The sequence below is a fragment of the Symphalangus syndactylus genome, chromosome 12, assembly GCF_028878055.3.
Source record: "Symphalangus syndactylus isolate Jambi chromosome 12, NHGRI_mSymSyn1-v2.1_pri, whole genome shotgun sequence".
NCBI classification, from domain to species: Eukaryota; Metazoa; Chordata; class Mammalia; order Primates; family Hylobatidae; genus Symphalangus; species Symphalangus syndactylus.
In genome coordinates this window covers 27,101,129-27,173,217 of record NC_072441.2, presented here as the reverse complement: position 1 = coordinate 27,173,217, position 72,089 = coordinate 27,101,129, and the positions used below count along the sequence as shown (strand labels likewise).

The following is a 72,089-nucleotide window of genomic DNA, read 5'->3' as shown; positions in this document are numbered from 1 at the left end:
TACATTCTGATGGAGGGAGATGGTGTATGCAGAAAAAATACATAATACATTACAATATATTAATATTATGTTAACAGATGAGAAGTGCTATTGGAAAAAAAGTAGAATAATAAAAGCTGGATCAAATATACTAGTTTGGAGGATGCAAAATTATTTGGAGCAGTCAGCATTTACCTCATGGGGAAAATATGACCTGAGCAACAATTTGAAAGTCAGCATTGCAAATATCTGGAGGAAGAGCATTCTAAAACTGTGACTGCTAGAGAAAAGATCTAAGATTGGAAGTGTGCCTGACCATTTCAAGGGACAGCAAGGAAGGTAATATGTCTGGGGTGCAGTGAGAATGTGGGAGCATAGCAAGAGATTAAGTCAAATAAATAAAGAGTCTGGGGGAAGAAAATCACACTTGCCATTTCAAGAACTTTGGCTCTTCATTTACATGAAATGAGTAGTCATTGCCTAGTTTTGAGCAGAGAGATGATATGATTTCTCCTCACTGTTAAAAGGATCACTTTGACTACTGTATATGGAACAAACTCTATAAGGCAAGGATGAGGCAGGCAAATTTCTATATTGGTCAGCATTAACTAGCTTATGCTGAGATAGCCAAGCTCCAAAATCTCAGTGCTTATATAACAAAGATGTATTGCTCATTTAAGTTAGCTGTTTGCTGGGATTAGCTATGACTCAGTACCCTGGGTCTCCTTCATTTTCAAATTCAGGATAAAAGGGCAGCTCATATCTTGAGCATATCATTCTTATAGTAAAAGAAAGAAAATAAATGGAGGTACTACACAAATTGCTCTTTAAGATGATCCCAGGAAATACTACCTGGCTTACCCATGAATTTTATTAGCCAACTCTTCTCCTTCGTCGAGTGGCACCGCAAGCAGGATTGGCTGCATTATTTGAGAAGCCCAATGGAAAATTAAAATACATTATCACTTGTTCAAAAACCATTAGGAATTTCAAGGTGGCAATAGCGGAGTATTAAACCAAGTGAAGGTCACACACTCATGAAGCTGGCCCTGAATACAAGTAAAATTGAAATCAGCAACTGAATAATACTCTCACAGGAAAGATCAGTGAATATATGAATGTATTAGAAACAATAATGCAATCTAACACAATTTAATAGATAGCTGATATATTCTGGGTAATTGGTAATGGTAGCTCAAACGAGGTAATAACAGTGGAGGTGGAAATATGTGGTTGGTTTCTGCAAATATTTTGAGAGTAATGCCTGACATATTGGAAAGAGAGGTATTAAAATTGACTCCAGATTTTTTTTAATAACTGGGAGAAGAGGGGTGTCAGTAACTGAGATGGGAAGACTATAGTTGGAGTGTTGAAAAATCAGGAGTTTGGATTTGAACATGATAACTTCAAGGAATGCATTAGATGCATCAGTTCAACTAGAGATGTCAAGAAAAGAGTGGGATATAGACATCTGGAGGCTGTAAAAGAGATCTGTGGCTAAATAAGACTACCATAATAGTGAGTAGAGATAGAAAAGAGAAGAAGAGCAAGTGGTAAGCCCTGAAAATAGTCTTATATTCAAGAGGCAGAAAAATGAGAACAGACTGCAAAGAAAATTTCCTGAAAGCCATCAATGAAATAGGAATAAAAATGTAGTGAATGTGGTACAATGAAAGGCATGCAGAGAAAATGCATCAGAGAATCAACTGTACCCATTCTATTAATAAGTGTAGTAGGAAGAGAACTGAGAACTGACAATTGAATTTAGCTGTGTGGATGTCATCTGTGACTCTAACAGAAACAGTGCATTTGTGTTGGTAGGGCCAAAAACCAGATTGCAATGAATCTAAGAAAGGAGAGGAGTGACTCTAACAGAAACAGTGTATTTGTGTTGGTAGGGCCAAAAACCAGATTGCAATGAATCTAAGAAAGGAGAGGAGTGACTCTAACAGAAACAGTGCATTTGTGTTGGTAGGGCCAAAAACCAGATTGCAATGACTCTAAGAAAGGAGAGGAGTGACTCTAACAGAAACAGTGCATTTGTGTTGGTAGGGCCAAAAACCAGATTGCAATGAATCTAAGAAAGGAGAGGAGTGACTCTAACAGAAACAGTGTATTTGTGTTGGTAGGGCCAAAAACCAGATTGCAATGAATCTAAGAAAGGAGAGGAGTGACTCTAACAGAAACAGTGTATTTGTGTTGGTAGGGCCAAAAACCAGATTGCAATGAATCTAAGAAAGGAGAGGAGTGACTCTAACAGAAACAGTGCATTTGTGTTGGTAGGGCCAAAAACCAGATTGCAATGAATCTAAGAAAGGAGAGGAGTGACTCTAACAGAAACAGTGCATTTGTGTTGGTAGGGCCAAAAACCAGATTGCAATGAATCTAAGAAAGGAGAGGAGTGACTCTAACAGAAACAGTGCATTTGTGTTGGTAGGGCCAAAAACCAGATTGCAATGAATCTAAGAAAGGAGAGGAGTGACTCTAACAGAAACAGTGTATTTGTGTTGGTAGGGCCAAAAACCAGATTGCAATGAATCTAAGAAAGGAGAGGAGTGACTCTAACAGAAACAGTGCATTTGTGTTGGTAGGGCCAAAAACCAGATTGCAATGAATCTAAGAAAGGAGAGGAGTGACTCTAACAGAAACAGTGTATTTGTGTTGGTAGGGTCAAAAACCAGATTGCAATGAATCTAAGAAAGGAGAGGAGTGACTCTAACAGAAAGAGTGTATTTGTGTTGGTAGGGCCAAAAACCAGATTGCAATGAATCTAAGAAAGGAGAGGAGTGACTCTAACAGAAACAGTGCATTTGTGTTGGTAGGGCCAAAAACCAGATTGCAATGAATCTAAGAAAGGAGAGGAATTAGACACTGTAAGTAGAGACAATTCTTTCAAGAACTTGAGTTTTTAAGAAGAAAATCTGGCATCTTTTCCTCAGCCTTAGACATTGTGACAAACTTAGTACACCACGTATCATGAAAAGGTTTTTCATTTCTAAAACTTTTACATTCCAAGACAGACATGAAAAGCAGAGATATGGAAAATATTTTATACTGAGAAAAGCCATAAAATATAAACAATTTAGGCATTTTTCTAATTAAAAAATGAAAATCTGGTCTATTAATCAAAAACTAACCCAAATATCATCCCAAAGGAAATGTTCATTACCAATTTTGAACAGAAAACCTGGCTTTTAAAAAAATTCCTGTGAGTCAATTATTCTGAAATGTTTGGCTTTCTTACACATGCTTTACTAAAGCTAATACGTAGTTGTCCGAGTTTTTTCTATTTTTTTAAGCTTCATGGCAGAACAAAACATAGGAAAATAGAAGGAAATGAGATAAAGAGAATTATTTTTTCCCTTTTTTGAAAAAAATGGGAGAAACAAACACATTTGTATGCTTACGAAGATGAAAGGGAAAATGAATGATATAGGAGAAAGAAGAAAATAAAAGATAAGAGAACAAAGGAAGGAATTGGTTTTAGTTAGGACTGCAGAAAATTCATCTATGACAGTAGTTCTCAACAAGAAAGAGCATCTACCCTCCCTTGCCAAAAATAGTTGGCAATGTCTGGAGACATGTTTGATGGTCACAACTGGGAGGCAGTTTCTACTGGCATTGAGTATGGAGGTCAGGGATGGACATCCTCCAGCTCCCACAACAAAGAATTATCTAGCCCAAAATATCAGTTTTTCCAAATTTGAGAACCCTGGACTATGTATGGTAAGAGAAGGGGAGGCTGGTAGTCAGTTCTATGCGGGGGGATGAGAGTCTAATGAATTCATATCTCAATGCAATGAAAACTAAGCTTATTGGCTCAAAAGAGACAAGGAGCAGGGAGGCAGAGTGTTAAATACAACTAAACTGATGAATTTTCATTATTAAACAAATGTAAGGAAGTGAGATAAGGGTACAGGATAATTGAGAGAGTATGCACACAAATGAGTATAATGATTAACTACAGAATAATCTGGGCAAGGAAGGAAGTAGGGACATCTAGGGAGTGGGAAACAATGAAAATGTGTTATGGTTAATGGGTTGGAGGTTATTAGATTGGATCAGGTGCTAGCTAAAAGTGAACTGGCATGAATAATGTGTTCCTCCGAAAGGGAATGCAGTAAGTTAAGATTATGGAAGTGTTGCAGTTCCACCTGATAGGGTGGAAGATAAGATCTCTGATGGGAAGAGTTTAAGAATTTAAAGGCTGATGTGTTAAAAAATAATTGCATATATGGTGAAATTGCTTATGAATTCAGATATGTGTAATATTAGAAAAAGTGATTGTGAAAAATAGAGCATTATTGAGAATAGAGGGCAAAGGGACCTGGGGTTGATAGATGACATCTGATGTGGGAGGTAGTGGGTCATATAATATGATGATATGGGACACAAATGTGGAGGGTGTTATGGAAGGAGGATAGTCCAAAAGCAGAAATGAGGATCAAAGGTGTCTTCTTCCTTCCAGCCTAGGAGTAAAAGGCTTGAGGAGAGAAAAAAGCTACCAGTTTAGAGGATGCAAAAAACACTTTGTACTTACTGCAGAGTCAACTTCTCTCAAGAGCAAAACAGTAATGGGAATTTCCAGAAATAGTTCAAGAATAGCAGATTTTACTGATAATAAACTGAATTTGTGAATACAGAGTGGAAGAATTTTATGAACTTTGGAAGGATGAGAAGGAGTAAGAAATTGGGGATGGTTGATGAGCTGGGAATGTGGGGTTTAAAATTTTTTGACAAATAATTGCATACATTTATGGGGTACAATGTAATGTTTTAATACCTGTATACAATGTGGGATGATGGAATCGAGGTAATCAACATATTGATCACCTTTCCTACCCATCATTATTCCTAGTGAGACATGTAAAATTTACTTTTAGTTATTTTGAAATAAATGATGCATCATCCTTGACTTTTTGTAGCAGATACAAGCAGCAATAAAGGACATAATGTGATTAGTCCTGAAGGGTCCAAGGGGGATAGTCATGCCTGAGTATTGGGGTCTAGGAAGGGGTAGGTTTCTGGAGCTCTCCATTATTCCTAAAGAATAGGGAAGAAGGCCTGTGAGAGGTATGATTATAGTTCCCATATTCTGATTTCCTGTTGGCCCACATAGGGAGAGAGGTGATTTGGTTCTCAATGTATGTGATCTTTGCTGGTCCCAGTCAATGGACTTAATGACTGCTGGGGAGACTTTAACTAAAATACCCTTATCTAACTCCCTTTTGTTGAATAAACAAACAAATTCTTTTTGTATTGCTAAATCAAGGACAAAAACCCACATAAGAAAATAGATACGGGACATATGCATATGTCGTTAGAGCTTGGAAAGTGGAACCATTTGTGTAGCTGGCTTATAAATAGGGATTTGTATGTAGCTTCAACTCTTGCTAGTTGTGTGGCTTGGAGGGTACTGTATAAGTTTTCTATAAATTATCAGTAAAATGGGAGTAAAAATATAACATACCATACCCGAAATTTTTGAGGACCCAGTAGGATATCAAAATCTTCTTAGCACAGGACCAGACACATGGCAAGCATTCTGTAATGTATGGCACATGCATTAACTTTTATGTATTAATTTAGAAAAGAGAAAATGTCCAATAAATTTAAGGTTTTCAACCTCATTGCAAGTTATTATAATAAGATAACACATTTTTAAAGCTATAAAGTTGATGAAAAATTTCGAAAAACTTTGAGAATATCCAGTTTTTAGCGAGTGTATGGTGAAACAGGCCCTCTCATTTATTATTGGTGATAGTAAGATTTGGCATTGCCTTTTCAGAATATAATTTGCCATCATTCATTAACATTCAAAATGTGTATATTCTTGAATCCAAAATTTAAGAATGTGACCAATGAAAATGTAAGCAAGAAAATGTCAGGATTTATACATAAGAGTGTTTATCTTTGCAAATACCCATAAGAAAAATAATAATGACTTTCTTTCAAGGTGGGTAAAAGCTTTCTCTTTAGAGCACTTGGCTGGCAGCTGGAAGCAGCAGGGAAGAGCACCACTGGATTGTCAGCCACCATGGCAGTGAAAGGGAGCCATTCCAGAGTAATAGGCCGCAGGTTGGGTGCTGGCAACACTATCAGCAACACTGGAGGGAAGTCCAGCCCAAAGTCGCCTCATTGAGACCTCGTGCCATAGATCCAAGTAGGAGAGTACAGTATAGTGTTTAATAGCAAGGACTGCCTGGATTTAAGTCCCTGTGCTGCCACTTTCTGCTACTAACTGTCCTCAAGTGGTTTATTATTATTCCTATGTTAACAATAAAATACATTAGGAAAATTATTAACAATAAAATACATTACCAATCAACAGAGTAATTTAAATACTTACCAGCTATAGAGTAATAGGCCAGATATTTAATATTATCCAATCTACACAAAAACCATATGAGGTAACTATCATTGTCTACATTGGATAAATGAGGCAACTCTGATTAAGCAAGGTCAGTCAGTGAATTGTCCAAAGTCAAACACTTAATGAGCTAGTAGCTGAGGTTCAGACCCTATTCAGCCTCACCCAAAATTTGAATCATCCACAATCCTATAATTTCTCTGCTCAGTCTGGAGACACTAAGCATTTTATAAGGCCATTCTGTTACTGTGCGTTATGGCCAGTGCTCACTGAAATTTTTTAGACAGGAAACACAAAGATTGGTGTATCTTGAAAATTCTTAGCTATGGGAGAATCAGTCTTGATTTAAAAAGAAATACACAGCATTACTACAGTATAATACACAAACAACATGAAAAAAATCACTGTCACCTGGTGGAAAGGCATGATCTTTTGGAAAACAGCATCACTAATAAGATGCTGGGGACCAATTAAATGGTCAAGATTTCTAATATTAGAAGGACTAAGCTTGTCCCTATTTCATGGATCACTAATCCATATCAGACAGGTTTAATTAGAGAGGAAGAGTCAAATGACTTCCAGTTGCCTTTCTACATCATTTTAAGTACTTTTAAATGTCCAGACTGTAATAAAATCATGTTTGAACCAAAGCTATATCCATTCTCATGTGCCCTTTACTTATTTCCTAGGGAATTATGAGTAATCTAATTAGCTATTCCTGAGGTGTCAGATCAATATCACATACACATTTAAGCCTGCACTTCTAAAGTCTCAGTATAATTAGCTGCTCAGATTATACATTATTAAACTTAATTTTCACTGATTGTCTTTTTAAGATTAAGGTATTAAATATCATATTTAAATATCATATTTAAATATAGTAGTTTAATACTGCTTGGTAGCAAACATTTCAAAAGCTATGGGAACATGCAAGTCAGCTAGATAAACATCCAGATATAAGAAAAAAATGGTTTCACTGATTGGATTCCTAAAAAGAATTGTGGTTACAATATACATTCACAATGCTTATGTCATTCTACCAAAAAAAAGTATACAGAATTTAAAATCTGTGCTCACTTTATTTATCCTCCTCTTTCTCCCCAAGTTTCTTAAACATCAAGTATGTTGATCTCTTAAAACTTCTATTAAGATCTTACTAATCCTTGACTGAGAAAATGTGTGTGTTGGTTTATTTTTAATACAGTTTATAAAATTCTGAATTTACAGTAAGCTGCTAAGTTTAGGTAACTAGAAAAGTATTTTAATTCATCTACTTTTGCCTTAGTAATTTGTAATAACTATCAACTATTGTTTGGGCATTATATTGCCATAAAGTATACCTAAGACTTGATTGAAAGTCATGTTCTACTCTTAGTATTTATGTTCATGTATAGTTTGACTAATAATTATTTAATTGCTGTTTCTACTACTTAAGGAACTTCAAATGCCAGTTTGTTGGTTCTGATCTGAAGATATAATTATATTAATTATTTTCCATATTTTATTCTATTTTAATGAAAGAATGGGGAGCAGGGCAGATGGTGAGAACTGAGGGTGAAAGAAAGAATGAAATACTTCTTTCTGAATATAATTTTAAAAAGAAAACAAGCCTTCTATTATGTTAGTATATGCCACATATCGTATCATATTAAACTCTGGGAATCAAATAAGTAAAATACATTGTTCCAAAGGAATTCTAATCTAGAAGGAAGAATAGCATACATGAACTATATAAATGAACACTTTAAGAAGTTTATATATAGAATAAGTATTTTCTATTTGTGGTGTTGTCATTGTTTTATGTTTAGTTCTCTTACCTTTAACAAGACAAAAATTCTTGTAAAACTTGTCTGTGTGTGCATTAGCAATGGAAGTGGAGAAAATATAAATATTTTGATGGGAGGACGAGAAAGTAAAATTGAATATATGACTTTATATAATTCTACAAAGAGATATGGAGATAGATAATGGGTTGCTAAATACATATTAAATTAGACCTTCATAGCCCACCCAATATTTATTATTGTTATTATTATACTTTAGGTTTTAGGGTACATGTGCACAACGTGCAGGTCTGTTACATATGTATCCATGTGCCATGTTGTTTTGCTGCACCCATTAACTCGTCATTTAGCATTTGGTATATCTCCTAATGCTCTCCCTCCCCCCTCCCCCACCCCACAACAGTCCCCGGAGTGTGATGTTCCCCTTCCTGTGTCCATGAGTTCTCATTGTTCAATTCCCACCTATGAGTGAGAACATGTGGTATTTGGTTTTTTGTCCTTGCGATAGTTTACTGAGAATGATGTTTTCCAGTTTCATCCATGTCCCTACAAAGGACATGAACTCATCATTTTTTATGGCTGCATAGTATTCCATGGTGTATATGTGCCACATTTTCTTAATCCATTCTATCGTTGTTGGACATTTGGGTTGGTTCCAACTCTTTGCTATTGTGAATAGTGCCGCAATAAACATACGTGTACATGTGTCTTTATAGCAGCATGATTTATAGTCCTTTGGGTATATACCCAGTAATGGGATGGCTGGGTCAAATGGTATTTCTAGTTCTAGATCCCTGAGGAATCGCCACACTGACTTCCACAATGGTTGAACTAGTTTACAGTCCCACCAACAGTGTAAAAGTGTTCCTATTTCTCCACATCCTCTCCAGCACCTGTTGTTTCCTGACTTTTTAATGATCGCCATTCTAACTGGTGTGAGATGGTATCTCATTGTGGTTTTGATTTGCATTTCTCTGATGGCCAGTGATGATGAGCATTTTTCATGTGTTTTTTGGCTGCATAAATGTCTTCTTTTGAGAAGTGTCTGTTCATGTCCTCTGCCCACTTTTTGATGGGGTTGTTTGTTTTTTTCTTGTAAATTTGTTTGAGTTCATTGTAGATTCTGGATATTAGCCCTTTGTCAGATGAGTAGGTTGCAAAAATTTTCTCCCATTCTGTAGGTTGCCTGTTCACTCTGATGGTAGTTTCTTTTGCTGTGCAGAAGTTCTTTAGTTTAATTAGATCCCATTTGTCAATTTTGGCTTTGTTGCCATTGCTTTTGGTGTTTTAGACATGAAGTCCTTGCCCACGCCTATGTCCTGAATGGTATTGCCTAGGTTTTCTTCTAGGGTTTTTATGGTTTTAGGTCTAACATGTAAGTCTTTAATCCATCTTGAATTAATTTTTGTATAAGGTGTAGGGAAGGGATCCAGTTTCAGCTTTCTACATATGGCTAGCCAGTTTTCCCAGCACCATTTATTAAATAGGGAATCCTTTCCCCATTTCTTGTTTTTGTCAGGTTTGTCAAAGATCAGATAGTTGTAGATATGTGGCATCATTTCTGAGGGCTCTGTTCTGTTCCATTGATCTATGTCTCTGTTGTGGTACCAGTACCATGCTGTTTTGGTTACTGTAGCCTTGTAATATAGTTTGAAGTCAGGTAGCGTGATGCCTCCAGCTTTGTTCTTTTGGCTTAGGATTGACTTGGCGATGCGGGCTCTTTTTTGGTTCCATATGAACTTTAAAGTAGCTTTTCCAATTCTGTGAAGAAAGTCATTGGTAGCTTGATGGGGATGGCATTGAATCTATAAATTACCTTGGGCAGTATGGCCATTTTCACGATATTGATTCTTCCAACCCATGAGCATGGAATGTTCTTCCATTTGTTTGTATCTGGATTTTTTAAAATATGAGGTTGCTGAAAAAACTGTCTACTCCCTGTATTACATTACTGGATTATTTTTGAAGTCCCAAATATACCTGAGATGTCTGTGGTAGTCTCCTCTGATAAAAGGAAATGAATATTTATTTATTTTTCCGTTAATATGAAGATTAGATTACAGTTTATTAATTTATTTGTGCTTGTTTTTGAAAAGAAAATTATTTTCATGCCAATTTTCGTGTCATATGGAAGATGAATAAGAGCAGTTCCTCACTCCATCCGTATTGTGTTTGAAATCTGTAATATCAGAAATCCAGTGTAATATCTTAACCAATCAAGCTAAATATGCCAGGAGACTTTGTAATATGCTGGGCTGATGAGGCAAGTGTATTAAAGTTATTCAACCCCGAACAGCTCTTTGATTATCATGCACCTTAACTACTTCATACATGTTGACCATAAGAAGGATAAAAAACACAGAATGAAGTGTGATTCGTTCCTGATGAATTGAAATTCCTTTAACTCACATTGAATGGAGAAAATTTGTGTTAATAATTAGAATTAAGCTTTCAGTCTTTTCTTTTTGACAGTAGTGTTCAATAAATGTACCTGAAGTTAAGATATCGTTCTTACAGATCTCCAAAATGCAGCATATGGAAAAGTGGATACTTGTTTTATTGAGGGGAGTGTGAATTGTATACCAGGAAAACTCATAAATAACTATGTCAATTATGTTTCTTTTTTGAAAACTGTGTCTGCAGTTGCATACTTAGTATTTGTCAGCGAGTTAAGTGTAGGGATATATAGAAAGTGAAAAATTATAAGATTTTAAAATTATTTTGAAGCTGAAGCTTAACAAAGGATTGCTAAAAAAAAAAAAAAGCTTAGCTAAAAGGGGAAAAACCATATAATTCACTGGATAAGACATGATTATACTATGCATAAGCCATTGTCAGTGTATGGAAAAATATGGGAAAGTTTTAAAAGGCCCGATAATTACAGCATCACCTTGTTTTGGCAGCCCTGTGATGCTCATTTTCTTGTTTCTTAGACAGATGCAGAACTCTATAGTGTTGGAATTGAATGTCAAGAAAAAAAGTTCTGTCAGTGCTCATATACCATATACAGATTTTTTTACAGATGAATTATTACTTCTTCATGTTTTGCTTCTGTGGCTTCACAGTTATTTCACACATACTTTTTGTGAGTAGCTGTAAATGATGAAGCATGGAAATTTCACAGAACTCACTAAGGGGTGTGAAATCAAGTTTGAGATGTTGAATATTGTTAATTTATTTGTACTATTGGTACAGGTAGGATAACACAATTAGGATAAAGGCATATGTCAAGCAAGGGGAGGTGGTGGAAACAGAATCTATCAGGCTTTTATTGAGCCTCATCTATTTGCTATTTTCATATCTACATGATTTTTCTGGAATAAATCAAACACATAAACAAAAGTGAGCAATATACCTAACAACACATTCCTACAGGAAGTTTATAATCCAATTAAAAGGCATTGATTTTATGTATATCTATAGAAACTCTACTGTAAACTAATGGGAAAGGAATCATCTGAGTAAAATTTCAACTCTTCTACCGCCAAGAACTGGCTGAGTCACTTAAACTTCTTGGTTTGAATCAGTTGGTACTATTGAAAAGTGACTTCCTCTCTCTGAAATATTGTTAATGTATATTAATTATGTTAATGCTAATTATGGAATATTATACTATAATGATATAATTTTCCCTGCAAATTTAAACAAAGATACTTCTCCATTAAGTCAATTTTCCGATTGTGGTTTTTACCGGTTTGAAGTACCACTATGACTGCAGAACAGGAACTTCATATTTTGCAAACTTTGTATCTTTTCTATTAAAAAAAAAACTCTCACAGAATGTCCAGAGTATAAGGAACATATGTTAAATATTATTTTCCATTTCCCATTGTATTTATTTCCATGAATATTTTTTCTAAAACATATTATTTACAGCCATGTGCAGTGGCTCACACCTGTAATCCCAGCACTTTGGGAGGCCGGGGTGGGTGGATCACAAGGTCAGGAGTTCGAGACCAGCCTGGCCAACATAGTGAAACCTCGTATCTACTAAAAATACAAAAAATTAGCCGGGCGTAGTGGTGGGCACCTGTAATCCCAGCTATTCGACTGAGGCAGGAGAATCGCTTGAACCCCGGGAGGCAGAGGTTGCAGTGAACCGAGGTCGCGCCATTGCACTCCAGCCTGGACCACAGTGCAAGACTCTGTCTCAAAAAAAAAAAAATTACTTCAAATATAATTTATTGTTAAGTTTCCTAGTTCCTACTTTATAGGGGAATGTGAAGAACAGTTAGATAATTTGATGTAATGTCTTGTTTCCTGAATAGATAAGTTTTTCCTTTTATTGTGCATAAATTAATGAAGCCAGGAGTGGCAGCTCATGCCTGTAATCACAGCGCTTTCGGAAGCCAAGGCGAGAGGATCACTTGAGCCCTGGAGTTCAACACCAGCCTGGGCAACAGAGTGAGACTTTCCCTCAAAGGACAATTAAACAATTAGCCACCCCTGGTGGCGCATGTGTGGTCTCAGCTACCTGGGAGGCTGAGGCAAAGGATCACTTGAGCTGGGGAAGTCGAGGCTTCAGTGACTCACGGTTCACGCCACTTCACTCCAGCTTGGATGACAGAGCGAGACCCTGTCTCAAAAACACACATATCGAGAAATTATGGGGTACGAATGTAATTCTATTACCTGCATAGATTGTGTAGTTTCCTTTCTGCTTTTCAAAAAGCTATCATGTTTTAGAAAAGCTTACTACATCAGCATAAAAACAAAAATGCGATAGGAAACATATGATGCCTGAAAACATTCCAGTGATTGGAATCTGAAGATAGAAAAGTAAGAACTTGTCTTAATAATATTCAAAAACATTCAAAATATATTTTCATAATGCTGTTGTCCAATTCTTCAGCTTCTCTTTATGACAGCTATACAAGTTGAGAATCACTAATATCAGAAAAGCAAACTTTGTTATTATTGTGAGGAATGTAAAGATCATCTAATACAAACCTACATTTTACAGACAAAGAAAAGGAAGCATGTATCAAGCAATTGAGTTACCCAAAGTCATCTAGTGAGTTCAAAACATAAAATGAACTTATTATGTATGGTTAGGAAAGGGTCTTAAGGGAATTCAAATATTCAAATCTTTCATGTTTAAAAATATTGGCTGCCTTGGGATATGCCTTACCACTTAAGAAAGCAGAAGACTTGTTAATTTTATTCTTTTTTTAATTAAATATTGAATATATACTAAAACATTATAACATATGTAACATACAAGTAAGATCAATAAAATACACATCCAGGCCAGGCACGTTGGCTCGCACCTGTAATCCCAGCACTTTGGGAGGCCAAGGTGGGCAGATCACCTGAGGTCAGGAGTTCCAGACCAGCCTGACCAACATGGCGAAATCCCGTCTCTACTAAAAATAAAAAAATTACCCAGGTGTGGTGGGTGGGCGCCTGTAATCCCAACCACTCGGGAGGCTGAGGCAGGAGAATCGCTTGAACCTGGGAGGCAGAGGTTGCAGTGGGCCGAGATTGCGGGAAAAAAAAAAATACACATCCATTTACCCACCACCAAGTTCATAGTACTTCCCGATGTTTACTTCTTATGCTATCTTTTCTTTCTATTCTGCCTGCTCATTTGAAGAGCTATCAACTCAAATGGTCCAAAAGTTGTAAACATATCAGAATAAAGTTGCCCCTCAGTATACGCAGACGGGGGCTGGTTCCAGGGCCATGGCATTCCATGAATATTGTATTTTTGATCCCTGTTAAGGGTTGAAAAAAATCTGCGTGTAAGTGGACCCATGCAGCTCAAACCTGTGTTGTTCGAGGGTCAAATGTGTGTGATGGAGCTGTGGTTTTCCCCCAGAAACTCTATAATTTACTTCTTATCCGTCAAAAATGCATTAGTTCATGAAATATTCCACTAATCATGTTTATCACAAAAAGCCAAATTAATTACAAAATAAAAAACATCTGATTCTTTTTTCATAAAATATCTCTTATTTTATGTCATTAAAGTTTTAAAACAATTACATGTGAAGAAATCCTGATTCAAGATACGTAGAATAAAAAACTCTGATATAAACAAAGGGCATAGTGAATCACTAATGTAATATATAAACAACATTTATGTATGAACTCTTTTTCTAAGTTTCAGAAAATGGCCAAAAATCCATTCATATATTTTGATTGTTCTTTATTAAAAATCCAGTTGCTATCTTTACAAATAAATATAGAGGGGAAAATTATGAGCAATCATGAGCTTCAAAATCTATGTACCTAGAAAAAAAAACCTTAGCAGTGGGATCTGGCAAAAGTATATTGTCCAGGTCAGCAGTTTCTCCCATAAAAATGAACGATTATGCAATAACTATCACAGCATGGTCAGTTATATTTCAGTGTTAGGTGAGATGGTATTTATTTTCAGTCCATTCCATCAGCATAATAATTTGAATGATCCTGTTCTCCCGTTTTGTTCTCAGTTAAGCTGAATTTGAGATGATCTGTAGCTTTACCTAGTGCAATGGAGAAAAAATAAGTGCCCTTTTATAATAGCATCTTTGAATATATATAAAGTGCAGTCCGTGTACCCAGAGCAGCATGACTTAGGAACTTAGTAGTAAAGCAAATTCTCCTACTAACCTCACATTTTCAGAGTAATAAACTTTGTGGGTGGATTACAGCAATCTAAGTTTTAACAAGTTCTCCATGTGATCTGGTTGCACACTGATAAGAATTAATGATAACGAACACGATAATAACTTAGAAGTTGGCCATGAAATGAAATCTGAAAACTGACAGTGTAGAAGTCCATCAATCAAACATACTTTGGGCAGACCCTTGAAATTGCATCTTCAAAAATGCATGTATCCTTGAAAATGGTAGTGATCTCAACTTCTGTTATCCTCCTCTTTTATTATTAGTAAAGTGACATACAACTCTTGCCTACTTTAACCCAGGGTCCACTAGTACATTATTCCCCTTTATGCTAGGCTTTGAAGGATTGCCAGTGATGAGTTGATCACCAAATCAGTAGTTCACCTCTCCAGTCTCATAATCCTTTACCTGCCTATGTTAGTTTGAAGTCAAAGTCCATAATATTAAACTCTACGAAATGCTGCTATTCATTTTTAAAATTCATCTATTTAATTTACAAATAAATTAGTTATATGTATTTATAATGTACAATATGTTGTTTTGAAATACATATACATTGCAGAATGGCTAAACCAAGATAATTAACATGCATTACTTCACATATTACCATTTTTTGTGATGAGGACACAGTATCTACTCAGCAGTTTTCAAGGATACAATAGATTTGTTATTAAACTATAGCACGGTGTTGCGCAATAGAGCTCTTGAACTTACTTTTCCTAACTAAAATTTTATGTCCTTTGACCAAAATCTCTTTAATCCCCCTCCCCTCCCTCCAGCCCCTGCTAGCCATCATTCTACTTTCTACTATGAGTAAAATGTTTTAAAATTCCACGTATAAGTGAGATCATGAGTTTTTTAAACTTTTTGTGCCTGGCTAAGTTCATGTAGCATAATATAAATGAAATAATATATAGTAAAGTGATCATTTAACACATATTAACTATAAGACCTGAAACAGTAAAACTTCTAGAAGAAAACATAAAGGAAAAGTTCTATAGCATTGATTTGGGTAATAATTTTTTGGATATGAACCCACCAAAGCACAAGCAGCAAAAACAAAGATAGACAAGGTAGACTACATCAAACTAAAAAGGTTCTGTATAGCCAAGGAAACAATTAGCAGAGTGAAGAGACAACCTACATTATGGGAGAAAATATTTGCAAACTATATATCTAATAAGGGGTTAATGTCAAAAATATATAAGGAATTGAAACAACTCAATTGTAAGAAAATAAATAGTCTGATTAAAAGATGGACAAAGCAACTGAATAGATGTTTCTCGAAAGAAGACACACAAGTAGCCAACAGTTATATTTTTAACATGCACATGATTAGCAATCATCAAAGACATGCAAATTAAAATCACAAGGAGATATCACTTTGCACCTGTTAGAATGGCTATTACTAAAAAGAAAAAAGATGACAAAGGTGGAAGAGAATGTGGAAAAAAGAGAACCCTTGCACTCTATTGGTGAGAATGCAAATTACTACCAACACTATAAAAACAGTTTCAAAAAAAAGTAAAAATTAACCTATTGTATGATCCAGAAATCCCACTTCTAGAGATTTATCCAAAGGTGATAAAATCAACATGTTGAAGACATACCTGCACTCCCATGTTCACTGCTGCATTATTCTCAAGAGCCAAGGTGCAGCCATCAACAGATGAATGGAGTAAAAAATGGGGTCTATATGCGCAATGGAATACTATTAAGCCTTAAAAAAGAAGGAAATCTTGTTATTTGCAACAATATGGATGAAACTGGAGGACATTGTCTTAAGTGAAATATGCCATTCATTTTTAAGTGTCTCTTGTTACTGTTGATTGTAACTACCTTGGAACATTCTGGTAACTTAACTCTGTGATGCTACTCTGTACTGATTTCTTGCTCTTTCTTTATAGTCTGATAATATTTTTCTAATTTATAAACAGATTCTTTAACTGTTAATCTTTAGCTTTCTCCTTTGATATATATAATTGTGTGTGTTGTGTGTGTGTGTGTGTGTGTGTGTGTGTGTGTGTGTGTGTACAGTTAGGATTGTAACTAATGCCCTCTTTTAAATCCCTTTTCCTGGATTTCCTGTTTTCCCTGGAGGGCCAGTAGGCCACATTATAAATAAAAGAAAGTTTCTTAAGCTATGGTATGCATAAACTAGGAAGTGTATACTGTGATTTTAGGTGTCATGTGAATAAGTTAAAATCATGACTTTCTAAATTTTATTTACCATACATATAAAGATAATAGTCAATTTTTAGTTGGAGTGATGAACTAGCAGGGAGAGAAGAAAATTCTCCCAGAATGACACAGGTAAACAAATAAATGACGTTTAGTTGACTTGAATGATTACATTAACCCTTTTTTCTCCCATTTATTCTTTGAAAAGTTATATCTTTCAACTAAGTATATCGTCATTTTAAGCCTTGTTTTTGGTAACTAACACCTATTCAGTTATATATAAGCATGCATTAATATTTAATTTTATTGTATTAACATGTTTTAAAATGTTTTTTTATTAGATTTTTCTACTCAATACCTACCTCAGAGCAGATTTCATAGCATCAGCGTGAACAGAAAATAAAGATTAGAACAAAAGTCTACTAGTCACAAATACACAAGGCCCAGCAGAAGAAGACAGTGTTACTGCTATAAGGAGGAGGAAGGCTTCTAGATCTCTGTAATGAGACAAACAATACAAAAGAAAGATGGTAAAGGGAAAAGAAAGGCCAGTGAGATCAGCTAACTTATTTTTACATGTCATACCTACAGTGGACTTACAACTTACTAAGTAAGGCATGTCATATGTACTCACATCACACACACACACACACACACACACACAACTTACAGTGTCAAAAGATTCCAAGTTTATCTTATAAAAATGTGTATTCGTGGTCCAGGCTTCTTCCTGAATGTAAGGCCTTTATACTAGCCCAGTGATTTCTAACTTCTATTCATGGCTGAGCATAGTAGCCCTGCATCTCTGGCAGGGCAGCCAGCCAAAATGCAAATTACCCTAACCATGAAGGGAGGAGTAATCACAAGTGTCTAGCACTTCCAATTCAGGTAGAAAAGGACAGTTAGGCATGCCCTTGACCACAGCATTAAGCACTGGCACAACTTGGTAATGGAGAAAATGAGTGAAATAAGTTACCTAAGCTAAAGAAGTGGATTGCAGGGTCCGAACGTTACTGTCCCAGTGATAGAAGTAGAGGAGGGAAATAGGACTAAAGGGACCCAATGAGGACCTTTCACATTTACCTAGTTTGTAAATAAAGGTCTTAAAAAAGCCCCTGGTAAATCCAATTTCTTCTTTTCTGACTCTGTACCGCAGTTACTACTCCCTCTGAATTGATAAGACAGAATCTATTAGAGCTTCAAGTATTTCAGTAAAAGAAATAAATAAAAAGAATAATTAAGTTGTTACTTGACAAATGAAGGAAAAGATTTCAAGTGGCATTAGATTGCAGAATGTCTTCCAAGGGAAGCTCAGGAGATATTTATTTTTGTGGCAAGTTCGAATACATACGTATGTGTGTGTATCATATATATATGTAATATATATACACACATATATATACTAGGTTGATGCAAAAGTGACTGCGGGTTTTGCCGTTACTTTTAATGGTAAAAACACAATTACTTTTGCACAAACCTATATAACACATTATTATATACACACGTCATGGAGGCCTGTTATAGTAGAGACCTAAGAGTAATAATATCAGATATTCAAAAATAATTGACATAAATTCACCTGGACAGAAAACTTTGGCTCTTGCACAACTCAACCCTGATAGAAATTTGGCATTTTGTTCTCAAAGTAAAGCTATCTAAAATAGGTATCAATTTGTTTTCTCTTAAATTTAATTTAATCCTACTTGTTTCTTTCCAAAAATAATTACTTATATTCTGTTTTCTTAAATCTAGCAAAATATTTGCCTAGAGTTAATTAATCAAGAATGCAGTATTTTATAAGCTTTTTATATATAATATATTAAATCCACACAACTCGAAATATATGGTATATGGTGTGGTGCCCTATGTCTTCTAAATGTGGCTTATTTTGTGATATTGTAAACCTTAGAACATCAAAGAATGAAATAGTGTCTGGACAGGATAACATCGAAAACAGTCTCCTAACCTGTGTGCTATCTGGTGACAGCAGTTAGTGGAATTGGGAGATGATGAAAGAATGTATTATAATATTGGGGTTTACTTTTCTTATGTATTAGATGAGGTCATTACCTGACTGTCGTGGCTGGGTGAATGTGGGTGGTCAGTAAACCCTTCCAAGTTTCTGAGAGTCAGATTATTCTCTTTATTCTCTTTATTTTTTCAGGAACTTAAGAAGGCTTGGAAAATGGGATGATGGGTTTTGTCTCTGATAACAAATATCTTTACGCAATCATGCAATACTTCAGAGATGAGCTCAGGGACTATGCAGCCATCCAGTGAGCCCCCTCGTTGGCCATTCAGCATCTCTCTCCTGTTATATTTGTCAATAGGTGGATGAAGAACTCAAAATACCTTGGTAACTGTAGTGGTTTAGGTTTCTGAGATAGAGGACCCAGCCTGGGATCCTGAGACATTGCTAAGACTAAATGCATTTTAGCAAAGACATAAACATAGCACAGAAGTAAAACTGATTTCCTATTAATATTTCACTTCATTCAAAAATGTATTTTATATAGTCTCATTAACAAGTGAAGCTGTTGCTTCTGTGAAAATGCAATATCGTTTAGAATATTTTATTATTTTGTGTGCTTCAAGCACACTTCATACTACTAGAAGTCTCCTCTTCTCACTCAAGTAGGGAATTTAATTTGTGGAGGTATTTCATGCATCTTAATGGGAGTCTTTTCTTTAATCTCTTCTACCACAAAAATATTAAGCTTTGGGGAAATACTGTTGGTTCATATGTATACACATACACATACATGCACATGCATACATATGTATACACACAATGAAGCAACCCAATATATTAGAAGAATAAAACTCTAGATATAACATATTAACAGAAAAGTATGTTTCAGTCCAGAATTGTATTTTTAACTGGGTAGTAATGGAAAAGACAACTGAAAACTAAAGAAACTTTATTTGCTTTGAGGACCCAGAAAGAGCTACACTAGCAGCCGACTTAAAGAAAAAATCAGTATAAGCATTTTCAACCCATTACAAATAGAAACAGGTGCATTAACAACCCCTCAGAGATGGAGCTGATAATGAAAATGTTACAGACCTTTAAGTGGAGCATCTCTGCCAGACAAGGTTACAAAAGTGAACTTACATTAAGGAAAAAAAGCATTCAGTATTTATGATTTGCAATTTTAACTTGTGTTTAAAGTGGTACAGGAGAATTCATGGGGGATTTAGTGTTCTAGGAAATCTATTTGGTCAGTACTGTAAGATTTTATGACCTTTCATTAAGACTTGAAAGTTTAACTGGTGCAGATACTGCATTGAATGCAAATCATGCTATTTTGTGCTGCCAGTTCTCTGAACATTTCTAATGCGACAGTTGAAAGAGGCAGTTAGAAAAACCTTGTATTTTAAACTGGCTGCCATTGGAGCCTATAAATATAATATTCATCAAAGGAACTTCAGAGGACAAAGCTGTAAATAAAAAATCCAGGGAATTGTTTATTCTTTTAAAATTTATACTCTGTGGAAACCAAGAGAACCACACTGAAAATGCGCAGTATGTAATTTTACATCAGAAAATTTTCTCTAGTGAGGAATATTTTAAATTTTTGAAAAACATGGTTACATTCAACCAAATTCATACATGAAACCATAACTTATTTTCTACAGTCATTCTCCTAATGTGTATCACAAATTTTATGGGAGTCATCAGCATCAAATAACATTTAGGTTCAAATAAATCTCCCTGAATAAATAATCAAGGAGCTTTCACATAGGTTTCTCATTTAATCTTCACAATAATCCCATAATAATCTGTATTATTACATCTGTTGATGGAATGGATGGTAAAACTGAAGTTCAAAGATGCAGTAATTTGAATAACATCTTCTAGTCTGTTTGTGAACTCCAAAGGTAGTATTTTTTTCTACTATCCAATGCTATTATTTATAAGCAAATATGCCCCTAGTTGTATTTTAGTAGTTTTGAAGCCGTCGTTTTCATATTACTCAAAATTTTTCTTGCTTTTCTATGGAACCCGAGCAAGCTTTGCAAAATTAAACAGCTGAGATAATTAATCTGTATCCATTGAACAAAATCAGTTTAACCCAAGAAGGGTGAGATATATTTTCATATAATTGGCACATTCCAAGAAGCATCTTTACGATACCAAACAAAACAAAATACTAATCTAGTCTGTTAAAGTCAGAGAAAAATGGTTATACTTGGGGAAATGGAGACCAGAAGAGGCTCTGGGCTCTGGGATCGTACTAGAATTTTGGTTCTGGTTCTAGGTGTGTTTTCTATCACTGTGAAAACACAGCTATACGTTTTCTCCGATGTTAGACTGCCTCAGTTACGTTGGTGTATTTATGGCTTCTGGAACCCTGTCTTTTGTCTTAAATGCTAGTTACTTTATGTCCTATGACTGTCATCTCCTATATCTGGTAACAGCAAATTATTTTATTTAGAATGTCAGTAACTAATCATGACTTTAGACCAAGATTCTAACATATGTTTCTCAGACGATGTTGGATAAGAAGAGACATAAGAAGCCAGATAAAGACCAAAATATTGTAATAGCTTTATTATTAGTGAAGTTGGCATGGGGAAATCAGTATAGACAACAAACACAACTTAAACTTTCTACTTTTTTCTGCAGCTACCCACTTTCTTTTCACACAAAACAGAACTTGATTCCCACATGTAAGGGAAGTTGGGACTGTAGAGTCTCTTCAGGAACGATGTGGTACCCATTGCCAGCCAGCTTCTAAGCTTGCCAGGTCAGAAAATAAAATGACAAGAAGGAAGCCATCTTTCAGATTGTTTTGACAGGCAGATTCTGGGCTGAGACACAACTATGTTTACTCTGTGGGGGTAAGGAGCTCACTGTCTGTCTATTCATCAGTGTGGCAGGAAATATACAGCAGATTGAGTCAATTGAGCTAAATTTGCACCATTTTTTATATTTTTAAATATATATATATATACCCAATGTTACCAATTTTATAACTAACTCTTCTCTAGAGGAAAGATAGTAGAGCAGAATACAGAGATTCATTGAGTAAACTAAAATATCCCTTAATAGAAGTATAAGGAATGAAGCACTGCCATCCTTTCCTTAAAACCCTGTTTATCATTTAGTTCCCGTTACTCTATAACTAAAGTTTTCACATCATTTGGTATGGAATTCTATATTCTGTATTTTTTAACGAGGGGATACATTCACATAAATTTTACATAATCTTATATGTGTTTTATTGTTCCTATTGTATTGTTAAATGCCTATGAAACTACAGGCAAATTATCAATGAGTATTATATAAGCAGCTTAATTCTCCACTTTGGGAGAATAGATCAATCCAATGGAAAACTCTATTCTTATTTTCAGACTTAATAGAGTTCTTCACATATTGCTTTGCCCCAGTGTGTATTAAGTACTTTATCTTATTCAGAAATCATCTCTAGACAGAAATTAGCATTTAGAAACTAGGAAGACATCTCTCTCAGCAGAGTAAGGGACAAGCCTTTATTGTAATGTTGAATGCTTCTTTCAGAGCAAAATAATATATGTCCATCAGAGCCTATTGAGAAGAAATTATTTAAATTCCTTGAGAAATAAACTCTATATGGAATGAGTTCCAGTTGTATCTCTCTAACACATCTTAATAGAAAGCATTTTAAATCTCATTTCTTCATCATGTATATTTTCATCAGTGTCTTTTATGTGCCAGGAAAATGAAGAAAAATGTATACAGTCACCCTTCAGTATTCACAGGGTATTGCTTCAAATACCAAAATCCACAGATGCTCAAGTCTTATTATAAAATGGCATAGTATTTGCATATAACTTATGCACAACCTCCAGTATATTTTAAATCATCTCTATATTACTTATACCTAATACAATGTAAAATCTATTTAAGGACCTCTTCAAGGAAAACTACAAACTACTCTTCAAGGAAATAAGAGAGAACACAAACAAATGGAAAAACATTCCACGCTCATGGATAGGAAGACTCAATATCGTAAAAATGGGTACTGCCCAAAGTAATTTATAGATTCAACGGTATCCCTATCAAGCTACCACTGACTTTCTTCACAGAATTAGAAAAAAAATTACTTTAAATTTCATATGTAACCAAAAAAGAGCTCATATGGCCAAGACAACTCTAAGCAAAAAGAACAAATCTGGAGGCATCACGCTGCCTGACTTCAAACTATACTACAAGGCTACAGTAACCAAAACAGCATGGTCCTGGTACCAAAACAGACATATAGACCAATGGAACAGAACAGATGCCTCAGAAATAATGCCACACATCTACAACCATCTAATCTTTGACAAATCTGACAAAAATAAGCAATGGGGGCCGGGCGCGGTGGCTCACGCTTGTAATCCCAGCACTTTGGGAGGCCGAGGCGGGCGGATCACGAGGTCAGGAGATCGAGACCACGGTGAAACCCCGTCTCTACTAAAAATACAAAAAATTAGCTGGGCGCGGTGGCGGGCGCCTGTAGTCCCAGCTACTCGGAGAGGCTGAGGCAGGAGAATGGCGTGAACCCGGGAGGCGGAGCTTGCAGTGAGCCGAGATTGCGCCACTGCACTCTAGCCTGGGCGACAGAGCGAGACTCTGTCTCAAAAAAAAAAAAAAAAAAAAAAAAAAATAAGCAATGGGGAAAGAATCCCCTGTTTAATACATGGTGTTGGGAAAATTGGCTAGCCATATGTAGAAAACTGAAACTGGACCTTTTCCTTATACCTTATACAAAAATTAACTCAAGATAGATTAAAGGCTTAAACATAAGACCTAAAACCATAAAAACCCTAGAAGAAAACCTAGGCAATGACATTCAGAACATAGGCATGGGCAAAGACTTCATGACTAAAACACCAAAAGCAATGGCCACAAAAGCCAAAATTGACAAATGGGATCTAATTAAACTAAAGAGCTTCTGCACAGCAAAAGAAACTACCGTCAGAGTGAACAGGCAACCTACAGAATGGGAGAAAATTTTTGCAATCTATCTACCTGACAAAGGGCTAATATTCGGAATCTACAAGGAACTTAAACAAATTTACGAGAAAGAAAAAAAAAACCCATCAAAAAGTGGGTGAATGATATGAACACACACTTCTCAAAAGAAGACATTTATGCAGCCACAAAGCATGAAAAAAAGTTCATCATCACTGGTCATTAGAGAAATGCAAATCAAAACTACAATAAGATACCATCTCACACCAGTTAGAATGGTGATCATTAAAAAGACAGGAAACAACAGATGCTGGAAAGGTTGTGGAGAAATAGGAACACTTTTACACTGTTGGTGGGAGTGTAAATTAGTTCAACCATTGTGGAAGACAGTGTGGTGATTCCTCAAGGATCTGGAACCAGAAATACCATTTGACCCAGCAATGCCATTACCCAAAGGATTATAAATCATTCTATTATAAAGACACATGCACACGTACGTTTACGCAGCACTATTCATAGTAGCAAAGACTTGGAAGCAACCCAAATGCCCATCAATGATAGACTGGATTAAGAAAATGTGGCACATATGCACCATGGAATACTATGCAGCCACAGAAGGGGATGAGTTCATGTCCTTTCCAGGGACATGCATGAAGCTGGAAACCATCATTCTCAGCAAACTAACACAGGAGCAGAAAACCAGACACCACATGTTCTCACTCATAAGTGGGAGCTGAACAATGGGAACACATGGACACAGGGAGGGAAACATCACACACCATAGCCTGTTGGTGGAGTGTGGGGCCAGGGGAGGGATAGCATTAAGAGAAAAACCTAATGTAGATGATGGCTTGATGAGTGCAGCTATGGTGGTTTCACCATAGCACGTGTATACCTATGTAACCTGCACGTTCTGCACATGCGTCCCAGAACTGAAAGTATAATTTAAAAAAAGAAAGAAAAAAAACAATGCATCAGCATACTGTTCAAGGACTGAATTCTGTATTTTTTCCTTTTAATCAAATTCATCTTTTCTGTCAGTTGGACTTTCAGGGACTTTTGGTGACTTCTGGGAAATACCAGTGCTACAGACAGAGTTACAGTATTACAACAAGCTTCAGGAAACATTAAAAGTAAAAATATTTTTAAAAATGCATTAGAAGCTATTTAAATAGTTGTTGTACTGTATTGTTTTAAAAGTAATGACAAGAAACAATAGTCTGTACATGTTTAGTACAGGAGCAACCATCCATTTTTTAAATATATTTTTGACCCATTGTTGGTTGAATCCACAGATGTGGAAGCCAGAGCCTTGGAAAAACTTGTATAAGTGAAGAAGATATAAAAACACAAAATTGCAACACACACTGTCACTGCAGCAGTAAAGATTTGTGCAAGGTGTAGAATCCTAACAGTGTAAGCACCTACAAGTTCCCGGAGAAATCCGAAAAAGCTTCAAAGAGCCTATTTTAGTACAGACGAAAGATTAAGAGGTATTTTACTCTGCAATATTGGGAGACAATCAGATGGGTAGGGAAAACATTAACAAAAAAATAGATGGTACCTACATAGTTATATGCTTATATATTCAAATCTCAATTGCATACACACTTATTCCTTCAATGAAGATTTATTCAGTGCCTGTAATATGCCAGAATTTCTAGGTTCTGAGAATACTTTCAGAAAATACAGACAATGTCCTTGCCCTCCAGGTGCACTCGAAAGGTGGAGAAAAAAATAAATAAGTAAACGTTAAAACTCTACTATTACTTCAGGTAATGATCAGTGTATAATGATAAATCATAATAACTGAGTAGAATGGGGCAATAAAAGAGGGAGAGGTTATTTTAGAACAACTCTCTGAAGAGAATTTTATGAGAAAAGAGAAATTAACAGTAACTGCCAGGTCTTAGCTTGAGAACTGGGTGATATGCTATCACTTACAGAACCTTTAAAAAGGATCAAGGATGTGTGTGTGTGTGTGTGTGTGTGTGTGTGTGTGTGTGTGTGTGGATGGATGAGAAAATAGAGAGTTTTATCCTGAACATGCTAAATCTTCTATACATCAGTCTGATCAGTCTGTTTCTTGATGTGAATTTTTGAGTAATCAATTTGTGGATGATATTACATCCATAGGACTAGGGGAGATCACCAAATTTCTTAATGCAGATATAAAGGGGAACAGGAATAAGACTGAGCGCGGAGACTCTCCACTATTGAGGTGTTGAGGAGTGCCCATCCGGGAAAGTGCACTGAAGGTGGATAGCAAGGTAGGAAAAACATTTCAAGATGATGGTATTCTAAAGGGAAGTTGAAAAAACTGTCTCTTGAAAAATGAATGATTGACAATGAAAATGCTGAAGAGAGGTTAACTAATATCAGAAATTATTATCTGTTGGGTTTTTCAAGATGAAATTGGCAGATTTGAGCAGAAGATTTGACCAAAGTGATTTATTTATTAGCATTTTATTGGAGTGGCTGAAGGAAAAAGTAAAGTGAAGAAGTAGAACTTGAGTTTTGACAAATCTTTAAAAAATGTTTTAATGGTGGGGGAGATGTAGAAACAGATTATTGTAAGAACAATAGTCTCCATCTTAAGGATAGAGACAGTAATAAGACCTGGTGTGTCTAGGGCAGCCAAAAAGTCTTCATCACAGACAATGAGAAAGGCTGATGTGAGAGGCTGAAGTAAATAAAAACAATAAAGCAAGAAAAGTGAGGTAAGAAGTCACAGTCAGGTCTGGCCAGCAGCAGAGATTGAAGTTTTAGTTTGAAAAGAAGTGTTTGAAATCAGGGAGAAAGTTACCAGGGAGTGTCTTTTTTGACCCACCAATGTATTATCTGTATCTGCCAAATAGTAGATATAAATACCTTTTTGTTGAATGAATGAATGATGAAGTGCACATATTCTGAAAGCAGGAGATTATTGACAGATATTATACTAGTATTGGGAAGGTAAGGCAGGATTCCAAGAACTGGCATTCAAGAGGAACTTCAAATGAAACCCCCAAAAGCACACTGATGACAAGTGTCCATTTTTTGCATTTAAGATAGTCATTGTTTCTGTAAGTAGCAAGTGAATAGACTGCACCTTTTGGGGGCTTTTAATTTTTTTTTCTTTCTTTCATTTTTTTTTTTTGACCAGAAAACCTGTTATCCAAAATGAAAGTAAAATTTTATGAAGACTATTGTATATGTAAAAGAGATGAAAGTTAAGTAGTTCTCTCCTGTGAAGGAAGAGGCCTACGGGGAGCCCTGCCAATGAGTACTTGCCTCTTGCCTACTGAAAATAGTCCCTGATAGGGTACCAAAACAACACTGAAAATAGTTTAAAGCATTTAAATTATAATGTGATGAAACCATACTTCATGTACAAGCTTTCTGAAACACATATTTCACATCTAGTGGAGCATACTATTTATCTGAGCGGAAATACATCATTAGATGTCATAGATCAAGGAAAAGACAAATTTTGAATTTTCATGAATTGTTGATGAAGACCAGCTTACTCCAACTTCCACTAAGCAGGGTAAGAATTGTAAAGGATATATTCAATAGATATTAAACATGGCATTTGTAACCAGCCCTGACTCATCTCTTTACCTAATGAAATCTCTCATTTTTCTGAACATATGTGCCCCTTTCTCTGTTCCTTTCTAATAGCGCTCTTCATTTTCTATGTTATATTACTGTTATGTTTGTATTTTTCACACTTTTCTCCCTTTATGAATGCTGTCCTCTTAAGGGAAGGGACTATAATCCACAGAATAGACTCAATTAGTGATTATTGATTGAATTAGCACACTTTCCAAGCAAGAAGTGTTGGTACAGAGAAACTCCTGATTATGTTATGAATGGAAATTTTCTATGTACCAGATGCTAAGATTATGGACTTTTTATTTAATTAAATGTATTTTATGTCATATAGTATTATGCAAAATTGGGAGAATATTTATACTCTTTTGATAGCTACAAGTATTTTATTAGAAAATTTGAGTGTTTAATAATTGTATAAAATTTGAATAGATCAAAAGCATAATAAAAAATTAATGACTCACTAAATTCAAGAATACATGAAGCTTCTTATCAATTTTCTTTAAGTGCAGAAATGTTCTTCATTACAAAGTTAATTGTGTACCATCTTTTCTGCCATCAATTGTTCACAGTTCATGCTGAAACCATTGAAATATCACAAATTTAGTCTGGTGGGAAGGCTCGTAATTACATTCTTTATAAAATGATATTTGTTAGGTAACAGCAGACATTCTTGTTTAGTTTCTGTTATCAAAGAAAAAACTTTTCACTACTTTAACATAAATATGGCTTTGCTATAATTTTAATACCCTTGCTATAATTGTGAATAAAAGAAAGTTCCCTCAGAATTTCCATAGAAAGAAGTTTTCTGAGGGTGTTTATTATGAATTGGTTTGTAACTTTGTTTTTTCTATATTTTTCTAAACCAATGGAAATAATCAGTTTTTCCCCTTTATTATTTAAATGTGTATTGCATTGATTGATATTTAACATAGAACCTGCCTTAAATCCGTGTAATAATTTCAATTTGTCTGTGATGTACTATTATTTTTATACATTCCGTATTAATTCTGTTGACTTTGACTTTTTAAAAAGGTTTTACGTCTATTTTTGTAAGTATGAACAACCTACAATTTTCCATTCTCCTAAAATTCTTGTTAGATTTTTGTTATCAAGGTTATACCTAGCTCACAGAATATGTTTGGGAATACATTTGTTTTTTTGTTCTTTACTCTAGAAGACTTGGTATAATTTGTCTTCCTTAAATATTGATATAATTCACTGGTGTAGATATCCAGGTACAGAGTTTTCTTAATGAAAATATTTTGATTGTAGATTCAAAGTTGGTTCTTTGGAACAAAGACTAATAAAATTGATTAATTGCTGGCAAGAGCCAAGTGGATCTCTTTTTATTAGTTTTGCTTCTTTTATTATTCATTTATATTGCCTTGACTCTTCATGTGACTGCGTTTTTGTTGTTTGTTTGCTTACTTGCTAGTCATTATAAATGCAAAATCATGTTAAAAAATAGTTTGTCAGCTAAGATTATGTTGTCTTTCTCAAAAACTGGTTTGTTATTGATGCTTGTTGGCATTTGGAATCAAGAATAACTTAAATACAGTATCAGGGACTAAGATGACTGGAAGCTACGTTGCTGTCTTTCTAAAGGGTTATTTTTAGTATTGCATTAATATTAGTTTGTTCCCAAATATCTTCAAAAATACAATCTTTATGTATATATATAGCTTTTCCAGTTTTTCTCAGTGGAACATTTGGTCTGCTGTTACTGGAAGTAAAGGACTATAATTCAAAATAATAAGGAGAGTATCAGCTTCTCAGATCAAAATTATATCAAATGGCTAATGCAAGAAGTTTCAATGTTTTCTATATAAAACAGGACATCTGTTATCATTGCACTGTGATTGGCTTTTTACTAGAAAGACTGTTAGCCTCTCTGAGCCAACTGGGGGAACTTTTTAAATTACTGTTTTTCAAAAAGAAATACTTGTGTGTGTGTGTGTGTGTGTACCTATGTTATATAAAACATATATAGTATAGACAGAAAGTATAAATTAATATATATATATAAATTATCATAAATGTGTACAGTTTTAGCAAGGGTTTCAGCATTTTTAAAAATGATTTCTAGACTTTTTGGTACTAAACTATCTTTCTTTCCCATAGAGGTGGAACTCAATTGTTTTATCACCTTCCAAAATATTCATTATTTAAATAAGATTTTTTATGGTAAGATAACGAATAAAAATACCTTATTACTAAAAAAGGGCAATTTGTGCTTTCACATAATAGGATGCATTTATCCTAATTTCTTTAAAGTTCTTCAATTGAAATGCAACTAATTTTAACCTAAATGGAGAACTTTTGACAAGCTGTATATCATTGAGGTAGTGAATGGTGTGAAAATAATAATGGTAATTTTCAATAATGACAGTTTTAGAATCATTTACACTTTATTAAAAACCATCATAATTCCAATACCTGCCAGGAACTATCCAAACAAAATATTCTCAATGCCTTGTGTATTGCCTAAGATAATATATATTTTCCCTAAAATTGTTTCATTTTGGAAACGGACTAATAAATTAGTAATACCTGCTTAAAAATTTTTGCCACATTTGTCAGGAAATATTGCCTTTTTTGTGTATACATATATATATATGTATAAGATAAAAATCATTGACTTTACCTAAAAAAATCCACAGACTTCTTAGAACTTATATTTTTATATGTTACCTAAAAATATCATATACATATTAGACAGTGAAAGGAAGAATGTCACTCTAGTAGAAACATAGATAAAAAAATAGTCCTGGAATATTCTATTTTAACTATAGCTAAAGTTGCATGCTCTAAGAAATTTGAATTATAGTATTTGAGAAATAAGAATTTATTTTTCCCAGAAATTGAGGCTCTTAAAATGAATTTCCAAATGACAGGGATGTTTTACAATATAAACTTCAATGTGAGGTGGTAATGCAAAGTAGATAGTAGGGAGGGGGGTGATATGGGCCTACAAGATATTTCTGCCAAACTACCAGAGTGTTAATATCCTAAATTATTGTGGCAGCTTCCATTAGTGCCCAAAAGAACTGAGATCTCTGATAAATTCATTGACTTCAGATTGGGAACATGCTCATTGTTTTTAAAATCAGTTAAAGATTTTTCATAATTCTGTAAATACACCCTTACTCTAAGTTCAGGATTCTGCATACAAATGGGTTAAAACTTAAGAAACACAACATTTCGCAAACTGTTTCATGGAGTTATAAACTATGTGTATCAGTTTTTAATATGAACTAACAATATGGGCTATTAAAAGTTACTACTAGAAAGATGCCAGTTATTTGATCAAAATATCTTGATCAAATTATTTGATTTTTGATATTTTGATCAAAATATTTGATTATTTGATCAGTTATTTGAACAAATAAATATCTGTCAATTATTTGATCAAAAGTGTTGGAAAATGTTAGAATTTATGAACATATTTCCTTACAATGCTCATCTGTATTCTGAATCTCCAATGATACAGTGTTTCACTTTCCCCAAGTGTTTATCTTTTCCCTCCCCTGAAATTTTAATTAATGGAAAATGTTTCAATCATATTGGCAACCACCACCCAGACTATTATTACAGGCCCACTTCTTCAGTATCAAAAGATAGATGTCTATATTGAAAGAGGTTTGGATTAGGCTTCCTTGTTTTTTTTCCTGTATATTTACTGAAAGTAATACTTGGAAAGCAACTAAAATACTCTGCCAGCATTGACTCAGCATTGCATTTGCCAAAAGTGGATGAATTAATTTTGAGATATTAACTCTGTTGGGAATCTTTTGCAGAAGACTTGACAAGTGAGGTGCTGCCAGCTCACAGGAAGATTTTCCTTTTATTTTCTCTCTCTTTTAGATTTGAGATTGTTTTTCTTGCTTTGCTTTGTTATTTCCTCCCCTCTTTGATTGCACATAGATACAGAGTCCTTTTTAGAGACATATCTGAGGAGCCGTGGAGAAAAGCAGGGAGACGAGATGAGAGGAGAGTGTGGCCCTAACAAATAATGGTTAAAAAAAAATACACACTCACTCTCACACACACACGTCTCCTGAAAAAGTGCAGGGAACTGCAATTTTCTGCTTAATAATAGCACTCACCATTTTAACATAACCCTTGAATGTATCTATCAATCATTTCTTACAACTTTTATCATTTTCCATGGTTTTTTTTTATTTTTGTGAGTACATATAAGGTGTATGTGTTTACCAGGTACATGAGATATATTAATACAGTCACATGATGAGTAATAACCACACCAGAGTCAAAGGGGTATCCATCCCCTCAAGCATTTATCCTTTCTTTGTGTTACAAATATTCCAGTTATACTTTGTGAGTTATTTTAAAATATGCGGTAAATTATTGTTGACTGTACTCACCCTGTTGTGCTAACAAATACTAGATCTTATTTATTGTATCTAAATATATTTTTATACCCATTAACCAACCCCATTTCCCCCAACCCCCCTTCTATACACACACACACACACACACACACACACACACACACACACACACTAACCTTTCCAGTCTCTGGTAACCATCATTCTATTCTCTATGTCCACAAGTTCAGTTGTTTTAATTTTTGGCTCTGACAAGTAAGTGAGAACATGTGAAGTTTGTCTTCCTGTACCTGTCTTATTTCACTTAACATAATGACCTCCTATTCCATCCACGTTGTTCCAAATAACAAAATCTCATTTTTATGGCTGAAGAGTACTCCGTTGCGTAAACATTCCATGTTTTCTTTGCCGATTCATCTTTTGAAGGATATTTAGGTCGCTTCCAAATCTTAGCTATTGTGAGTAGCACTGTGGTAAACACAAGAGTTCAGGTATCTCTTCAATATACTGATTTGCTTTCTTTTGGGTATATACCTAGCAGTGGGAATCTAGATCATATGGTAGTTCTATTTTTAGTTTTTTTGAGGAACCTCTATACTGTTCTCCATAGTGGCTATACTAATTTACGTTTCCGTCAACAGTGTACGAGGGTTCCCTTTTCTCCACATCCTTGCCAACGTTCATTATTGCCTGTCTTTTGGATGTAAGCCATTTTAACTAGAGTGAGCAGATACCTCACTGTAGTTTTTATTTGCGTTTCTCTGATGATCAACGATGTGGAGCGCTTTTTCATATGCCTGTTTGCCATTTGTAAGTCTTCTTCTGAGAAATGTTTATTCAAATCTTTTGCACATTTTAAAAGCAGATGACTAAATTTTTCCCTGTTAAGTTGTTTGAGCTCTTTACATATTCTGGTTATTGATCTCTTAGTAGATGGATGGTTTGTATATTCCATGTATTGATTTGACAAGTAGGTTTCAGGAACAATCTGCTGGCCATTGAGCTAGGTGACAAGTCTGTAGCAGAGAACTATTATGCTTATAATCTGCTGGGGAATCCTATGTAAAACAAATAACTACCAAATAGTAAATACATAGTTGAAAAAACAAGATGTCCAGAGACAGAACAGTAGGCTGTGTCTAGTTGAGACTCAGGACATAGGGAAGATGTCTTAAGAAATGAAATTTGAGATGACATTTGAAGGATAAGCTGCAGTTTTAGTGCTAGGAGAGAGTGAAGAATGCAAATTTCAAACCAGAGAACACAGCATCTGCACAAGCCCATGTCCACACAAAGCTTGATGCATTTGGGAAACAGAAGTAACGTTTCATTATGTATTGATAATCACCGAATATAAAGAATTTTAAAGAAGTCACATTCTCGATTTACTTATATGCATGCTGAACGCTTTAGTGTAATACTATTTGCAACTAAAAATCTATCAAAGATACAAGATTGGTCAATGGATGTATAGGATAATGGATAAAAGAATGGATGTATCAGAAAGAAGGTATAGCAAAAAAGTTAACTGAAAAATGTAGGCAGTGGTGTATGGGTTTTCACTGTATAATCCTTTCTGTACGTTTGAAAATTGCATGAGATGTTAAAAAAAAACTTGTATAACACATGTGGTTGAGGGAATTTAAGGCAAGAATGCACTGGGTTAGAACTCTGACTGGTGAACTCCACGGTGCTTTAGTGTCTCATTATTCCTTGAATAAAAACATCAAGACTTTAGTTTAAAAAAATGTAGTTATCTACATCAGGGCTGCAGAACTACTGGACATAGAGCTTTTAAACTTGAAAATATTGTACAAATTGGCAATGCATATTCCATTTTCTGAAGAACTGATGAATTAGTCGTTTCAGCTACCCATTAGTCCCAGATCAGTCCAAGAACTGTTCAGTCATTATGTTCAATTGTTGAGGGAGTGAGTCAGTGAAATTGAAGGATTTTGTTCAATCCAACTTATTTTTAACAGAAATAATTTAGACCATAAAATATTTCTACATTCTACTACTAAGTATAGTTTACAAGGAAATCAGTGTGATTGTGAAGAAATAAAAGGGGGATAGCATTTTTATTATTATCACTTTTAGGCCCTGGGCTGGCTGGAAACTTTACCTTCATTATTTATAAATATTTTAATGAGTTTAATATTATTATCTATGATGTCACAGGTCAGCTTTAATCATGCTTAAGGACGGAAGCAGAGAGTGATCATTGCGAAATATTCACTTGTGGGCATCTTTAACAACATACCTTACCTTGTATACAAGCACCTCACAGATGGCATATACTTTCCCACATCCTTTTTGTTTTTCAATTAATAGTAAATATTTTGTGCCTTTAAGAAGGATTCTTGGTCGGGCACAGTGGCTCAAGCCTGTAATCCCAGCATTTTGGGAGGCTGAGGTCGGTGGATAACTTGAGTTCAGGAGTTCGAGACCAGCCGGGTCAACCTGGTGAAACTCCATCGCTATTAAAAATACAAAAGTTAGCCTGTAGTCCCAGCTACTTGGAGACTGAGGCAGGAGAGTCACTTGAACCAGAGAGGCAGAGATTGCAGTGAGCTGAGATAATGCCACTGTGCTCCAGTCTGAGTGACATAGCAAGACACTCTCTCTCTCTCTCTCTCTCTCTCTCTCTCTATATATATATATATATATATATATAAAATTCTGCAGGTGATTTTTACTTTTAAGTATTGACTCAGTTTATATGTTTTTCACATCTAAAATAATAACAAATAATTTGCAAGGTTGTGAAGATAAAATACAATGTATGCAAAGCTTATGACATATTAATTCATTTATTAATTCAACAAATATCTGATTGTCTAAAATGTGTCTGGCACTGTGTTAATTTTTGTGGGAACAGAGATGAATAAAATATTGCCCCTATCTGCCAGGAATTGATAATTTTGTGTGAAGACATAAGAAGCAGATAAAATGTGATAAATAGAAATATGTCTAGGGTGTGATATGTAGAAGCATGCCCAGGCTGACATACGCACACACAGGGAAAAGAGAGAAATAGACTGTAGAGGCTAATGCTTTCCACAGCTCAGATTACTTTCAAACTTTCATTCTCTAGAATGACTACTTCTCGATTTTTTTTTTTTTTTGAAAACAGCTATTCCTCTATTCCATGTGGTTTGGATTCGTCTGTTAGTCATGGTGTATCATCATCACTGTTTCCTTTGTTGGAGCAACATGACACAGACCCTGCCAGAGACTTTTATTGCTGTGTATGGAGATTGTTAAGGATTACACAAGCAATTCAAACCACACTATCTTTCTGAAAATTGTATGGGGTAAATATTAGAATTGAATGGTCATCAGTGTTGAACCCTGAAGATTAATGGGAGGGAGGGGACTTTGATGAGAGCAATCTGGGAAAGGGAAATAATTCTATAATAGTTAGATTTTGCTTTGTGAAAAACTACTCCAAAATTTGGTAGTTTAAAAGAATAAACATTTTGCTCAGAATTTTGCAGGTGAACAATTTGTGCGGGTTTCAGCTGAATGCTTTTTCTGATTTCAGCTTACCTTCACTGATCCTGGCTACATTCACTAATGCGTCCTTGGTCACCTGTGGACTGGCTTAGGCTAATTCCTTTATGACGGCTGCCTTTGAGAAAGCTGCAGCATCTGTGGCCTCTCTCCATGTGATCACTCATACTTCAACAAGCTAGCCCAGACTTGCTCACGTAATGCTTGCTGAGTTCCCAGATCAAGAATATTAGAATACAAAGCTTCTTATGGCCCATGTTCAGTACTCACAAGTGTTTTGTTGCATTCTACTTGTGAAAGCGAATCACAAGACCAACACAGATACAAGGGAAGGGGAAGCACACTATTCTTGATGAGAAGGGCTGCAAATAACCGCACTCACTTTTACAATTTTTGACACTCAGAACTTAAATAGTGTGACTATGACATAGTTTAAAAAGGGAAAAATAATCAGAGGTGACTGTGTAGTTATACAAAGTCATTATGGGTTTTGTTTGCCTTTAAGGATGTTTCACTTTATCACCAGGATGGCACCAAGAGATTAGTAATATTGTATGCTTTCATTAAATAATAATTGTGTTATTTTTGTTTTATTTATCCTATGATCAGAGGATCATCATTTAAATATTAAAATTTGGTATGAGTAGTTCAGGAGCTGATGATAGCATTTTTAATGTTTGATTCAACAAGCTAAATGTCGTGATTAAGGGGTCTATAGTGCCAGAGTTGATAATAAGTTATAGAGATATATAGCAGTAATAAAATCTGAATTAGAAGTCTGCCATTCTGGTAGAAGTCTTAAGATGCAAGTCTAATAAAAGGTGCTAAACACCACTGGAAGGGTACTAGGATCGAGAAAACCAAATACAGGGAAAATACAGTATATTGTTGGAAGACATACTATAAGGATCCCTTGGGGTTATACAACATTCTCAAGTAATGCTCTAGATCTACCTTTTCGAAGAAGGTAAATGTAGTCCATTGTATTAATAAATTTGCAGGAACCTAATTGTTCAAGGCATTTATTAATCAGCTTGGGCTTTCATAACAAAGTATCATAGACTGGGTTGCTTAAACAACAGAAATTTGTTTTCTCAGTTCTGGAGAAACTGAGTGTCCAAGATCAGGGCACTAGCACCATTGGGTTCTGTTGAGATCTCTCTTCCTGACTTGCATTTGGGACCTTCTTGCTGTGTCGTCACATGGCAAAGAAAGAGAGACAGACAGAGACCCGAGAGAGGCAAGAGAGAGCTCTCTTGTGTTTCCGCTTATAAGGACACTAATCCTTCAGGACCAGGGCTCTGCCCTACCCTTATAACTTCATTTCAACTTAGTTACTTCCTTAGGGGACCTGTTGCTGAATACAGTCACACTGGGGATTAGGAAATCCACATTTGAAACTGGGGAAGACACAGATCAGTTTATAGCAAGCTCAGTAAAGAAAAGAAAATGTTCTACTACCAGTAGCCCTTCTTCTTTTCTCTTTCCTCATGCAATGCTCATGTTCCAAAGTTGGGCTTGTTATCATATCTCCTTCTTTCTATACCTTCAAAATATACCATTCAATCTTTATATTATGTGAAAGGTACTCTCTGTGTTTGTGCAATACAGTGGCTCTATTTGTAATCTGATTCCATAAACACCTTTAGGTTTGGTGATACACATTTTTAGCATAGTGAAGATTCTTGAGGTTCTATCTTTATTTTCTATTTAGTCTGTGACAGAGGCTAGAGAATGCTATAATTTAAATAAATTTACCCGAAAGTGTGTCAGAAGTTATTAACATATATTTGGCATGTATGTAGTAGCCCAGATGGTTGGCATGTATGTAGTAGCCCAGATGGTTGGCATGTATGTAGTAGCCCTGCAAGTTTTATAAGCTCATCATGCCAGCCTGACCACTAAATTAAATTGCCAAGATATACTGTGAGATATTTGGCAATTTCTTTAGTTATTTTGTATGAATGTGACAACAAATCATCCTCATAAATGATATAATATTTCTACAGGACTGAAACACAGGATGACATTTTTCAGGACATTTAAATAACATTTAAGAATCCACATTTTAGTGAATACCCATATTTCAGGGGTTTGTCAAGATAAATAATTCAGCTGATGTGAAAATCGTGAACAACTTCTTTGAATATGTTGCACATATGCTAGAAATAATAAATGCTTCAAAATGTATTCCTTTGGCCTAGAGCTGCTGACTTACTTGATATTATCAGTAACAATCATCTCCATTTAAAGAAAGTTAGATATGATTAAATGCAATTATAGAATCAAGAAAATACATTAACTGTATGATACAACCTCTCTATAGTGAAATTCTATTACTGGGATAACTCACTACTTTGAAGTGAGCTGACATATATTTGTGTAGCCAAGGCATGTAATGTATTTACTCATTTAGGAGGCATAAGATCTACAGCATGCAAGACATCCCCTTGGGTTCTGTAGTGTTTTAAAATAAATGAATATTCCATGACCCCAAAAGCCTATATTCCATTTGGAGATAAGCAAATGGAATATAGGTAACTATTATGGTTACCTATAATATTTGGTAACTATTATGTAACTCCAATTGTAACATATAATATCCCTGTAGCATATGTTGAATTCTCTTGGAAGTATTGAAGAAAGTTTTAACAAAGAATATGACTTTTGAACTGAGAATACAGAGAAAGAATTTGATAAGCAAAATTGGTTGTTATCAGGAAACCCAATACGAAAAAAACACTGAGATTGAGAATTTATTTCAGAGAGTGTGATAATAGCAAGATACATTTAATAAAATATGGGGTGTGCATGAATTGTTAGTTGGAAGTAATGCTGGGGAAGTAAGTTAAGGCCAATGAGATTAGGCATTATTCGGCCGATAGTTACGAGATGCTACAGACTTATCATCTTCAAAATATATTCAGTAGCAATTGGATTGCAGTTCTTCTATTAAGCTACCTACATTAGGGTAAATTTAGTAATTTCTCAAAGACACTTTGTTGCTTATCGTTGACCCAAATCATTATATTTAGTTGATATTATTCTTTTGTGCTCTATTTTCTATTTGTCCATTTAGAAACTACCAACAGACATCTCTTAACTGACAACTTTTCTGCCTTTGACCATTGTTCATCCAACTTTTCTAAAATAACTTCCTCATGGCGCCATTATCTTCTTAGATGCAAAAAAAAATAGAAAATTGGGCATTCTTTTTCTTTATTTTTTTTTACTTTTTTTTTTTTTTTTTAAATTCCAGGCTGGAGTGCAGTGGTGCGATCTCGGCTCACTGCAACCACTGCCTCCCGGGTTCAAGCGATTCTCCTGCCTCAGCCTCCCGAGTAGCTGGGACTACAGGCACATGCCACCATGCCCGGCTAATTTTTTTGTATTTTTATTAGAGACAGGGTTCACCATATTGGTCAGGTTGGTCTCGAACTCTTGACCTCGTGATCCACCCACGTCGTCCTCCCGAAGTGCTGGGGTTACAGGCATGAGCCACTGCACCTGGCCTGGGCGTCATTTTTTATTCGCCTTTATATTAGTTATTCTACTGAATTAAAAAATACTTCAAAGCTTGGAAGATTAAAATATAGTAAATAATATTCTAGAGCTGTGTGGTGCTGCCTCAGGGTCCTTTGTGAAGTTGCAGTGGAACTATTAGCTGAGACCTCAGCCATCTGATTGCTTGAATGAGGTTGGAGAAGCTGTGCCCAAGATGGCTTATGCGTAATATTGTTGGCATGAGCCTCTCCACAGGGCTTCTCAGCACATACAGCTAGTTTCTCCCAGAGGAAATGCTCCAAAAGAGAGAGATCGTATGCCCCAAAAGGAAGATGCAATATCTTTTATACTTAATCTCAAAAGTGACATACCATCAATTCCTCTGTATTCTGTTTGTCACAGAGAACAAATCTGGTCCAACATTAGAGGAAACTACACAAAGCTATAAAATCCGGGAGACCAGGAATCACTGGAGGCCATTTTGGAAGCTGACCACCACACTCCTTCTCTTTTATTTCATCTGCCCAAGTCCTAGCAATGGCGAAGTTACTCTCTAATTTCCACTACTACTTTTTTCTGTTTAGACCTTCTCTTCTGAATTGTTAAATTAAAATATGTTTGGCCTAAATCTGCTTTGGAATATAGCAAACTATAACCTAACTTAATATGCAAATGAATTGTAACCATACTTGAGAATATGTTCTTAAAATAAGTAACAAAGTCTCAACCAATCATAGCAACTGAGCTTTCAGTCAATTATAGGCTGCAAACTGTTCAAACACCCCCAAATAAGATAAACACTGAACAGCAATCAATTAAGGTATTTCTGTATGTCACTTTGTTTTTCTGTCTATAAATACTGTGTGCTCACATTGCTGGGTGGAACTCTGAAACTTTATTTAGGGTGCTGCCCAATTTATGAATTTTTTCTCGGTCAAGTAAACTCTGCTAAATTTAATTTGTCTAAAGTGTTTCTTTCTTCTTTTCTTTTTTTTTCTTTTTTGAGACAGTCTCACTCTGTCCCCCGAACTAGGGTGCAGTGGCGTGATCTCAGCTCACTGCAACTACTGCCTACAGGGTTCAAGCGATTCTCCTGTCAGCCTCTAGAGTAGCTGGGATTATAGGTGTGCACCACCACGCCCGGCTAATTTTTGTATTTTTGGTAGAGGGGGGATTTCATCATGTTGGCCAGGCTGGTCCGGAACTCCCGACCTCAGGTGATCCACCCACTTCGGCCTCCCAAAGTGCTGGGATTACAGGCTTGAGCCACAGCACCAGGCCTCAAGTGTTCTTTTAATTAACTATTTTTTTGGCACTTAGGTCTTGTACCTCTGACCTCTTCCTTTTCCAATCAGTTCCCCTTTTTATCTGCTATAATGAACTTTCATATTATCTTTCTGGTCATTCAAATCTCCTGCTTAAAACCATTTAAGAGCTTGCCATTAAGTAGAGAAGAATGTTCACATTGCTTAGTAAGACACAAAGGTCTTCAAAGATTTAGATTCTGCTTGAATTCTTGCCTCATTTCCTGCCACAGGTAACTTCAATTCCAACTTCCCTTCAATATATCTGCAATATAAAATTACTTGCATTTCCCTGATCAGAAAAATGCTTTAATCATGGTTCTGAGTGTTTACAAGTGTTGTCCTTCTTGTTACAATGTCCTTTCCAATTTTTTTTTTTTTTTTTCCTGCCTGGAACCCTCTTAGTCATTCTTCACTTACTTGAAGCCTCTGCTAAGCTCCAGCAATAATTTAATCAACTTCTCCTGTATCCCATGACTTTTACTGAAATCATCATATTGTATTGACAATTTCCCCAAGCTGTGTGTCCCATCTTTAGAATGCCAAGCATGTGTTTATAGCTCAAGTATTGATCTGCTCAGGTCCCAGGCCACTTGCCCCTGGCTGGCCAGCAGCCTTGTCTCTTCTAAGTGCTGCTACAAAAATGGATCATTGGTTCCCACTGAAGGGATATTAAATGATCTAGGAATCTACTTAACTTAATATTTAGAGGTGAATCTGCTCTCTGATCTGTGTTGTAATAATTTGTAAAATTAATTCTAATTGAGGTTCAAACAAAATTGTGATATTCTTTATAACTATTTTACATTATTTATTTTCTTCACTTTCTTGTAAAGTCACTTGTTTTAAAATGATACAATTTTTGAACAAAGTCTTAAAATATAACTAATCTATTTGTTGCGCCTAAAATAAATTTATTATTTAAAATAAACTTAAAATGAGGCCTAGAAAGAAAACAAGGTAACATCAAGATTATAATCTGTTTCTGAGTAAATTTTACCCTTTGTTTAGTTTCTTTTTAAAATATAAGCATATTTTTATACTATCTTAATAACAACTAACCTTTCTTTGCTTAGCAATCAAATGAGTCTAGATTTTACTATGTGGAAATTATATTTATATGTGAGTAAATTGTTCTTGATGTTTTTATTATAGTAAAAAATACTGTTCCATCATTTTCATATTATGGTAATCAAGGATGTGTATTACCATGGTACATTATGTTTTCAGTAACAAGTTTGTGAAAGAAAACATATTGCACACTGCTTATGGTCCCTCTTTTTCACTAATTATTCAAAGGGTATTTTCTTTATTCAGCATCAAGCTTAATTACTTAATTATATGATAGACCACAATGGCTTTCAAGAAGCCATCCCATTCTAAGAAGTGCATAATATGTTATAAAAAATGCCCTACTTATGTAATTAACTGATAAAATGGATTGGCTCCAAAGAACATACATAATACAGATGTTTAAAAAATGTAATCACAGAACTGCACTATTTTCCATAATGGCCAAGTGTATAATCAGTATCTTGTTTTACTTGTAAATTTACTTGGAAAGGGCTGGAAACTAGGACATATAAAACTAACAAAAATTTTTAAAGAACACATATATGAAGTCTTGGCATAATTCACACAATGAGACAAAGGTCACCATGAGTGTTGTTGTTAAGTGAAACGACACTTAGCATGGAACGTGTACCCCTCACACATTGTTCCAATTGAAATTAATAAATATTTACTACAGGCCCCACAGCAAATATGGCACTATGATACCTTTCACAAAGGTTATAAGGTTTTGGTTGCCTGGATTTCTTACTCTCACAAATGGCTGGTTGATTTAACCTAGGCCAGGGACTCTCATGGTGATCCTTATGAAGTCATGTCATCTCTCAAGATTTTAGTTTTTTACATCTGGAAAATGAAATGATCACTCTAATAGTCTCTGGAATTTTTTTTTGTTCTACATTTTTTTCCTCTCATTTTTTGCTGGAAAAGGGAAAGCAGGTTGTGAGAAAACAACAAGCAGCTTGACAAGTACTTGAAAGACAACTAGGAGACGATTATTCTTTGGGAGGTATACGTGTATAACCTTTCTATTTATTGATCCATCATTCAAACATATGATAAAACATTTCTGCAGATGGGACAAAAAAAAAACAACAAGTGAAATAGTATTCAAATAGAATGTAAAACAGTGGCAGCAAGTTTGCTGCAGAAGGGAAATAAAAGTGCTAACATTTATGTTTTTAGAAAACATAACACTTATTTTTAGGCCAGTTTCTCTTCTTGTGCATCCCTCTCGATAATACTCTACTTTTTTATTATTACAACTTCTGGTGTTGAAAATTTCACAGATTGACAACTATAGTTTAATAACTTAAGTATGCTTCCAGGTAGAGGGCCTTTCAAAAATAGACATTTAAGGAATCACAGGGGAGAGTATATTGTTGAAGTACGGTCGATTAGGTAATTCTTTCAGTGTCCTTCTAATTATACATTGATGGATAGCAATGCTCCCTGAGATCTTCCTATTTTTAGAAACTCCTAAGACCAATGAGGCTGGTAGAAGATAGAAAAGTGATGTTTCTAATCATCTTCCCTGACTGAACATGGTCTACTTAGATAAAATGATGTGAAAAGTGGACTCTACTTTTGAATTATTTAAAATAAGTAAGACAGAAAAATAGCTCACTAATAAGCAAATAAAATATCTGTTTTGAGAGGGACCTGAAGAGATCTGATTGATCTTTGCATTGTGCTCTTATGTTTGTAACAGATTTTATTCGGACTACACTAAGTTATAAAGGTATGATGTAAAACAGTCATCACATTAGAGAATACAAATTCACAATTCCAGAGATGAAACAGGAGCAATTACCTTGTTGAACTTCATGAAAACTAGACCTAGAAAGTCATTTAGGGCCCAGGAAACTATAGAGATAAGACTTATCTTTCTGTTTCAGTAGGTGGAGTTCATTGTTCCTTAGGATGGTTTCCAAAACAAAACTGTTCCCTTTTTGTGCCAGTTTCCTAACAATTAGACTTTCTCAATATTTCTCAGATTGAATTTCTAAAAAGAACTTTATTGATCTGATTGTTAATGTCCTACTCAATCTTCAGTTTCTCACCCTGCCTCTATATTCATTTCCTCAGTCATCGAATATCAAACTCTTATATAACTTGGTTTTCTAAGCCCCGGAGATAAAGTGTTAGGTTAGAAAAGCAGGATCTCTGCTGTCATTGAGATTATTCCTTAGATATGAGGGAACAACAACCAGAATAAACAATACAAAATAATAATTATTAATCAATTAACAGGTAGTGGCAAGGGCTAGGGTGTGTTGGAGAGATAGCTTAGTTACTTTTAACTGGTTGGTCAATGGACTCCAAAGGAACTAAAACAGTGAAGAGGCAGGAGCGTGGTGGGAGCTAAGGTTATAGATGTAACTGGGTTCCAGATGTAAAGTTGGCCATAAGTTCTTCTGGGAAAATATTATCCTACTTTAATGCTTCTTCATCTCTTCAATAACATTTTCACTCTTATTCATTCATTGAAAACTGCTTGTTGAAAGACTGTCAGGCATTGCTTTAGGTTTTGTGGATACAGCCTTTAAAGAAAAAAAAAAAAGAAAACAGATAACTATCCCTGCCCTTATGGAATTTCATGGACACAGGAAGGGGAACATCACACTCTGGGGACTGTTGTGGGGTGGGGGGAGGGGGGAGGGACAGCATTAGAAGATATACCTAATGCTAAATGACGAGTTAATGGGTGCAGCACACCAACATGGCGCATGTATACATATGTAACAAACCTGCACATTGTGCACATGTACCCTAAAACCTAAAGTATGATAATAAAAAAAAAAAGAAAAACAAACAAACAAAATGGAATTTATATTCCAGCAGTTGAATAGAGACAGTAACCACTAAGTAAGCAAGTAAGGAAAATAAATAATTTTTATCCAATGTTCCCTAAGTTCTAACTCTTGGACTACTTACTTTTTACCTCTATAGAGTGTAAGCTCCTCAAGGTCATGGATCGTATTTTAGCTATATATTTTTCTATAGGCTGCTGCACATGTCTTGTATAGGGTGGCAGAGAATAGAATACTGGGAGAAGCACCAGAGTTGGATACATAATGCCTTCCATATGGTCATGACTCTACTCCAATTGGCTATTTGGACTAGAACCAGCTATTTGGCCTAGAACCGATTCAGAAATTAATATCTCTGAATTTTACTTTTCTCATTTCTAAAGCAGAGATAATAATGTATTTGCATTTAAGTTATCTAATGTTTCTGTGAAAATCAAATATGCTTCAAGTTTCCTTGTAAACTAAATAATACATATTTTATTACAATAAATGCTTATTGAAATGCATTGTATTCATAAAATTGTATTCACTATGGTGAAATCTCTTATTTTTTTAAGAATCATTTTGAATGTGATGTTAGTTTCAGTTTGGTGCTTTTTAAATGAAAGCACAGTCTAATTGTTCTCTCCACTTTCTATTCCATACAACCCTAGTGAAATCTACTTGTATCACGTTTCATAAGATCAGACAAAATGTTAAGAACAGAAGTTTCAAGAGTAGAAAATTACTTTTTATGGCTTTTGGGAGGACGTCTAAATGAGAAAATGTACTTCCATTTAAAAATGGATGGATTTTTTTTCTCTGTAAGATGATGATAAGTCCACACTGAGTGAAGTAAGGGTCAGAGTTTTCTGGAAATTGAATACTGCTGGCTGATAGTGAGTCATCGGAATGAAGGACATAGGCATTCCCTTTTGGTGGTGTTCTATTGTGGAAGGGCTATTGGAAATTATATCTAAGTTCCTCTGAAGCAATATTATAGTAATTTTTAACAAAGCTGGGCAGGAATGTCAAGCAGTATCGTATGTATGAATACCAGCTAATATTTAAATAAAAGTTATTCAGAAGTAGAAACTTGAAAAATATGACGATGTCTTTAGGAATTGGAACACACAACTTAACAATTAGATAAATTACTACTTTTAAAATAAAAACTACCAAGGGCAAGCACAATTATTTTGAGTAAAAAGCTCCACTTCTAAAACAAAGATTTAAAATAAGTTAAGAAAAACTTATGATTAAATGATCAGGATAATGATAAGGAATCATTAAAGGGTGTATTTTTGTTCTTTCATAATGTTTTATTTTAGACATTGGTCTTTCTTACATGGAAAAAAAAAGTTCTTACTGATGATTGACAAGAATTTCAATGCCAGCAAGCAAATGCCAATAGGAAAAACTCAGGAATAAATTACATAATAGACAGCTTAATGTAAGAGTAATGTTATTTCCAATCTTTCCTTAAGTTTCACTAATAATGTTTTTGGAATACTTCAATGCATATGTTTTTTCAAATCACTGAAAGTTGAACGTAGTGCCTTAGAAATTATTATTCATAAAAGTCATCATATTGAATCATTTTACCTCTTTCTCTGACATTGAAGCCATGCAATAAATTAGAAGCATAAGAAGATGTAAGAATAAGAATAAAATAATTCAATCGGGGTTAGCATGCACTGTACTTGAGGACTCATTTATTTATTTATGTCTTGTAGGAAATGGAACACTGAAATTTGACATATTTTTTCATTTAAAAAATAGGAGCCTAGCTGTACAGATATTATACTTTTTTAATAAGTATAACTTTATCTTCATTATCTAGTATGTGTCAAATCCCAAATACATCTTGGTTGCATACCACATCCATGTTTTAAAGCTTATTCTGTAATTTTTATAATTGCATTTCCTCTGCTATTTTTTCTTCACTCTGATTTCCTCATGCATAATATTTAATAATCATGTCCCTCTCTCCGTGTGTGTGTGTGTGTGTGTGTGTATGTTATATATGTATCCACACATATATATTTATTGTGTGGTGTAAGTACAATAATGGTTCTGCCTTGAGGACATGTTGTCAATAGCTGTCTAAAAATATTATTTCTTTATAAACTTGATAATTTTTGGAGTTCTGGAGAAGTTTAAATCCTTGCAGCCTGAATGAAAAAACTATTCCATTCCCTCTTTATGTAAATATTCCATTTATTCTAACAACTATAGATCTTCTGTACATAATTAATTTTTGTCACTTCTATTCAGATTATTAGAAAATTTTACAATGTGTACTATGTATTGAAATGGAATGCCTTGCTTATTTTTCTGAGAAAATAGAAATGTCCAGTATCAAATAATTAAAAAGGAATAAGTAGCAGTAAAATCAAGGTTATGAGTATGTAAATTTGGCATTAGTTATTTTTTAAAGTAATATTTCACTGTACACATATTTTATGTTATTCACTATGGCACACCCTGAGCAGAAAGGTAATGTGACTCACAAGACTTTGTATTATTAGAAGCTTTGAATATGTACTACAATTTGAATTTGAATTCAAAATACGTAGTGTCTAGATCACCCTGGACAAACTGCTTAAACTGGGATAATTATATCTAACTTATAATACTGTGATGATGATTTAAAAAAAAACAGTATTCAGAAAGAGCTCAGTACAGCGTCCATCACGAAAGCAGTCAATAGCAGCGCTACTTTTACCATTCTTATTTAGAGATGCATTTTGCCTTCCAGAAGCTTACAGCTTGGTCAATCAACCATACCTGCACTGTATGATACAGACTAGAAGGGAAGTGAACAAAGGTTCAATAAAAGCCTGTAGGAGACAAATCACCGCACCACCTCAGAGCTGTGAGACTCTAATAAGAGAGCGAGCATGCCCCTAGATTTTCAACACTGTGCTCCCAGTCGCTGCAGAATGCTTTACTCTCAGCTTATTTGATGTGATTTGACTACACAGAATACAAAGTGGTCATTTTAAACAAATTCATGTAAGTTTTTTTGAAACTATACCATGGAATATTTAAAATAAAAACTAGATTAGTATGAAGTATATCATTATTTTTAAATATTTATATTTCTCAGTGGATATTTTGCCATATAGTTATAAAGAAGGGAAATGCATTTGAAACCCTCATTAGTTGCCAGAATCCCTTAGTACAGTATGGAATACAACAAGAATCTCCTGTTTCGCAGCTAGCCCATTGTACTAGTTAAGGCTCTCTAGAAGGACAGAACTAATAGGATATATGTGTATAGGAAAGGGAGTTTATTAAGGAGAATTCACTCACACGATCACAAGGTGAAGTCCCACAATAGGCCATCTGCAAGTTGAGGAGCAAGGAAACCAGTCCCCAAACCTCAAAAGTAGGGAAGCAGACAGTGCAGCCTTCAGTCTGTGGCCAAAGGCCGGAGAGCCCCTGGAAACCCACTGGTATAAGCCCAAGAGTCCAAAAGCTGAACAACTCGGACTCAGGCATTCACTGGCAGGAAGCATTCAGCATGGGAGAAAGATGAAGGCCAGAAGAGTCACCAAGTCAGCTTCTTCCACCTTCTTCTACCTGCTTTTTCCAGCCACGCTGGCAGCCGATGGGATGGTGCCCATCCACATTATGGGTGATTCTTCCCAAGGGTGGGTCTTCCTCTCCCAGTCCACTGACTCAAATGTCAATCTCTTCTGGCAACACTCAAGTACATCGAGAAACAATACTTTGCATCCTTCAATCCAACCACGTTGACACTTAACCCCCACAAGTCCACCTGTTGTCAACTTGAACACACACACTTATCCTGAAGTCATAGACAATCTCCAAAAAAAGACAGACAATAAGGTCATAATTCCACCTAATAAAATACATCTATCCTTCGTACAACTGGAAGCACACCAATCCTTAACCTAAATGTTGTTACTATTACATAAAGCGAACAACACTTAAATGCTAGTGTGAAGTCAATAAATCTTATGTCTCATGATAACACAATAATAAAGGAAATAAAATGAAGATATTTTCTTAGTATATCCATGCACAAACATGTTCTTAACAAAATAAAGCGGAAATATTCATTTCCTCCTTACTGTCCTCATTTCTGCATCTGGTCATGTGGTAATAGCTGGAACTGATGAATACCTTCTTATCCTACCCATTTCATATTCCCTTTACCCTCAGCAAGCACCTCAGTGGGTCATGACTTTTACCTAGTGTAGCGACCCAAACTTCATTCCTGAAGGATCTGGGACATTTGTAATCCTGCCCTTCTTAGCTTGTTGATTTAGAGGTAGGAGGAACCCAAAGTGGCCAGGTGGCAATCTTAAATTCCAGTTTAACCGAATAATTGCTGTGTCTCCTAGTGGCAGCATTCCTCCCTCTGGAGTTAAGACCTCTAGGCCAGCAGACCATAATGTCATGGGAACAGGAGGCAAAATTTTTGCTAGTGGGTCACTAGGGGCGGTGGTGAGTGGTGGCACTTCCACTCCCATGATTCTGCATAATACACTATACTAATAGTTTGGTTTGTTGTTGTTTAGCCCAACTTTTGATATAGATCTTAGATCCACTGATTTTGCAATGTATAAATGTGAAATTTTTTCTCTCTATCAGTCCCAGGCAAGATTTTATTATGTGTTACTTATAAAACTTAGCTTGCTATTTTCAAATTGGTTTTGACATAAAAGTTGAGAAATAAGAGAAAGCACCATGTCAAGAATAGTGCCAATGCCTTTCTCAGGTTGGCAGTCACTGTTGACACCCTACCGCTGACAGGAGAGCTTTTTCAGACAGATGGGTCCCCAGGGACATTCAGCAAAGCAGCAATAAGAAACACATTATGGATATCTTCTACTTTCTGAAGAAGGCAAAAATTCTGAAAAGCTTAAGGAGAAAAAAGAGTACGCAGAAATGAAATGAAAATAACTGACATTGTCTAGCCAACTTAGGAAAATTATAGGTTAGTCAAATAGATAATCATTTACTGCCCAAGTTTCTGAATCTTTGTGATCAAGAGTCAGAAAGTGCATTCTGAGGCTACCTACAGTCAGGCTCAACCTATATCTTCATGGGAGAGAGAATTATCTGGCCTGTGGGTTCAACTTTCATGAACATTTTTACACAAGTAAAAAATCAGTTTAAGATAAATGTCTAATATTTTATTTAAGAGCAAGATTGCCAAAAAACAAAACAAAGCAGGATATTCAGAAATATCTGAATTTTAGATAAGCAATGAATACTTTTTTACTACATGTATTTCCCAAATACTGCGTGGGATATACCTGCGTAAAATATGTATGAGGTCTATTAATCGTAAGATACTAAAAATGTATCTTTTGTTAATCTGAAATTCAAATTTTATTAAGTGACTTAGGTTTTTATTTGTGAACTTGGCAATCTTATTTAGCAGTCAATGTTTTAGAGGAAATTAAGAGGTATGAGAAAGGAAGAGAGATTTTTTCCCTCTGCTTGGTAATTAGTTTGTTAGTGCTGCTGTAACAAAATAATTTGTAATTAATAGAAATTATTTATATATTTGATATAATTTGTAATTTATAAACAATAGAAATTTATTTTTTCATAGTTCTGGAGCCTGGGAAGCCCAAAATCATGGTGGCATTAGAAGTGAAGTCTCATGAGGGCCTGCTCTTGTTGACAGCTGTTGTGAAATCTTGATTCTTGTCTTCTCAGTTTAAAATACTTTAAACAAGAGACATGCAGCAAAGAAGATGAAGCTTAGATATATTTATTGCAAAGGAGAAAGAATATTCTGAAAGTTAGGTGAAGACTAGACAGTATAGAGAGTATACGCTGAGAGAGGATTCAGGGCAGGTTGCTCTATGGATGAGGCAACAAAGACTGGCACTAGGGAGACTCCCTTTATGGGAATCTGACATGATTATTCATAAGGGGGTGGGAGCAGCTGTTACTAGGAACCATGTTTTGGTGGGTCCTCTGGGTGCGCATGCATAGTAGCTGTACATGCTTGTTCATACCTTGGATATCTCATTACCACCTTAAATGTCCACAAATAGTGTGTTTTTTACTATTATAATGAACAAAGGGTCAGTCTAAGCACAGGTAAAATCAAAATGCACATGTCCTCTACGGGGGAATTTTCCTACTGGAGATACTTTGCTTGAATGAACTTGACGACAATGCCTATGATGGGGCGTATTGTGTTAGTGCAGTCGCCACAGTTGTTGCATCCTGAGGACATGGTTACTTCCTTGGCTTCGTATCCTGCCTCACTTTCTGTCTCAAAGATGGCACCTGAACACTGTGTCCTCACGTGGCAGAAGGGATGGAAGGGAAAAAGAGAAAAAGGAACAAGAAGCTCCCCTACACCTTCTCTATAAAGTCATTAATCCCATTCATGTGAATAGACCCTTCATACCCTAACCACCTTCCAAAAAGCCCCACATTCTAATACCAATTCCTTGCTGATTAGTTTTTACCATATGAATTTTGGACAGATATGTGCATTCAATAATGGTAGGGGATGAGAAGAGAACTGGTAGCACCTATGTGTGCCCATGTTATTATAAAATAATGCCTAGAAGAGCTACACTCTTCTCTTTTAGCAAGTGATTTTAATGAATTAACAGTCTCTCAGGCTTTAGTAGAATGATAATTTTCATCCAGTGAAATTAAAAATAATGCTTATTACAATTTTGAACACCAACTTTATACAGGTAATATGTTAGGTGCTTTAAGTCATTTACTATTTTATATATTTGACCCATGGCTATGTGAAGTAGATTCTTTGTAATCATTTACAGGTTAAAAAAACTGAGACTCAGAACACTTCTGTAGTTTGTCCAAACAAACAAAGCTAATGAACCAGTTATTGTTGATGACGAGGAAGATCATACTATTAACATTGATTTAATATTATGTTATAGGAAACATATGTACAAACCCTGAGATTAACTATTTTACATGTATTATCTCAATATCCACAGTAGCCCCTATGCATTGAGTATCATTATTATTATATCAATTTTATAGATGAGGAAATTGAGGCTTTAAATGGTTAAGTATGTTATTTTCCCCGTGGTCAGAAAACTAGTAAGTTTTGGAATGTGTATTAGTTACCAGGCCTCTTTTAATCTAAATGTCAACCGTAATTGCATAGGCTCAGTAATTTCTAAAACACTGGAGCATCGTTTAAAAGTACAAGTTCCTGGCCAGGCGCGGTGGCTCACGCCTGTAATCCCAGCACTTTGGGAGGCCGAGGAGGGCGGATCACAAGGTCAGGAGATCGAGACCATCCTGGCTAACACGGTGAAACCCCGTCTCTACTAAAAATATAAAAAAATAGCTGGTTGTGGTGGCGGGCACCTGTAGTCCCAGCTACTCGGGAGGCTGAGGCAGGAGAATGGCGTGAACCCGGGAGGCAGAGCTTGCAGTGAGCCGAGATCGCGCCACTGCACTCTAGCCTGGGCGACAGAACGAGACTCCGTCTCAGAAAAAAAAAAAAAAAAAAAAAAAAAAAGTAGAAATTCCTACTGAATCAGGATCTCTGAGATGGTGGCCTGGATGTCTCCATACTAAATGTATCTGTCATTTTCCCAGTTGATTCTTATGGTGACAAGTCATGGACATGCAAAAGCCCCATTGTTTCAGATTGACTGAGAGCTGTACCTCTGATTGTGTTAGACAAACTGGATAAAATTTACTGGAATGGATAGCACAATGGGTAATGCTGTGTTTTATTCTCTTTTTTTTTTCTTTAACTACCATCTCAAGTCTTTTGGATTACCTCACTCTTCTGGCATCACAGAATGACAGATGAACTTCTCTAATTTGTGTTCAGTAATTTTCGCCTTAAAGCATATATTTTAAAGAAAATGCATTTTTTATTCCTAAATTATTAGTTTTTGTTATTTTCCAGGATGATACCGCTAAGTCAGAATAAAATAATATTTCAAAGCCTGTATATTGTTATCATCAATATCATTGCTTATGGGATACACATTTGAAATAAGTACAAGTCACATAGAATTAGAGAGAAATAAGTTAAACACCAAAAAAACACAGGGAAATAGGATTGAGATGCTGAAGTGTTTTGTGATGGTAAGAGACAGAAAAAAATAGAATTTAGGATTTCTAAATAAGAATAGAAAAATGTAATGGGCCCACTTAACCCAAAGGAGCCTAAAAACCATTAAGCCATATCCGGTGAAGGCACATATATAATGATTTGTAGAATGCATTTGTGGAATCATTGATAATTCAAGGAGATGAACATCTCCAGCATTTCATGAATTTCTATAAGAGAAAGCAGGAGCAATGATTGGTGGAGGATTAAGAAAACTGTTAATGAATTTTAAATACTGAGCTCTAGATAATTTAAAACAGAGACACAGAAGTCTTTGCACTTTTCTTTCATTCTAATTCAAGGCAGTGAATTGCATGACTTGTGATAAGAAATATAATCAAGAATAGATTAACTTTCCTAATACACATTCTACAAGAACATGTTTGAGAAGGAATTGGTATGTCAGTTATTCCTATTTTAACTTAATATGTTCTACCCTCCTTACAACCCTTAGACATGGCCAGCTGTATTATGTGATCTTGTATGTTCAGCTAGACATCAGTGGATTTCCAATATATTATCTGGTTAGAAAACAAAAAAATATGGTGTTCTTTCTCTGGCTGTTGAATGAGAAAGTATGTGAAGAGGCAGTCAGTCAGAAGTGAGATATAAAAAAAGACACACTGGGTCTAAATGATTGATGTTAATAGTCCAATATTAGTGCACAGGCTCATAAACTGCTCCCCAGTGGTACCCAGTGACGAAATTTGTTCCCTTTGTAATGTCAGAATGCTCAGCATTTTTTTAAAATTTCTATGAGATCTGTCTTCACCTTAAAAACAATCCCATCCTCTTTTATTTCAATTAGTTTGGATTTCTCTTTCTGAAATTTAATAAATTATAATTCAAAGAATAATCTACTAGTATTTTCCTCTCTTTCTCTCTTCCTTATACCATCTGTGATTGGGAAAGCAAAGAGAGAATGAAGTTTTCATTTAGTGACAAGTTGAAATGAATGCTAATGCATGTATAATCTCTGAAGAAAAAAGAGTCAGAAATTATCACTACCTTCCCCATAGGTCTCTCGTTAATTACATTAAACAGATTCTTAATGCTGCAATTTAAGTTACATACAGCAAGGGAGTTGAAATCTTTTTGAGTGTTTTATGATTTCTTTATGCCGCCTTTTGTCATGACTATTATATGAACTTAAAACATTTTGTTTGTAAGATTATATTTATTGTAACTCTTAAAATCCTGCTTTATTTTTGTTTTTTTCTTACTCCAGACCTTACCTTTGTCAGAATGAATTTTGGAATATCAAGTTAAATAGAATTTAAAGCATATTAAGTAATTGCTAGCATGCACAAGAACCATTATAGCTCACATTGCACCTTGACATCAAGATGAAAATAAAACTGCTTTGCTTGTTGCAATATAGGAAATGGCATTTATAGACATTTTGAAGAAACAGCTGCAATTTACCAAAAATGACTTGTTTATTAACACTGTAATAATTTACATTCACTGACTTCACTGAATCCAACTTATTCAATATAAAATGAGATGGTATTTTGGGGTATCAGAAGTATAAAATCAAGCCTGAAGTAAGCCAGAAATTATGGTTGCCCTGTATGTGTATAAGGGGTCCCATTAAACATATAATGCTAGAAGTCGAATCTTATATTTCTGTTAGTAGAGAATTATAGGTGAATATGCAATTATATATGCAGGGAATTTTGGAGGTTGAAAAATAAGGACTGCCTGGGTATTGCCCTTCACTTATTAGTCCTGTGTTTCCCTAGAGCTCCCTTATTTGTAAAACAAAGTTAATCAGTAGTTACTGTATAGGATTGTTGTGAATATTAAATGAGATAAGACAAATATGTGCTATATTGCCTGATATTAAAATGACCTAAAAAGCAAATATAATTTCAAACTCAAGTATAGTTAGAAAATAGAATGCTATATACAAAATTAGTTAATATCCTTGATCAAGGAAAAGCTATTTATAGTAAAGATAGAGTGAAATGCTTCAACCCCACAAAATGATAAGATTTTTTACCCATTCAAATACTTACTGTAAGTACTTATTTAAACATAATTATGGATAAAATCTCATCTCTTTTGCTCCTCACAATTTGCAGTAAATATTTAACTTTAAGTTTCATAAAAGATAGAAATAAACCTGTTCCTAAGGCCTTATAGACACTGACACATGTTAGTTTCAGAATAGGCAGAGAGAAGATGGAGCAATTAAATGGCCTCCCAAGCCTTAACCACAAGAATCAAGTAAGGAATGAGACCCTTGGACTTGACCAGGAGCAGTGGCAGAAACACAGCCAGATTCAAGCAGCGAGGGTAGAAGTGGAGGACAGGAAAGAAGAAAAGAACCCAATTAAAAGGTGTTGCAACCACTATCAGAATAACACAATCCAATGGGAGATTAAGATTTGTTTTGCATCATCCTATTGATTCTGATTTATGTTCATCATCTGTTTAAACTCTTTGGGCCATGAAGAGTACATTTAAGTTATGTGAACATTCTGAATACAGTTACTAAGATACAACTTTTGGGGAGGCAGGTACTACGGATGGGCTCAAGGTTATTTAATCACTTTTCTACCTCACAGGCTGTGAACTTATGGTTTTCAATCTCCAGGAAAATGCAGCTCTAATATAGTCACAAATCTGTGGCTCAAGGAGGTAACAATAATGGTGTATAACATAAGGCTTTTGTTTGTTTGTATGTGCATTTCTGTGTGCGTGTTTGAATAGGAATACTTACTTTCCTTTTTAAGATCATCAGATGACAGAAAATGAGTAGCAAAATCTAAATTCAGTTTTTAGAAATACAGTTTAATATTTTACAAATTAAATTTATTACATTTTTATATTCTTACAAAATAAAATTGAATTTCTGAAGTAATTGTCTTCAATATATTCATAGGCTTACAACATATATAAAATATATTGATTACATATAATCAATATTGTAATAGTGAGTAAATTTAAAGACTACAAAAAATCAAAGAAAGGCAGAAAGAGACGAAAATTATCTGTAATACTCATCAGGAATTATTGGAAAGGTTTCAAACAATGTTGGTATGATCATAATATGGTGTGGATTATGCAAATGTTATTATTGTGTGTGATAATAAGTGTTAAGAGTATATGATCCATGTTATTCATATAGGATACAAAGATACATAAGAACTCTGCAAATTTGTCATTTTTAGGTTTGACATAGGTCCCAGTCTGCCTGAGAGATCCCTTCTTTGAGCAAGTTGCTTCATTGTAATTATTAATGACATTATCTTTTACTTTTAAATTGTTCTGATTGAGTTGACTAATTATATATTCACCATCTGTCACATGGGATCTGGTAACTGGGTTTCAGCGAAGCCAAATTAGCTTCAAAATTAAAAGAATCTCCCATTCCATTCCAATCCCGACCACTAGAACTTCTGAAGATAAACTGGTCTAAAGGACAGGAGCCATTGCTTCCAGGCATTGTTTTCCAGCTACATTGTGCTAAACAACCTACAGTGAGCTGGCTTGGGGTTCAGTGCTGGCCTGGAAGGGATCCATATAACTATGTCACTATGCAACAGGTCCACATGGGTTTTTCTTCCTAATCCTTCTTCTCACTAGTAAGTTACAAAGAGAACTTTGGGGACCTGCCTTGTTTGTATTTATTGACCGTTTAAAAATGAGTTATTGTTTAGAAGACATTACTCTTGTTAGATTTTATTGTTTGGAGAGTTCCAGACCACTTTTAAACCACTTTTAGAAGAATAAAGCAAAATGCAGTTCAGTGGTCACAAATTCAGCTAGACAGGCTTTGTAGTGAGAAGGTAAAGAAAGAAAGATTCAGTTGTGAAATGAAAATGTACATTTAAGCTGCAGGTAACTTCTGGATAGAATTGCTAGGATAAAACATTTTTTCCTTCCTTCCTTCCTTCCTTCCTTCCTTCCTTCCTTCCTTCCTTCCTTCCTTCCTTCCTCCCTCCTTTCCTTCATTCCTTCCTTTCTTCCCTCCTCCTCTGTCTCTCTCTCTTTCTCCTTTCAGTGAGTATGTTGGGGACAAGAATATTTAGATCATTTTTACATGATCACTGGAAACTAACATGATTTTTATTCTCTAGGACAATGAAATTTTATTACAGGCACAAATTTATCCCCCTGGCATAATATCTTCAACCAAGTGGACATGTTGCATTTAATTCATCTTTCTGAGCTCAACAAGATGAATGCAATCCCCAAGGTCCCAGAAACTCAAAGAAGGGTTACTCTCATTTTTACTCTTCCTGATGTAGAAGGGAAAGAGAATGTAGTACATTGCAAAGTTTGCTTTGATTTTCAAAGTTTGATTCCTTAGAATTGTAGCTATAAGGCTGAACTTTGGAGCTGCCAAACAGACTGGGGCTAAAGAACTAATTACATCATTGCATCATTATGAAACTATAAATGAGTAATTTGGTCAGTGACAGCTCAGAAGCTTTACATTAAAAATAAGTATTTGTTTATGCATTTATTAAAAAATATTGGCATCTGCTGTGTGCTGAGTACCATAACACTGAATATGAATTGAACACAGTGAACACGATTTCTACTCTGATGATGCTTACATATAGTCTAGTGGAATTTAATGATGCTAACATCAGGAAAATAGTAGCTATCCATAGGCTTAAGAATTAAGTGAGATAATTTATGTAAAGCCCTTATCCTAGTGCCTGAAATAATGTAAAAAGTTATTACTTGTTGTATCGCTAAAAATTAAGTGAAAGATTGAGTTAAAAACAGCTGTAACAGGTAGAGCTATTTAATTCATACACTCACTGCCCATTCTCTATCAGTAGCTTTACTCCAATGCAGGACTGATTTCCCTGGAATTTGGGGGATAATTACCTACTGTGTTACTATCTCTTATGAATTAAGGCAGTATGGTAAATTCCATGAAAGACCACCATCTACTGTCAAGAGTTGACACCTTGTTTTTAGATATCTCATTTTGTATTTTCTCTCTTACCTGTTACGAACTAGTCTTTTAGGCCGGGCACAGTGGCTCACGCCTGTAATCCCAGCACTTTGGGAGGCCGAGGCAGGTGGATCACAAGGTAGGAGATAGAGACCATCCTGGCTTACACGGTGAAACCCCGTCTCTACTAAAAATACAAAAAAATTAGCCGGGCGTGGTGGCGGGCGCCTGTAGTCCCAGCTACTCGGAGAGGCTGAGGCAGGAGAATGGCGTGAACTGGCGAGATGGAGCTTGCAGTGAGCCCACATCACGCCACTGCACTCCAGCCTGGGCGACAGAGCGAGACTCCAGCTCAAAAAAAAAAAAAAAAGAAATAGTCTTTGAAAATGTTTTTAAATGTAGAAAATCAACACATGCGACCTAAAAGTAATCATATTAGATCAAAACAAAGTAGTAGCAAAAAAAAAAAAAAAAAAAAGGACATGCATTTCACCAGGTCCTTCTATTTTCCCATTTATTGGCACTTCATACAGTGTAACTCCCAAATAAGAGTGTGTCTTTTTTGCTAGCATCATGTTCTATTTGTACACACGACATACGTAGATATTTGTAAAGACTATTTTATATAAATATAGTTAAATGATTTTTATATTAAAAAATGAATTCTATTAAAAATAAATTAAAAATCAAAAAATTGTTTCAAAATTCAACATGATAGTATTCCTAATAGAATGATCTACTTTTCTGAAGATATATTGATGAAAAATTATAAGTAGGCTTTCATTCCACACTTTTGAGTTTTGATATTAAAATGTGTAACTTATTATCTTAAAGGAGACTATGTGAAAGTACTATTCTTCATTGATAACATCTTCAGTCTGCAACAGCAAAAGACAAATGGTTAATACAGAAAACTTTGGAGAAAGATAAAAATCAAGTCTCTCTTTTTTTTTTTTCTTTTGACGGAGTCTCGCTCTGCCACCCAGGCTGGAGTGTAGTGGCCTGATCTCAGCTCACTGCAAACTCTGCCTCCCGGGTTCACACCATTCTCCTGCCTCAGCCTCCCAAGTAGCTGGGACTACAGGCACCCACCACCACGCCTGGCTAATTTTTTGTATTTTTAGTAGAGACGGGGTTTCATCTTGTTAGTCAGGATGCTCTCAATCTCCTGACCTCATGATCCGCCCTCCTCGGCCTCCCAAAATGCTGGGATTACAGGCGTGAGCCACCAACCCCCACCAAAAATCAAGTCTCTTGATGCCACACTGAATTTAAAAAAAAAAAGCCCACTTCCAGGAATTAATTTTAAAACAATAGTTTGTAATATTGTAATGTACATACACAACATATATAGTAGCTAGTATATACACGTGTTTATATATATTGCAATGTTGTAATCCATAATATATGTATATAAGGATACAAATAAGATAACAGAAATAATAATCTAGAAGAAAATATTATGCAGTCAAGTTTTGAGTGTGTTACTTTGGATTCAAGAGTGAAACCTATGTTTCAACCGTAGCTTTTCTGTAAATTATTTTGACTCTCGAATCTGACTTTCATCATATACAGAACCATCAGGTTGGAATATTTATATAATTCTCAGAGTAAATAGTGTGTATAGCCCCTCTTTGGGAATTAATTCTCCGGGGATCAGATGTTCATGCACATCTTCTGAGCAGAAGGCGTTGACAAATTTGTTCAAAGATGTTTGCGTTAATGACCTTGGAAACATAAAGATAGTGACTTCTGGAGATATTTTGAGCTGTTTCTCCAGATGTTTTTTAAAGTAAAAAAGCTAGAGGCATCTGTGTCTTCTTTCAGAGACATTCCAGGCTAGGACAGTATTTCTTACTCAAGAGGAGAGGAAGTTTTGCCAGAATCCCTTATGTAAGAGTGGGATATCAAAATCTCAGAGTCCCTTAGAAGTGGCAGATCCACTGTATCTGCCCCATCTACCTGGGCCGCCTGTGTATGTGTCAGGCCCAAGGGAGTTGGAGGACACAGCAAACTGATGGGACTGTGAAGTTCATGCTGCCTATTATGCCATGAGTAATAAATTGTCAAAAATCATTAATGTTAATTGTCTCCTTATTGGCCAAATCTATGGAAGTGAAACAAATCAGTCTAGCAGCTGCCCTAGCTGTTGCTGTTTAGGAACTGCTTGATCACTTGATACTCCAAAGGCTTCAGGGAGCAAATGCATTTTGGAAAATGGCCTCCTGTGATTTGGGCATGCCTTTATATATCACCCATATTTTTGAGATATTGCCCTTAAGTAGCCATGATTTCTGATGAGAAAACAAACTGTACATACCTCAGTGCTAACTGGAGCACAAAGAAATAAAAGAAAATTAAAAATAAGAAATATGATTAAAGATATAGACTAACAATACAACTGTTTGAATAAAATGCAATAAATTGGGGTATTAACCTATGAGGAATTGGATCTAGAAGGTTTTAATGAGGGGTAAACCATTATCTGATCAGATCTAAGTATCATGGGTGGAGATCTAGTATTCTTTCCAAATTACAATTTAAACATTTACTATAAGTATTGCGTTTAAGTCTTAACTCTATGAGGTAAATACCATAGTATTCACTTGTAGATACAGGGAAATCGAGGCAGGGAGAGGTTAAATAAGGCACAGTGAGTGTTTAGTACCTAAGGTATGTTTCTTGGCGCTGTATCTATACTTTTCCACTTTGCTATAGAATGTTCTCTGTCTGCCAGTGTCATGGAAAGAATGGACCAGAAGCAGGCAGAACACAGCTTCACTAGTCCAGAGGAGATATGATAGGAACATACAGTTGTTTGTTTACTAATGGAATTCAGACAGTGTTTATCATAACTTCTAGATTTGGGGGCTGAATAGTTTCTAGTTCTGTCATTCTAAGATTTCAAAACTATTATCAATTTTGAGGGAGAAAAAGTCAAGACTCAAAAGCAAATAGGATACCCTTTATGGCAAAATGATGGCTAATAAGTGTTACTGTTGTTATAGTTATCAGCTCATAAAATGACATGGTAATTCATCCTAGCACTCTTTCTAAATCTTAAACTAGCTTCTTAAACTGGTTTTCACACTCAAAAATTTTTTTAAAATGCTATTACTATCTGAGTGTTTTGTCTATTTTTCATAGTCAGCAATGTTATTCAACTAGATGAGCTTTAAAAAGACCAATTTTATAAATTTAGTTTTTAAAGTCCAGAAATTACATTTATGGATGCTTATTACATTCTAGTGACTTCAATAGCATTATCTAACTTAATTCTCAAAATGTTCTATACAGACATATACCATTATTCCTGTTTTACAGTTAAAGATAATTTGCCAAGGTAATCTAAATAGAAAGCACTAAAGTTGGCATTCACATCTATTTAGTCTGCTTCCAGAATAGGCACATTTTGGCATGAAATGACATTGCCCAAGAAGAAGATTAAATAAATTTATAAAGCAAGTAAACTGGTAGATCATCAACATTTTGGGTTCTATATAAATATATCACTTCTCAACTATTTTACTAAATCAGAGGTCTCAGTTGAGACTGGTCTCCAGGAAATTTTGCAAGTTTGCAATGATAATGAAGGGCATTTCTTTCAGGTACAAACACACAGCAGCTAATGAAATTCAGATAATCTTATATGACCATAATAAAAATACTTCTGTGCCATACTTTTGTGTTCCAGTTGGTATGCTTCTTGAATAATACATATGGCCTGCAGCCAAAACCAGAACAAAATAGCATGTTGTGATAGTTTTTTTTTTTAATTTTATTTTGCAGGACTTTTAAAAAAGACAAGAAGATAACAATAAACATAAACCATGTAGAGAATCTCCATGTCAATGGAAATCCATAAATCTTATTAAACTGGAAAATAATTTCAAAGTAAACCTAACTGAATAACATATGAATATTATAACTGACTTAGATGCAACAGCTTGTTGGCCAGCTATAGAAAATCATCAGGTTCATTTCAGTGTGTAGCTTGTGTTCCTACCGCAGAAAAAAGCATGAACCAGATGGAATGTAACTATCAGTTAGGCCTGCAGGGTTTATATCCCGTTAAACTACTATTGAATTTTTTTCTCCTTCCCCTTAGTGGATATCCAATATTTGAAATTTCAAGTATTCCAATTTCTTAAAATAGCCCTAGTATTTTTAAGTCAAAACTAAAGTAAGACTCTAAAAAATCTCAACCATGTCAATGATTTTTCAGTTTTATTATATGAAACTATTATGTATTTACTAATAGAAATAGAATAAGTTGGTTTATAAACATGTAGTCAATTTTGCACTTAGGGTAAACAAATGAACAAACAAAAAAAGTATCTAGATTGAACATGACTTCAGAGCTAACAAATACAACTAGATCTCATGATGATATGAGATCAATATAGGGGCTTCCTGATATCAGAACAAATAAAATAAAATCAAGGAATAGCATTACAATTAATTTCTTAAATCAACATAAAAGAAAATAATTCAACTAAGGAAATGGAATAGCAAAGCAATGATCCCAATGGAATTCTTGTACCTGTAGGATGCTAAGCCAGTGACATTTTCTATCCAGAGGCAGCTTGAGTATTATTGCAAACTAAGCCAGAGGAAGAGCCACCCCACTGAGACTACAGAAAAGCAGGATCAATATTTTCTCTATTGAATAGTTTCAAATAACAGAAAGATTCCCAGAACACAGTTCATCCTCACCTCTAAAAATGAAGTTAGAAACCCAGTACAAAACCCAATTTGTCCATAATATCTCATTTATAGAACAAAGCCGTGCTTTACTTTTCTTGAGCAATGAATAGTCCAACTCTTTAAGACAGTATTGATGAGTGCTGGAAGGCAAACCACCTCTGTTTATAACATGTACTTTACCAAAGGAAAGATAACATGCCTGCAGCTCTGCAGAACTGTGCTATTGTCATATATGTAGAAGTCACCTGCTCTTAAAGAAAACGTGTGATGATTTACACTTAAAACACTGGGGCTTATCCTATAAAATTGTGTGGTGCTTAGCACATCTTACTGTGTCAAGGATCCCTATAATGATGGTTAAGCTTAATGATTCACTGGTAGATCTCACAGGACTTAGAAGCTCTTATACTCACAGATATGGTTTATTGCACTAAAGGATACAGATCAAAATCAGCAAAGGAGATAGGCTCAAAGTCCAGGGGAATCAGGTGCAAGTTTCCAGGTGTTCTGTCCCAGTGGAGTTGCATAGGATGTGCTTAATTGTCCCAGCAGTGATGTGGGACAACACATGTGAAGTAATGCCAATAGGGAAAGCTCACTCAAGCCTTGTTGTGCAGATATTTTTATTGAAGATCAGTCACATAGACATGCAGCACCCAAATCACTTAATTATTCAGATGCTAGCCCTCCAGCCCCAAAACTCACCCCTTATACAAGCAAAAATAAGCCTTCACCATAAATCACATTATTAGGATAACTGCTACAGCAGAGTGACCCAAGGCATCAAACATTAAAAAAAAAAGTTCCTATAATGCCAGAATATTCCAAAGGCTCAGAGGTTATATCTGAGGAGCCTGCCAGAGGCCAATCTTGAAGATAGATATTTCTTCAGAATGTGTAGGATTTAAACAACCCAGGTCTGCTGAGTAGATTTTCCTGTTCACTTATACTCTATTACCATTGATTTCTTTGCAGTATGTAAATATAATAATAATAAAATGTAAGTTATTTATTCCTCAACTTATATTGAAATTTAATGTTCTGATGACACGTAAAAATTCCAAACACATGTCCAGCTATTATTGTTGCCAGAATGATTATTATTGATTAGTCAATAAAAGCCAAATGAGTATGACTTCCTTACAGCATACAGAAAATACTTTACGGATATTAAACAATCATATATGAAAATAAATGGAGAAAATTCTGCTCGAGAATGAGCATTATTTGTACTATATATTGTCCAATTATAGAAGTATCAACCTGGTATTATCTTTTCTAATATTCCCAATAAACCCTATTCACATTGACCATATTTTACAATAGGGTATATTTTATGTGCATATGTAGTGAAAGGCACACTGCATATAAAAATTATATGCAAAAATGGTACTCACCATATTTTAAGTAATCTCTTTCTCCAAAGAGATAATGATTATAACTAGTATGTAAGCTTCATTTACCTCAGTGAAATACCGTGGTATTAGGGACACATCTTATTTTGTTTTTCTCTTCTCAGTCTCCAGCACAGCCCTTGCCAAAAATGGCAAATGCCGATAATGTATTTTATTCAATTCATAGGTGTGAATCTTTACATTGGGTATTTTATATATATTAGGCATTGAATAAGTTCGTGGAAATTGTAGTGGGCAGCTCTCAGTGGAGGCTGTCTGCATTATTAGGAAACTTTCCCTGAATTTTGCTGGTTCACTCATGGTGAAATTAACGGTACGCAATCCCACTATTGCGTTGCCCAGCTGCCATTGCACCAAAGGGGAACACTCATTATATAGTTTCTGCTAATCAGACATACCTACATGAAGCTTAAATTTGGAATTTAGTTACGTGGAGAAAGAGGCCACATTGTGAGACATTTATTTTGATAGTGTGAAATATGGTAGAGGGAGTGGGATTCTAGAATTATCAGCCACATCAACAGCTCCCATATTCAGCAGCTTGTTGATTGTGGCAAAGGTGGAACAGCTGTGTAGGCAGCTCTCAAGAGGCTTTCCTGATATTGGTGCTGCCTAATGGTAGAAGCAACTTTGTCAGGCCAGTTTGCAGTTATGGTAGTCATTGCTGGATATGCTCCTGGGGTCTTTTTCTTTAGTCCTTCTGAAAATTTGATGAAGAAGATAGTTTGACAATCTTTTTTTTCTTTTTTTTTCAGACAGAGTCTCACTCTGTTGCCCAGGCTGGAGTGCAGTGGCACAATCCTGGCTCACTGCTGCAACCTCTGCCTCCCAAGTTCAAGTGATCCTCCTACCTAAGCCTCCCAAGTAGCTGGGATTATAAGCACATGCCACCATGCCCAGTTAATTTCTGTATTTTTAGTAGAGACGGGGTTTCACCTTGTTGGCCAGGCTGATCTTGAACTCCTGGTCTCAAGTGATCTGCCTGCCTCGGCATCTCAAAGTGCTGGGATTACAGGTATGAGCCACCACATCCAGCCAACAATCTCTTTCTAAATAAACTAATTAAATTGATCATTCTGTTTCAAAAATAAAATGACAGGAGAGAAGAGTAGTGTAGCTAGGAACTCTCTGATGGTGGCATCATTGGGATACTATAACAAGTTCCAATTCTGCCACGAACTCTTATTTTTTAGGCAAGCTTTGACCCCTGTGACTCACCTTTCTCATCTCTAATAAATATTAACTTTCATAAAGCATTTTTCCCGAGATAATGCATGTTAAGCCTTTACTACATAGAATGACAAGAACCATGGCTACTGTTGCTGCTACTAATGCCACATCACCCAATCATCCAATTTCTGCATTATGTACCATAAACATGAGGTGAGCGTTTAGGCTCGGAAAGGTAAAAGTTGTTCTTCAAGCATTAGTTATAAATTACCCAATGTCTAATTAGAAAATATACTTGAAGTTGTTTGAATTTTGTAGGCAATGTAAACAGATTTATTTTTCTTCTTAAGGCTCTATCCTGTGTGTCTCATGATTTTGAGGCAATCATGCTACTTACCATTTTTTAACAAATGATTGTTCTTGATTACGTTACTGGCATTTTGCAGCATTCACCTCAGTAAATCCGGTCTGGGGTGTATTCAATATCACTTACATATCCTCCTCCCCCCAAATTGCAAAATTGATCATCAACTCTTTGAATTTGTTTGTCAGTAAGATTTTCTCAAATATCTAAGGATGTAAAGAAAATTTACTAAATAATCTTTTTCCCAGCTGACTTAAAATATACATTGTTGATGAAGACTATACTAACAGGTAAGAATCAGAAACACATATGTTTGTATGCATACCGGTGTATGTGTACAGTACACAAAACCACAGTTATTTAAGTGAGATGAGGGGGCAAATGGTACTGAACTAAACTATTTCTAAAGTCTGTTCCAATGCTGCTAGTCTAAAAGTCCATAAATCTGTGGAACAGGAAAATGGATAAAGTTAATTAGGAACAGTTTCCTGGTGAGCTTTGGGTTAGATATAAAGCAAAGAAAAGAGGCAGTAAGGCCAGCCAGCTGGAAAGGAAAGGGGCTACATATGGTGGCACATCAAAATAAGCATTTACATATTAAGCCCAGCCTGTGCTTCTTGAAGTGGTAGTATGCAAAGGCAGAGTTGTTCCTCCCCTAATATAAATATTAAATAAGTTATTTTTGCTGCTCTAGTAAGTACTTTTATCATGCTCAGGAAAAGTTGCTTACTACTCATCACTCCCTTGCTTTGCTGACATTTCAGGGTGAATGCAATCATTTCATGGTTCACTCCTGGTTGCTTCACCCTGGCAGTGAACATTTGCACATTAACCGATGACAACGCATGCTGTTTCTCTCCAACTTTGTACATTTCACACTGGGAAATGCTATTGTATTATCATTTTCATTCATGCTACACTAATAAGTATGTGAAGTATCAGCCGTGGAGTACACTTTTTAAAAATGGTTGTTCCAGAATCCTATTTCAGACTATTAAGATAGCCTATATAGACAGGAAAGTTTTCTTATGATAAGGAAAGTTGAATCAGACCCTTTCAAGAGCCCTTCATAGATATGCTTAATATATGTGACTTCTTAATTGTGCAGCATTTGTTTATAGTACTTGCTATAAATGTTTAAGTAACTTACCTGTAAGTGGCAATGGTACTTCACTGAAAAAGAGATAAAAAGGCAGGATATTTGCTTTAAGAGAGTTCAGTTAAGCAGACAAATACAAATAAAAGCACATTTTCCTGTCTCTTCAGATGTATCATCACAAATTTATTCAAGTAATATAATTTGCAAGTTTTTTTAACTAATGGAAATAAACAGTCCTAAAAAGCCATTAAAAAATTATAGACCAAACTAAGAGAGGAGAAAAAATTCTCTTGAGAATTATTAAATTAGTAAAAATCAATAAATATAATGATAGTCTTCTTTGGCCTATACTTTTGCCAAAGCAACTATAAATTCTCATATTTCCACACATTATACAAGTGGTATATCCATCTGGAAAAATATAAAATTTAAACACAAATCAAAATTGTTTACAAATGGTTGATGCAACACTGAGTGTAGGGGAGTGAATTTTATATTACTCCAATGATTTCTGTTTCTCCAAGCTTCGTCTGTCCATTTCAGAGAGTTGCAAGAACTTGGATCTAGAATAAGTCTTAGCATTTAGATAGCCATATTTCAGAGGTTACAAAATTGATAATTTAAGGGACTTATTCTTACAACTAGAAGTTATAAACTAAATAGGAGCAAAATCTCAAAGCCATTCAAGACATTTTCTGTGGTGTAATTTTGGATCCCAGGGTGAAACTACTCAAATTTCTATATTGTCCAGGAAAAAAAAAATTTACTCATAATTTTTCTTGAATAGGATTTCTTTCTCTTATACAGTCAAAAAAAAAAATTGTGCTGCTTATGTGCAAACTACACTATAGTTCTTAGTTACTGAAGTGTTGATTTCTGTGTCCTATCAATCATTATAAGCTGTAGTAAATCAAGATATAATTTGATCATAGACGAGTTTGCTCAATGTAGTTTGCCAAGGACTATTAATCCTTGGCAAATTATTATAGCCATATTATTCCTTCCAGCCAAAGACACTGGGTCCTGCTTGAAAACAAATGTGGGTTGACACCTTAAGAACCTAAAGCCAAAGTCAACAACTTAATCTAAATTTCTGTTGAGTTGGTAGCTTTATTAGCCATTAAAGTATAACAATATTACCACAAAATTAGAGACATAAAACAATATACATGAATTGTCTCGCGGCTTCTGTGAATGAGGAGTCTGAGTATCCTCTGCTTTCAGGATCTCACAAAACTATGATGAGTTATCAGTCAGGGTTATGGTCCCTTCCAAGGCTCAAGTGAAGAATGGTTCATGTACATGCTTGCACAGTTGTTGGCAGCATTCAATTCTTCGTGGACTTGGACTGAGGGGCTCAGTTTCTTGCTGTCTGTCAGCAAGAGCTGAACGCTGCCCTCAGTTCTTGCTACATGGACCTTCCCAACATGGCTGCTTGCTTCCTAAAGCCAGGAAAGGAATGTGTCTCCTTGCAATGCTGGTGTTAAAATGTAAGGTAACATAAGTACATATACATAATATGTATACGTAATTACATACACCAGTTTTACCTTTACCATATTCTATTGTTAGAAGCAAGTCACTGGTCCTGTCCACACTCAATAGATGAGAATTTCATAAAGCAGCAGACGAATAATGCAACCAGAGAGATGAAAATTCCGATAAAGAATAAAAAGGAAATGCTAGAGATAAAAAATATAGTAACACAAATGATGAATACCTCTGATAGGCCTATCAGGAGACTGTACACCACTAAGAAAAGAATCTCTAAGCTTGAAGTTAGGCCAGTGAAAATATCCAAAACTAAAAACCAAAGTGAAAAAAGACTGAAAATAAAGCACCCAGAAATATCCAAGTATCACTGGACAACTGGAGATGGTATAACATACATGTAATAGAATACCAGAGAAGAAGAAATAAATGAACATTATTTCAAGTAATAATATCTGAAAAATTTTCTACTTAATGTCAGACAAAACCACAGACCCAGAAAGTTTAGAGAACACCAAACAGTATAGATGACCAAACAACAAACAAACAAAACCACATAGGTATACAGTATTCAAACTGCAGAAAATCAAAGACATAGAAAAAAATCTTGAAAGTAGCCTGAGGTAAAAAACGTCTTACCAACGGAGGAGTAAAGATCAGAGTTATATTCACTTCTCCCCACATATCACACAAGCAAGAAGAGAATGAGTGGAATATTTAAAATATTAAAAGAATAACAAAAGCACCATCCTAGAATATTGTGCCCTGTAAAATGAAGGAAAAATTCAGACTTTCTTTAAACAAAAATTGAAGGAATTTATTGCCAGTGTAACTGCCTTGAAGAAATGTTAAAAGGAGTTCTTCAGGGAGAAGGAAAATGATATGAGTGAGAAACCATATCAACATAAAGGGAGCAAGGCCAACAGAAAATAAGCAAGTGAGGGTAAAATAAAACAGAAGATTGGACAGTTGTCTCAAACTCACAAGGAATATTCACCAAGAAAGCCCACATTCTGGGCCATAAAGCACATAGTGAAAAATTGAAAAGAAGAGAAATCACACAATGACTGCTCTCAGACCAGAATAAAATATAACTGGAAATCAACAACAAAATGATAGCTAGACACTCCCCAAATACTTGGAGATTAAACAAAGCACTTTTAAATAATATATGGTCAAAGAAGAAATATCAAGATAAATTTTTAAAAATTATGTTGAACTAAATACAAATGAAAATACAATGTATCAAAATATTAAAGTGTAGTATGCAGTAAAAGCAGTGCTTAGAAGAAAGTTTATATCATTGGATGTGTGTATTAAAAAAGAAAAACTCTAAATCCAGTCATCTGAGTTTCTACCTTAGGTAAATAGAAAAAGAAGATCAAATTATCTCCAAAATAAACGGACGAAAAGAAATAATAAAAATTAGAGCAGAAATTAATAAAATTGAAACAGGAAATCAATAGAGAAAAATCAACAAAACCAAAAGCTGGTTATTTGAAAAGATCAATAAAATTGATAAGCCTCAAGCCACGCTAAGAAAAGAAGAAAAAAGGTGTAAATTGCAGTCATGTATCACATAACGATGTTTTGGTCAAAGACGAACCACATATACAATGATGATTCCACAAGATTATATCATATTTTTGTATCTTTTCTATGTTCAGAAACACAAATACTTAACATTGTATTACGATTGCCTACAATATTCCGTACAGTAGCATGATGTACAGGTTTGCAGCCTGGGAGCAATAGGTCACACAGCTAGGTATATAGTAGGCTATACTGTCTAAGTCTGTGTAGGTAGTGTATGATATCCATACAATGATGAAATTGCCTGATGATTAATTTCTAAGAATACATTTCAGTTATTAAGCAATGCATGACTATATAAGGCACCACACAGTCTGGCCTCTGTTACCTCTGACTTTATCTCATATCCCCCTCAACTAAGTCACCTAGTATTAGAAATTCTTGAAATTAAGGTGATTATGGCAAGATTGCAAGATATAAGTTTAATATAAAAAGTCAATCACTTTCCTACATATTAGCAATGAACAATGAGCATTTGAAGTTAAAAATACATTGCCATATATATTAGCACTACCAAAAATCAGATACTAATGTATTAACATAACAAAATATGTGCAAGATCTATATGAATTGTAACAACACATTGTACCTCATAAAATTTATATAGAATTATTACTTGTTAATTTAAAATAAAATGAAATTTTAAAAAGAAAATACAAATTTTATACATTATATGTATGCTAAAAAGTGAATGTGTAAAATACGTTAATAAGCCTTGTGCTCAAGGGTCTTTTGCTCAGCTGGGGAAAAGAATGTTTAGTTTGGTTAAATGCATAACCAACGTTTACTACGATTAAAACATTAAATCACACACAAAAAATCTGTATAAGGAAAACTGCAAAACTATAATAAATATATCAAATAAGTAAATAAAGGCACAGATATTTTACGTTCTTGGATATAAAGACTCAATGTTGCCAAGATGCCAGTTCTTACCAACTTGGCATATAGATTCAATGCAATCCCAATCAAAATCCCAGTGTTGTTTTGTGGGCATCAGCAAACTAATTTTAAAACATATATGGAAAAGCAAAAAATCGAGAATAACCAACTTCATATTGAAGGAAAAGGCAGAGGACTGACATTATTCAAATTCAAGACTTACTAGAAGCTCCAGGAGTAAAGACAATAATATATATGTTTCAAAGATAATATTTTCAACAAACGGTGTTAGAACAACACATTTAAAAAAAAATGAATCCAGATAAAGAACTTACAGCCTTCATGAAAACTAACTCAAAATAGATCACAGACCTAAATGTCTCTCACCCACTGCTGGTGGAAATGAAAAATAGTATAGCCACTTTGGAAGACACTTTGGCAGTTCCTTACCAAACTAAAGATACTCTGATGATATGATCCAGCAGTCATGCTCTTCAGTAACCAAATACATTGAAAACATGTCTACACCAAAACCTGCACATGAATGTTGGTAGCAGTTATTCAAAATTTCCAAAACTTGGAAGCAACCACAATGTCCTTCAGGAGGTGAATGAATAAATAAACTGCAGTACATCAGACAATGAATCTGATGGTTAATTTTATGTGTTGACTTGACTGGGTCATATGGTGCCCCTGATATTTGGTTAAACATTATTTCTGGGTATGTCTGTGAGGGTGTTTCTGAATAAAATTAGCATTAAATTTGTGGACTATATAAAGCACATTAACGTCGCCAGTGTGAATGGGCATCATTTAATCCATTGAGGGCGTGAATAAAATTTAAAAAGCACAGAAAGGGAGAATTTCCACTCTCTATGCCTGCCCAGTGGTGCTGGAACATTTGTCTTCTCCTACCCTTGGACTGGAACTGACACCATCAGTGCTCCTGGTTCTCAGGCCTTCAGACTCAGACTGTAACTGATACCAGCACTTCTGCTGGTTCTTAAGCCATTGAACTCAGATGACACTATACTACAGGATCTCTTGTGTCTCCAACTATAGATAATGGGACTTCTCAGTATATATTTAAAATCTCAGTATATATACATACACACAGATATAGATATATAGATACAGTGGTTTTGGAACCAAAGGTAGCTTTAGAGCAACAAAATATTAAAAATGAGCTTTTTGAAATGATATTTGGGGTTTATGGAATTGGCTTCCTTTTGTGATTAAAGTTGAGATGCTATAATTATATTTCCAGTTGCAAAGAGGGCACTAATAGTTCATGGATATGAACTATTATATACAATATGGCAATAGAAATATGCAAAATCTCCATTTGATATTCCTAAGCAACTATGTACAAAAAGCCAGAAGCTAGAAAATGGTATATGATATTTTGAACATTTCTTTAAAAATCATGAATTTAATGAGATAGATCATTTTGTTGCTACTTATATGGCCGGACAAAGTGTCAAAGAAAAGAGTGAGCTCAGGGATACAAATTTCCAACTCAAGCACCACATAAATAACCTGAAAACTTCTATGTTTGCTTTTAAACAGAGCCTTATCTCCTATAGCCTTAGGGCTGAGTTGCTGAAAATCAAACACAAAATCTAATCTTCTAAGTGGCTAAATTACAATGCAAGTTGAACTCACAGACTCACAAGATGTGTATTTTAACATGAGAGTACTTACTGAGAAAAAAAATAAATGCTGTCCTGTAATTGCCACAGAAATGTGTTGGAAGACCTTGATGAAGTGGAAACACTGAGCCCTAAATTCTGGTGAATCTTCTTTGTCAGTGTTAGAGAAGTCTTCTTTGTCAGTATAGGATTCTTTATATCAGTGGCTCTCCTCGTTCTCAGGCCTTTGGATTCAGGTTGAAATTATCCCATCAGTTCTCCTGGGATTCTGGCTCGTACACATGGCAGATAATGGGACTTCTCAGCCTCCAGCTTTCATAATAACATTAATCATCTATGTATAATTGAGAGAGAAATAGAGACAGACGGGCGGGGAAGGATTTGTAAACTGCAGAATATAATTGGTTCTGTTTTTCTGAAAGACAACAATTAATACAACAGAATATTATTAGGCATTAAAAAAGTGAGCTATTAAGCCATGAAAAAACATAGAGGAAATGCAAATGTGAATATTAAGTTTTAAAAAAGCCATTCTGAAAAGACCACATACTGCATGATTCCAACTATATGAAATCTGGAAAAGTCTAAACTATGAATATAAGAAAAAAATAAGTGGTTGCCAAGGATTGGAGGAGGAGATAGGTGAATAAGCAGAGCAAAGAGTATTTTTAGGGTAG

General features: G+C 35.1%; 1 long non-coding RNA gene across 2 annotated transcripts; it reads right to left on the bottom strand.

Moving 5' to 3' along the window:
* Positions 1–14,204: 14,204 nt before the first annotated feature.
* LOC134733649 (uncharacterized) lies at positions 14,205–57,121 on the bottom strand. 2 transcript variants are annotated; one of them, XR_010117298.1, is made up of 4 exons: positions 17,597–17,927; positions 17,289–17,423; positions 16,356–16,465; positions 14,205–14,603 (listed from the first exon to the last, which is right to left on the bottom strand). It is a non-coding gene; the product is annotated as an uncharacterized lncRNA (long non-coding RNA). The 2 variants fall into 2 exon arrangements; XR_010117299.1 differs by lacking the exon at positions 17,597–17,927 and adding an exon at positions 57,091–57,121 and having other exon boundaries at positions 16,356–17,423.
* Between the last annotated feature and the right edge of the window lie 14,968 nt (positions 57,122–72,089).